Here is a 72089-nt window from a genome sequence, read left to right on the forward strand (position 1 = left end):
AAATGGGGAGTTATTGAAGAGCACAGAGTTCCTGATTGGTATGTTGAGAAAGTTCTGGAGAGGGATGGTGATTGCCCAAGAATGTGATATATTTAATGAAACTGAATTTTAGACTTGTATGAAATAGTAAATTTGTGTTATATATATATATATATATATATATATATATATATATATATATATATATATATATTTTTTTTTTTTTGCCACAATTTAGAATATGAATTTTTTGCTGCAAACATAATGTTGATCAAAGAAATTAGACACAAAATAATGAGTGCTATGTGATATCAATGCATAAAGTTAAAACATAGGCAAGTCATTGTTGCTGTTGGAAATCAGGGGAGCAGTGACCATTGGGGATGGTGGAGACTCGAAAGGGACTTCCAGGGGCCAGTAATGTTCTTTATCTCATCTAAGGACTGGCCATATGAGTGTGTTGCCTTGATGGCAATTATTGAGCTATTGTTTATGTGTATGTTAGACTTCAATAAAAAGTACCCTCCACCCCCATAAGAAAAGTGAGCATGACAATATTATCCTCCTCAAAATACTATTTTAGTACTGTTTCCAATAATGGAAACAAGGCAGAAGTTCCTTGAGTCTTTACCAGTAGCATAGAGAGCCAAAGATGCACCATATATCATTCCAACCAACAACAGACCACATAGTCGATAGTGGTCCCTTAAGATTATAGCAATGCTAGAAAAAAGCCCTATTGCCTAGTGACATCGCAGCACAGCACATTGTGTGTTTGTGGTGACACTGGTGTCAACAATCCTACTGAGCTTCCAGTGTCATAAAAATTCTAGCCCATGTGATTATGTATAGTATGTAACACATGATAACAATAATACACAACTATGTTGCTGGTTATGCATCTACTATCTACTACACTTTTATCATTATTTCAGAGTATATTCCTTCTACTTCTAAAAACAAAGCTCCTCTGTGTTATGCTGGCAACAACCTCATACATCTCGTGTTTATCGTGTATCTTGATTGCAGCATTTTCCCTTGATTTGATTGAATCTTGTGCTGTTTTGTTCTTTAAGGCCCTAGAGCAATAGGCTGTACCCTATGTAAGCTAGACAGACTAGATGTGGGATAGGTTATGCCCTATAGGTTTGTATGAGTCTGTATTCTCTATGATATTTGCATAATGACAAAATTGCCTAAGGATGCACTTCTCAGAATATAATCCCCCTTGTCACGCAATACAAGACTGCATTTTGAGCCTCAATATGTCTTTGCATGTTAAGTTGCTGCTTGATCATCTTCTTTCTCATTTTTTCCTTTTTTTTTTTTTTTTTTTTTTGCAAATTGGAGAAGATATCTTTCTCATTTTTTCCTTTTTTTTTTTGCAAATTGGAGAAGATAAGAGTTCATTCTGGTACTTCCTCAGTCCCTAGAATACTAAGTGCACTAGGTAAATGCTTGCTAAATGTTTCTGAAAAACAATCTGTTCAAAAATGCATTGTCTACATCATAACTAATGATATGAATGAGTTATTTAAAATTTCCATATATGTACTTCCACAAACATCAGACAATCACTGGAATACCCTAAAGACAGTGTTGTCGTTTTTTTCCCTGCAGGACTGGGATTAAACCCAGGGCCTATCACATTCTAGGCAAATACTCTACCACTAAGCTGCATCTCCAGCCCTTTTTGTTTTATTTTGTGACAGGGTCTTGCTAAATTGCCCAGGTTGGCATTGAATTTGAGATCCTTCTGCCTCAGCTTACCAAATAGCTGCCCGCCTGGACAACACAATCAAAACATGTTTTAAATACTGCATATTTTTTAAAAAGAGCTACTATTACATGTTTCTTTATATTATTCTTGGTTGGCATTTTCATTTTAGATATAATAATGTTGATTAAAACATACGGGTAATAATAAACTTAACCAGATGTGGTGGATTGAATTTTGACCTCCAAGGGATATGTCCACCTGGAACCTCAGAATATGATCTTATTTTAAATATGAGTCTTTGAAAATGTAATTAAAGTAAAGATCTCAAGATGAAATCAACCTGCATTGGGGTGGGCGGTCAGTCCAATGTCAGGTACTCTTCTAAGAAATAGAAAAGAAGGCACAGACCAAGGGCACTAGGTAAATTCTTGATAAATATTTCTCTTTTTTTTCTCCCCTCCCCTCCCTTTCCTTCCCCTCCCTCTTGATAAATATTTCTGAAAAATAATCTGTTAAAAAATCTATTGTCTACATCATAACCATAATATGAATGAGTTATTTAAAATTTCCAAATATGTACTTCCACAAGCATCAGACAATCACTGGAAAAACCCATGTGAAGATCAAGGCAGAATATGGAGTTGTGAGGTACCAAACCAAGAAATATCAAGGGTTGCTGGGGACCACTGGAAACCAGGAGAGAAACCCTGATCCTGAAGATACCTGGAGTTTGGACTGACTTACAGCATTCAGGTCTTTGAGGGAATAATTTTCTGTTGGATTAAGCCACTAACTTTTAATTTGTTACAGTAACTCTAGGAAACTAATATATCAGGTGCATAATTTACTAAGAGTTTTAAAAGTCACCCCAATTATAGGAGTGGTCATTGTGGCACTGGCTTGATTTATATCCTCATTTAGCAAACGTGGCTGAGGGTTTATTCTGAAATAGAGAACCAGATATCCAGAGCTAATTAAATATGCAAGATCGCATGGCATCTCCCTTTTCACTGGACTGTAAATTAAACCACTGCTATGGCATGAAAGTTTGTATCCCCTCCAAAACTCATATTGAAGCTTAATCTCTAAGGCAACAGTAGTAAGAGGTGGGGCTTTCAGGAAGTGATTGGGTTTTGAGGGCTCAGTCCTCATGAATGGGATTAGTTCTCTCATGAAAAGACTTGAAGGAGTCAGACTCATCTGCTGGCCTTGATCTTGGACTTCTCAGCCTTTGGAACTATAAGAGAAAAATTCAGTTATTTAAAAATTACCAAGTTAGTCTAAGGTATTTTGTTATAGCATCAGGAGCAGACTAAGACATCATTCTTTGAATTTTCTTTTTAATTTAAAGATTCAAGTAAGTTCAGGGAGAAAATTGAAGACAATGTTATGGTTTGGATCTGCATTGTCTCCCTGAGGCTCCGTATTGAAGACTTGCTCCCCAATGCAGCAATGTTCAGGAGTAGGGCTTTTGGGAAGTGAGTGGATTATGAGGGCTCTAATCTAATCAATGGATTAATTCACTGATCAGTTTATAACTGAATAGACTATTAGGAGGTGGTGGAAATTGTCAGAGGTGGAACCTAGTTGAAGAGAATGAATATGTCCTTGGTGGTGTGCCCTTGGGAACTGTGTCTTGCTCTCTGATCCTTAGGTATCTCTCACTCCTTGTCTCTTTCTCTCTCTGCTTCTCAGCCACCAGAAGGTGAGCAGCTCTGTCCTGCCATGTGCTCTCCACATGATGTTCTGCCTCACCATGGGTCAGAGTGATGGGACCCAGCAACCAAGGACCAAAACTGCAATCCAAAATAAACCTTCCTTGCTTTTAAGTTATGTTTCTCAGGTATTTGTCAAAAGGACAGAAATATGACCAATTTTCTTTCGAACTGAAAAGCAAGGTAGCAGAGTGATCAGGAACATAAAATGGACTCAGAAACTCTTGGGTTGGGATTCTGATTCCATTTCTTAACCAAGGGAGTGAACTTAACAAATTTCTGAGTTTCTGGGATTCTCCTTACTTGTTTGTGAAATGAGGATTATTGAATTTCCCAAAAATACTACCAGGCAATTGAAGAAGGAAGTTACCACTTTGACAAATTCTTAATGGTATCTCAGAAAAGGGAAGTCAAGCCAAGGTATTTATAGGGTTTGGGGATCTGGGTTCAGGTAACTTAAACGGGGTCTTTCAAGGAGGCATTGACTAGAATTGGGCTAAGATCATGACCCAAGCAAGTTGAGTGTCTTCAAGAAAGTCTTGATAGGTAAAGCCCGGTGTGATGAGAGCAAACAGTTTGCCCAGAGTGCAAAGACTGTTATCACAGATAATAGATCAGCAGAAATTTCCTGGAGAAAAGAGAGAAGTTATTTATTGGTTGACAGTCTTATCTTTCTAAGGCAAAGTTTTTCATGGAACAAGTCATATTGACACAGGTGGTCTCGGTTCTAAGTCCAAATAACCATGCCATGTGATGGCAGTTGTTACAATTTTCAAGATAGTAATATCTGCTTTCTGTGGTTGTTATCAGGAGTAAACTAGATCATGGTTCTATAGTGTCTGCCACGCAGAATGGGCTCAGTATACACCAACAGATGAATACTATTCATTGTAATTTATTTTGAAAGACAAATGTAGCTAGAAATATTTAATGTACATTAAATTAAAGCCCTTGATTTTCTTGTAGTTCTGAAACTGTGAAACTTCTGAAGTTATTGGTAGAATTTGCACTTTTTTTAAAAAAGGGGTGATTAAAAAGGGGAAAAAATGTTTTGTTTGTTTGATTGTTTGTTTTGGGGGGTTTATTTCTTTGCCATGATTCTAGCTGGAAGCATATTTGCATTCCCTCAAGCCTTCTTGACTAATCAGCTCTCCATAAGCTGCATATGTCAGGAAGATAACTTTTGCAAATGCAGAGGGGCTTGGAAAGATGGTGTATTGTATGGAAATGTAATACTTTACGCCATCTCAGGATTTTCTGTTCATTCACTATGCATGTTCTCCACTTAATTAGCAAAATCTTCTAATAAGAGAAAGCAACACCTCTTCAGTCTCTGAACATAAAAAACCCAGAAGAATTCCCTGAGCACAGTCTGAACTGATCACAAATTCTATAGATAGCTGAGTTTCACCCAGAGAAACTGAAGGTAATGTGGCAGGATGCCTGTCTGACTCCAAAGGGAGTGCTCATTCAATAATCTTTTCCATGACCCCCATTCTAAAGTCAGGAGAGACTGCCCTGGTCCAGACCCTAACCACTTCACTCCAGGGAATCTAAAACCCCCTCATTCAACTTCCCACCTCTGCAAGAGTGAGAAAAAGTATACTCATTCTTCACCGTTCTGATATGTCATGTAAATAATTAAGACAACCCATATTCCTTGGAATAAAATTATTTTATTTGATTGACAAATAATAATTGTATGTATTTAAGGAATTCGACAGGATGTTTTAATGTATGTAGTTGTGCCATGATTAAATCAAACTCATTTACTCATTCTTTTGTCTTTTAGCAATTTTGACATAATAATAATACCTTATCATTAATTATATTTACCATGCTGTACAATAGATCACCAAAATTTATTACTCCTGTGTCACTAAAACTTGGAAGCTTTTGATTGACATTTCCCCATTCCCCATCCTCACCCACCTCCAGCCCCTGGTAACCACTCTTCAACTCTACTCTTATGCATTTAACTTTTTTAAAGTAAACGTGTAAGTGAGATTATGCAATATTTGTATTCCTGTGCCTAGCTTATTTCACTTAATATAATGCCTCCGAGGTTCACCTATATTGTCTCAAAATGACTTTTGTAAGGCTGTGTGTTATCTCATTGTGTAGAGAATTTTTCAGAATTCCAAAGTATCATTATTAAGTAATTATGAAAGCAAGTGTATAATGTATCAGAAACTTTCATAGGTCAAACTAATAATAGATATACCAGTCTGAATGAGTTTGTGTAATGCATGTGTTATTTTTTTTTTTAAATGCAGTCACATGTAATTTCTAAACCTGTTATGGTTTGGGGACCCAAGTAGTAGATGCACTTAGCTAGTGACTATGTAATATGTATACACATTTCTTATATGCTTAATTGACCTGAACATTCACCCTATACTGCTATTTTCATTATTAATTTGTTCAGTTGTTAAAAGTGTTTACTAAGCAAATGTAATTTCATTGGGGTACTGACTTGATTTCCAAATATTTGTACATTCTGGCTTCACAACAGAGTACCTAAGAGGCAGGTTCCAGGGTCTTAGACTTAAGTTAGTATCCCAGGCCACCATTTTCTAGCTGTGCATCCGTGACCAGATAACATCCTCTCTGTACCACAGTTTTCTCAATGATAAAAAGAGAAAATTAATCATAATCACCTGAGATATTAGGTCAGAGGATTAAATGATTTAATTCATGTAATTAAAGGACCTAATGCATAGTCAATGTTTTAGCTCTTGTTGAATTGCTTTCTTTAAAATGTATCTGTAGAAATTTTGTCATGTGACATTTACAGTGACATTTTCCTAGAGGAACAATATTATGTGGAAGAATTCTATAGTGTTGTTAGTTCAAACTTACATCCTTTATGGTTTTGTGTTATGCAAAGAGGTTAGGACAAGAGGTTTGGAAATCTGGATTTGAAGTCCATCCACAGCCATTAGCTACAGAATTTTGAGTGAATCATACTCTCTAGAATTCTTTCCTCAAGAAAAGTAAGGGGAGTGGGCTTATTTTATGATCTCAGGACAACTAACATGGTGGAAAGAAGTCTGGAGCAAGAGTCCAAAGTTCAAGTTCCAGTTCTGTTTTTTTAGCTTTGTTTTTATGCTAAATTATTTTATTTTCCTATTATCTTCTATCAATATTTGTGCTCCTGCAGGTAGAACCCTATTCGTTAGAACCAATCTATAAAAGTATATTTTGGCACTCAGAGGATCTTCTATAAACAGTGTCTTCCCTGAGTTAAGAAAGTAGCTATAAATTTCAGTTTGCCCTGGAGTTATTGTCTGAGTCATGGTTCTTCATGAGTCAAGCAATGTAAAAAATCTAAGGTTTATCTTTCATCTGTTTCTTCTTTGTGCAAGGATTTCTCTATATATAACCTAAGAAAAAACTTGCCTTGGTCTTAGGGTATCTTGATATTTTAAAGGGACTCTTGTAGAGGAAGAAGATAAAATATTATTCTCACCAAGAAAGGGCATATGCATAGAATACCCCCCCCACACACACACACACATGCACAGACACCACAACAAACACACACATAGACTCGAATGTCAGTACAGCCCCAGGCTCCAGCCAGAAGGTCCCAGCCCCTGGGACCTTATTCACGCTGTCCCCTCCTTGCACTGTAACTTCCTTGTGCATAGATGCTCCCTATCCAGAGAGTAAGTCCCACAGAACAGCCAACTATCCTATTCTACAAATCCTTCCTGGCTTTTAGCACTGTGTAGATAACCAGGTATTAAAAAGTTTGTACTCATTGAAGTGGAAAATCCCAAAGGTCATCTTCCTCTCCCTTTCTATGGAAGAGTTCAGCTTTGGAGGAATTCATTTTCATTCTCATCCAGAGAAGATCTGGAATCATCCAAGGCATCACACTGCAGGTGTCAGATCGAGGGAAGCCCAGGGCCTATCGGGCTCTTTCTGCTTACCTTGCAATTTTCAAAGGCAATGTTTTCACTGGGAAGAACAAGGGATGATGGGCCATTCCTTCCAGACAGCTTTAGGAGTAACATGTCCTTGACACATTCTGAGACAACTGTGGTCTGAAGGCCCATGGCTGTTTGCAGCAAGATTTTAATGACTGTCATTAGTTCTGCCATTACTGCCACCCAATAAAAACCACCACCAGCTTGATGTGATTAGCCCTGGGTTGTGCAGTGCCTCTGGACTCCAGTGAGCGACAGAGCATATGGTCTTTGCCAACAGCATTATTCATCAAAGAAGGATAAAAATCACAGCAGCATCCAGCTTGTCACAGTAGGTAATGGCTTTGGGCAAATCATAGCTTCAGTTCAGTTTGGGTCTTTCAAAGATGTTGGCCTCCATTTTTTCCACCATGTACTTCATAAAAGTGAAAACGAAATGCATGCTAAATGGGATTTCGAAACAATGAAAACCACATAATTAGGAGGCAACAGTTAAAATTATATTACCCTGTAAGAGCAAAGCACAGTAACAAGTTAATGCAATTACTAATTCAGCTTTTTTTCAGAGATAGAAACAAACAGTGCAATTAAATCCTCAGTCTGTATATTTTTTTTCAGGAACCTAATGAAAGGGAAATAAATAAACTAGATCCCCTTCTTTCCACTACTGCCTCTGCTGTGCCATTAGAGGATAGGTTTCCTACCTCCTTCTCTTCAATCCCATCTGAAAAATAAAACAGGCCACCAGCTGTGAAATGGATTATGCCCTGCATCTGTGCACCTGGAAGAGAAGCCAACATGTTTTGAGAGTTGCCAAGAATTTTGCATCACTGCCTAGAAGCCTCCCATTCCCTCCTTAGCCTGCTTAGTCCAATTAACAAAAGATTCGCCACACACTGATTTGTATGTGAATGTCAGCATCAAGAGTATGCAGATGGCAACCTGTGCCCACAACTACATAATTCCAGTGTAACATGCCATCTTGTCACCGTTCTCCTGCATACCCAAACCACTCAGAGAAGTGACCTAGTTGTGATCTTCAAATAAATTTTAACTTTTGGATCATTGCATGTTTATGCATGCCATTCATTCTGCTTGCAGGGGCATTTGGGAGTAGATACCAAATGAAGGGGATTCTTCCAGCTGCCCACAGAAGAGGACCCTGGTCTATCAGACTGACTGGCAGTTCACTTCTGCAAAGAGGACTGATGAGAATATGGCTCAGCCCTTTGAAACTAAGGGGGGAAATCCAGAAAATCACCTATCTGCATATAATTATAACTTTGGTATCCATCAGCCCTAAGCCAAAAAAAAAAAATCTCTGTTAGGACATGTATTATTATAAATGAAGAAACAAATTCGGTAAGTGGTTTGACCAGTTCTGAACCCAGAATAGTGACCTCAGGTGATCACTTTCAACAACCTAACTACACATTACTTCTGACCTCAACAGAAGTATTAAATGAGAAGACCCAAATTTGTGTATATAAGACACAAATTTATAAATGATTTAGATACATAAATCGCAGATTAACCTGTATGTCACCAATCTAATGTGCCAATGATTTTAAGACACACCATTATTTAAAGAAGACAAAAAAAAAACACCAATTAAACCATGACACCAGCCTTTCTTACTAGAAATTTTAATTTTCTGTTATGTTAAATTCATAAGCTATAAATATGTATTTATTTAAACAACACAGAATCAAATGGTATGAATATCGATGTTCCTGCTTCCATATGCCCAGCAATGACTGTCGCCCAGGCAACGGGTCTGATGCCATCCCTTGTAAGAGCCATTTCAGAGTTGTACCACTGTGAAAAACTTGGCCCTTTGGCATTGGTGAATATGGTGTCTGTATGTTACAGGAGAGCCTCTCATATAACCAAGAGCCCCTCCTCATCTGACACCAGCAGCAGCCCAATGGATGAATCAGATCCTGGGCAGGAGCCTTCCCTTTGTCTTCTGTCCCCACCATGCTCCATGATGGTCCTCCCGGTTCTAACTGCCCATCTGGCACTTCACACTGGACTCCTCTGTTAGAATTGTTAGGACTCAATTCTTATTTTATTCTTGTATTTCCCCCAAACTCCCTATCACTTGCCATGGCCACCTTACCTCTATTATTGATCTTGGTTTATTTAAATATTTTTTGAAGTTATGTCCCCTTTACATCAAGAAAAACTTCCCTTGATTAAAACAGGTACCTGTCTCCGTTCTCCCCAGGAAGAGTTTGTTAATTTCAAGAATGAGAAGATACTATTATTTTTAATATTTCTACTTTGTGTTACCTATATGTTACCTTAAACTTATCATCTTCACCTTTTCTTCAACAGAATATTTTGAATTTTCATGTTATACACGCTATTTCTGTGTATGTTTAAAGCACCACAGCTCATTGTTCGTTTGTTTGTTTTGTTTTTGTTTTTGTGGTTTTACCCCGGAAAAGAGTTTCAGAGGTCTACCATGATTCGGGGTAGAAAGACCAGCGTGGAGTACTGGTTCAAAAACCTCCCTCCCCCACTTCCAGGAAGGCACCCAAATACATCCTATTACCCTGCATTTTTTTTTTATTTTTTTAATTCTGTGATACAGCTCTACAGCAAGATCAAAGGGAACACCTTGTGCCTGGGGTTTCAGCTAGCAGCTGAAAGAGCAGCACAGAAAGGCCCTTGACTTTCCAGGAGATCACTAGGTTCGTCCAACCATTTCCCGCCTACTAGGCCAGAACCAGCTGGAGGCCCTGCAGCCCAAGCGCATGCGCACACGCACCCCTACCCCGCCCCTCCAGCTTGCTGATGCCTTTTTTTTTTTTTTTTAATGTCCTTTCACCTTTGAAGAGGCTTTTCATATTCATGTTAACCTGATTTCACCTGTATAAAAACGTTCAGGGACATGTGGGCATTTTGTGACTTGTCCTGGTTTTAAATATCCCGGAGGGGACTCCTGACCCACATAGAACGAGTTTGCTTCAGAGCAAACTGGAGGCAATCGCAGGAGCCACGCAAGGTTTTTGGAGATCATTCTTCCCCTCTATATGTATATGCAATGCTGCGTTGATCAGTGTTAAGCTGCTGGCTCTGGGGAGAGAAGGAAAAGCCCTGCTCGGTAGACTTTGTCAGTTTCCAGGTATGAATGCGCCCCAGTGGCCGATTTGGAGACACCACGATGACTTCACCCGGGACTGTCCGGAAGGGATTCACTAGGCACGCGTTACATGGCATTTCCCACTTTCAGATACAATGAATAATAGTTAGATGGACTAAAGTCATTAGGAAGGGATGAGTGTTGACTATGTATTGCTTTTGTTGTTAGCATAATTTAATTACAAATCTATATAATTTAATTTTTCTTTTTTTTTTTTTTTTAGAAAGAGGAGAGAGAGAGAGAGAGAGAGAGAGAGAGAGATTTTTTTTTAATATTTATTTTTCAGTTCTTGCAGATGCAACATCTTTGTTTGTATGTGGTGCTGAGGATGGAACCCGGCCGCACACATGCCGGGCGAGCGCGCTACCGCTTGAGCCACATCCCCAGCCCTAATTTTTCTTAATGGCTATGTTTAAATGGCCAGTTTGCAAAACTCTGGAGAATTTAGCAATGATTTTGTTTTAGTCAGCTTTTCACCACTGTGAAGAAAATACCCCCAGAAGAACAACTTAGAGAAAGGCAAGTTTACTCGGGCTCACGGTTTCAAAGGTCTGGGCCCAAAGTGAGGCAGCCATCGTGGGGGGAAAGGCTTAACCGAGGAAAAGCTGCCCAGCCTAAGGCAGGGTCAACAAGGACGGAGAGAAAGACAGCCAGAAAGAGGCCCGCAGTCAGGGAAGAACAATCCTTCTAGGGCAGCGCCAGTGACCCATCTCTTCCAGTCATGCCCCACCTGCCATAGTTACCACCCAGGGTGTCCATTCAAACTAAGATGGACTGATTAGGTTAGGGCTGCTATGCCCAATCATCTCACCTGCCAACATTCCTGCATTGACCCAGCAGCTTTTGAATACCTCATATCCCAACCATAATGTGGCACTTGCAAGTCAGTAGGAGAAGCTCCAGTCCATCCAAGAAATAAAGTATATGCTAACTTATATTTTTGATCTTTTATGTTCCCACCTAAATTTATACCCTAGAACATGAAGCTGCCTTATGCTTCCTTTTATTTGCTATGCTGTTACAGACAGATAGAAAACCAATTTCTAACATTAATGTTCATGTTTACTTATTATACGTGCTTTTGAGAGGTCATTGAAATTCACCAATAACAAAATTTAGACTATACCCCAAATCTGACTCTTCCTGAAATGACATTTTTAACCTAAAAAAAGCTTATAAACTAAAAAAGTTTACCAAAAAAAATATATTACTGCCAGTGTAAATAAATCATCTTTGTCACAAACTAAAAAGCTTCGCAACAAAGGAAATAACAAAGTGAAGAGACAAGTTACAAAGTAGAAGAAAATATTTGTAAAATGTCCAGGAAGAAATTAATTTGCAGAATATATCAAGAATTCAAACAACAGCAAAAAAAAAAAAAAAAAAAAAGTAAAAAAAAAAAGCAATCTGCTTTAAAATAAACAACTGACATGAATATATATTTCTAAAGACAATACACAATGACCAACACCATCATAAAGAAGTATTCAACATTACTAATTCAGGGAAATGAAATCAATGAGATGTCATCTGATCCCCAGTTGGAAAGACTATTATCAAAAAGACAAAAAATAACAAATACTGGTGAGAATGAGGAGAAAGAGGTACTTTCATATGCTACTGGTGGAAATGCAAATCAATACAACCATTGTGGAAAACAGTATGGAGGTTCCTCAAAAGACTAGAAATGTGCAGGCATGGTGGCACATACCTGTAATGCCTGCTACTAAGAGACTGAAAATCGCAAATTTGAGGCCAGCCTGGGCAATTCAGCAAAAGACTATCTAAAAATGAAACAACAACAACAACAACAAAACCAAGTATTTGGTTCAGTGGTAGAGCAACTGCTTAGCATGTGTCAGACTCTGAGTTTGATCCCCAGTACTACAGAAAAAGAAAAAAAGAAAGAAAGAAACTAGAAATGGAACTACCATACATCTCACTATTGAGTAAATATCCAAAGGAAATAAAATCAGTATGTTGGAGAAACATCTGCACTCATATGTTTATTGTGGCACTAGTCACAATAGACTGATGAATGGATAAAAGAAAATGTGGTATATATACACCGTGAAATACTATTCAGCTACAAAAAATAATAAGATTGGTTCATTTGCAGCAACTTAGATGGGACTGGAGGACATTATGTTAAGTGAAATATATAAGGCATTGAATGACAAATACAAATGTTTTCCCTTATATATAGAAATTAAAAATCTGATTTCATTGAGGTAGAGAACCGAACAGGGTTTACTAAAGCATGGGAAGGGATAGGGGAGGATGAACAAAGGATGGGTACAGGTACAGGGGTGGAGTCGGGTCTGAGGAATAACTTCTAATGTTCTATAGTATAATAGGGTAACTATGTTTGATGATTGTTTTTGTCAACTTTTTCACTGCTGTGACTTAAAGACCCAACCAGAACAACTGCAGGAAAGGAAAAGTTTATTTGGGGGCTCACGGTTTCAGAGGTCTCAGTTGATAGACAGCAGACTACATTCCTTGGGGCTCGAGGTGAGGCAGAACATCGTGGTAGAAGAGTGTGGCAGAGGGAAGAGAAGCTCACATGATGATCAGAAAGCAGAGAGAGAGAGCGAGATCTCCACTCACCAGATACAAATATAAACCCCAAAGCCATGCCCCCAATTCCACTCCTCCAGCCACACCCTACCACTTCAGTTTCCAGTTAATCCCTATCAGGGGATTAGTTCACTAACCAGGTTAAGGCTACAACCCAATCATTTCTCCTCCAAACCTTCTTGCATTGTCTCACACGTGAACTTTTGGGGGACACCTCACATCCAACTATAAGAACAACAATTATTTGAATATTTAAAAGTAACCAGTAGAGAAGGTTTTGAATGCTCCCAATACAAAGAAATGATAAATATCTGGACTAATAGATATGCCAATCAACCTGATCTGATCACTACACATTGTATCCATGTATTGAAATGTCACACTGTATCCCATAAGTATGTTCAATTACTGTTTCAGTTAAAAAAAAAAAATATATATATATATATATATATGCATATATACTGTTCACCGTCACATTTGAATGTGTGGTTTAAAAGTCAATCACTTAAGCTTTTTATCAGAAGGGGGCACTTGGCCACTTCCACCAGAGGATGCCATGGAAAGGGGAAGGAGGTCAAAACAAAAGGAAGCCATTTTTCTCTTCTGTGACCCCAGGCTGACTCTGTTTAGCCCTACCATCCAGAGAAGGAAGTCCTGACCTGACTGCTCTACCAATAGGAAACCACTTTCCACCCAAACAGACGTCGAGCAGCTGAGGGCAAGGCAAGGCTTTGTGTCTCCATGTCATCCTGGTGCCTGGTACAGAGAAAGCTCTCCCTAAACAGTTGTGTGTTTGGGTTTAGACCTCACATGCTGAAAATCTCAGGCATCTTATTGAGGGTGTCAGACATGGAAACCCCACTACCTTATTCAGTTCTAACAAGTTTTCCACCAGTTAATAGGCAAGTGCTTAGGCCCTGCTGTCTAATTCTTCATACCAGGAAATCATTCCCATATGGGCACCCACTGGTCTGCTGTTATTTCACACAGTAGAATTAAGCATCTTGATTCCCACATGCAAAGGTAGGATACGAAAAGAAACTTCTGGATGTCATTCAACTTGACCTTGTAGACTTTTCGTAGAAAAGATCTCACCAGACAGCTTTGAGGATAACTCTCTAAGCAAAATACATTCTAACAGCGACCTTCCCCTACCCTGAAATTCTTAGAGGTCCCCCACCCCCTCCCTGTTGGCTTTATGTTCTTCCCAGTAGCCTTTTGAAATTGAGCAAGCTCCTGGGAGTATTTTGAAAGGCCCCAGAGCTCTCTGGTCAGCACTTTCAGTCTCTAATTATAACCTCTGCCTGATGGCTTTCACTTAATACTTCTAAGGTGGGGCTGAGAGTAATTGATGGTTTTGAAGTTTTCGAGGCTACTGTCAATGTATTAAGGCTTAATTCCTCCTGTGATTGCAGAGAAGTTACTGAAAGTGAAAAGGAAACTAATACTCTTCTCCATCCCAGGAAAAGAGAGATTTTATTAGAGGGTAGTGAAATATTTATAAGAACAGTAGAGCACATGGGACTCAAGAACTGAATTCACCTCAAACCTTCATTTGCATACTTGCTACCAGCGAAATCTATTATGGGATGGCCTGGATATGTCACTTTGGAAATACTGCATGTAATGAACATCGAGAAAAGGTGAGTGGTTGTTGGCAGAAAGCACATCTTTCTCGCCCACTGCCTTCCCAGAAAAATATAAGTGTGCTCAAAATATAGTATAGAAATAAAGGGGCTATTTTGAAACAGACAGAAACATTTTGACTCATGAAAGGAATGTCAGTAATGATAGAGAATTTCTTTAACACAAAGAATTGGCTTTATCACAAAGAATTGGCTTTGTGTGTGTGTGTGTGTGTGTGTGTGTGTGTGTGTGTGTACAGGGAAACTCTCAGTCTTTAGTCATGACTTTCTGTTTTAGCAAACTCTTATTCACTGGCTTCTCCTTGCACTAATACTTCTGTGATTGGTAACTAAGGCTTCATTGGTACTGTCTTTCTGGCAAGCCATGTCTTTCCCTTCCACACTTATTAAGCATATACTCTAATACCTGCATTGGCCCATTACAGATGCTTTATTCATTCATTCATTCATTCACTCACTCACTCACTCACTCAACAAACACGTATTACCGTCAGATGTGGGGGATTTGAGCACAAAAAGTAGTCCATACTTTCCAGGAACTCTAAATTCAAAGAGAATACCACTGTTTGAACCGTCTGTTGACATTACCAATTATGTTAAATTCTGAAGCCATATTAAAGTTCTCAAAGACCATCATCACCCCTCCCTTCACACCTTTGAAGTTTCCAATCAGGTGACATATTTGTAACCCTGATCCAGTGGACAAGATAAAACTACCATTTCTTAGCCTGTACAGGCCCTTAGTAGGCCAACAGAAGTGAGAGAGAAAGCTGAAGGAAGTCCGGCAGAAATCTGGAACTTCAGTAAAGAACAGATATAAATTCATAGAAAGAGCTCTGTTCTCCTCTGGTTCAAAGTTGGAGGACAAGATATCTTGTCCCTGGGGATTCAACCCATCACAGGTTTATCTGGAATGAGTCACATCCATCCTTTCTCTTTCTACCCAGCCAAACTAACCAGGCTTAGCAAAGAAGCCAATTTTCTTGTGAAGTCAGTGATCCCTAATTCTAAAAAACACACTTACTTTGGGATAATTCAGGAGATGTCAATTCAAACAGAAGCCTACCTACAAAGTTCAGAACATAAAAGGGCAATCCGGTTTCACCTCTCCCTCAAGCCCATACTTAGTGTCAGCATCTGTGTAATTCTGTGTAATGCTAATGATTATTAAATCAAAAGGCATTCATTTAATGGAGCCATTTCAGGATCAAGCAGTAAATTGCCTTCTGCCATATGGCTTTGGGCACTACATGATTAAACTATAATGTCTGAGTTTCTGTTGCTGGGCTATGTAATGATGTTGTGCACCGGGAGCCCTGTCTGAGATGACTGGGAATCTGTTTTCAGTTTGCATCACCAGCAAAAAAAAAAAAAAAAAAAATCTTTTTGGGCCTAGAGACATTAAATCCTCCTGCTCTGATCAATCACCATGGTATTCGGCATTCGGAATCACTCTGATCCTGCATACAGGATGGATGCATACATCTCCAACTCAGGGAAGAGACAGGGACTTTAAAACCAGATAATCTATAGTGACTAATAAAGAAAAAGGGGATCGGGGAAGCCCAGCACAGAGCTCTTGAGACAAAGACAATTTGGAGCACAGTAAATGAGTTGCCGCCTGAAACCACTCAAAAACCATTCCCTTGGCTAATAGAGCCACCAGCCTTCGATCTCATCTTCGGTGCCATCCACCCCACTAAGCACTTTAACATAGATCTCCTCTTAATCTTCATAACAACCTCTATAGAGGAAGTACTATTGTTGTTCCCATTTTACTGATGATAAGACAGGGGTTTAGTGGAATCAAGTAAGCCAACCAAAGCCACAGCTGGCTAATGGTGAAGCTGAAATTCCGACTCCAGTCTGCTTGACTCAAGAGTCAACATTCTTTATCCTCAATGCTGGCAGACCATTATTGCCAATTCCTTGGTTCAAGGAAATCCATGGTAAATATGACTAGGGTGTTTATTTTAGTTCCTTGTTTCTAAATATAACTGGTAAACTGTGTATGACCCTCATCACAATCTGTTGACTCAGTCATTGTCAAAAGAATTTTCTGCTGTCTTCTTAAAATCCAAAGTTAAGGAACCATTTCAAATGCTGCCACAGTAGTCCACCAGAGCATACCTCCCATCAACAAGATTCTGGAACCCAGAAAGGGCCAAGTTAGATGACTACCCTCGGTTCAGAATTCTGCCTCATTGTGGTTATGCGACTTCCTGTGCTATCCACTGCAGGACTATAAGTATTTTTAGGCATGTAACACAGTTCCTGTTCCCAAAGGGTCTTACACTCCTGCTGGGAAGACAGTTCCACTCAAGAATACGTAAGACCTCAGCAGGACGGACAGTGCTCTAGACATGCAGAAACTCAAAAGGCCTTCAAAGAAAGTCCGATCTATTTTCCTTTGTGAAAGACTAACTCACAGACTTCACCTCACCAGGTTAAAATCAGACTTCTTGTTCATGCACTTGACTCAATATGAATAAGTCATTTAAAATCATAATAGTCCAGGAACTTTGGGCACCCGTGATCAAAAGTTCTATAAAAAATTTAATAAAGCTGTAGGCATTGTACCAATCAATCCCTTGGGAAATGTCTAGTCTAATTCTGAGGGTTACTAACTTTCTTCTTGCAAAAGACAGAGGCACTATCTCACTCTTAGCAAAACAGTCCCTCTCTCCTGGTGAGTCCTGCTTCATTAACTTTTAACTGGCACTTTTAAAATTCAGTTTGTACTTTAAAACTTTTAAAGCCTTTATCAGATGTTCTTTGGAACTAAATGCATACCATTAAAATACACACTTTTTCAACGTGATCAGATTTCATTTAAACATATTCACAAAGACCTCGAGAGGACAAACAATGCATTTAATGATAGGAACTAGAATGGCGCCAGTAATGAAGGGTTCTGTTCTGCCAATAATACCCAAAACTAAGGCAATGATTTTTCCAAGCGTTGTTTTGCTTTAGAAATTGACAGTAAAGTACTTTCACATATATTATCTTATTTAGTCCTTTTGACAACCACAGAACCAAGTGGGGTAGGTTTCATTGTCCCCATTCTAAAATAAAGAAAGAGCCTTAAAATAAGGTTCAGAATATGTAAATACTGGAGCCAAGTTTACACAACCAGTAAGTGACAGAGTCAGAGCCAGAATTCTGGCCCTCTGGTTTCCAGCCCATTTCCAGTTGAACTCTGCTCGTTATATCAAACAATATAACTTTTATTCTAGCATGATCTCTGCAAGGAAAAGTTGCAAGTCCTATTTGCCTTTGAATCCCTGGCACCTCACTTGTGGCAAGTAAGAGTTTACGATGAACCACAAATAAAGACACTTTGTTCTAGTGTCTGTGCTTCCTGGTCACTATCACCAGTTAGCAGAGTCAAGTTAACACAAATAATGATAGTTTCAGATTTTAAATAGGCCTGAGACAGTAAGATTTCTTATATTCTATGGACATACAAGGGGGTCCTAAACACAACTAGTGATTTTTAAAATTTTTTTTAATTTAATTTTTAGTTGTAGATGGACACAATACCTTTATAAAATTTATTTATTTTTATGTGGTGCTGAGGATCAAACTCAGTGCCTCACACATGCAAGACCAGAACTCTACCACTGATCCACGACCCCAGCCCCACAACTCGTGATTTTATTAACCTATCCCAAGAGGGACCTGGCAAGTTAATGCATAGATCGATCCAATATCCTCCCCTAAATGTACCTTTCATACTTGAGGACAAGGACCATCACACCTGCAACTGACTTCTCAGGAAATGTCCTTTCATTCAGTCTCTTCCAGGAGAATGCCTTGACAAGGTTTTAGATAGCTGTGGCCACATCTTCTCCCAGCGACTCTCCCCAGCCTCCAACCCAGCATAACGAATTAGAGCCAAGTGGGTTGTTGGTCCATTGCTTGACTCAATGGACTGTTGTTAAAAAATCAGTGAATATTCAAAAACCTTTGAGGGGCCCCAGCAGAAAGGTACACTCCAACAGAAACGATAGTGATTTATTGGACCAACCCAATGTCCCTTATTAGGAATTCAAAATGAAGAAATAAGAGTCACTTAGGAGAAAGAAGAATCAGAGATGGAATCAGATATGGAAGCACATTGATTGTGGAGCAGCAGGATCAGAAACACAGGCCACCTCCTGCCTGAGTTCCCATCTGAGTTAAGGAGATGATGGCTACATGTTAGAGTCAGGGCTGAGGTTCTTCCCTTTCTAGGCCAGTTGCTTTATAATCCTTTCTGGATCCCAATCCCCTTACAATCTGATGAAAAATATAAGTCTGTCTGTGTCTCGGGAAAAAAATATATATTTATACACATTCAAACCCATGATTTTTATTTAATTTCAAAGGGATTTCCAAGTCTCCTAAGCCCAACTTCACACCCACTAGGGTCCACAGACCCCAGGACAAGGAATCTTATTTAAACTATTAGTTCATCTAGAACAACTGAGGCATCACATTCATCTCTGAATCTCAGCATCTATATAGGGTCTAGAACATGGTAGGCATTACATATGTCTTGATCAAATGAGTGAGTGAGTGAATGAGAGCATGAATAAATAGATGAATAAAAGAAATACAACTTGGAAGTTCATGTTTTATTCACGCCATGCTGGGAACATCCTCTTTCTCTGTCTTATGTAATACTTTATTAATAAGCTGGGTGGTATGTGTGGATGGAAGGGACAAATGGTCACCTTTCACATGCAGACCTAGAAGGGTGTTGTGCCTCCAGTATGCAAATGAGAACTTGGATTGTGCCTAGGAGGGCAGCTGTATGCATCTATCAATTATAGAAATGAAAAGCTACTCTTTTCTACCTGAAATGAATGTAGTAATAATTGCTCAGAATTTTAAACTACTACTTCCTAATATATAGCTTTTAATTTATTGTCTGGGAGAAAATAATTGAGGATTCTATTTGGGGAGGTATGAACATTAGTTGGTGTCCCAATTCACTTTATATGTCCTATTTTACAGAGAAGGAGACAAAGAGAGATGGGGAGGGGACATCCTGCTTCCCTTTAATTGCTATTGCCAGCTTTATTTGGAATGTTTCCATCTAAGGATTTTCAAGAATATAAGCTCTTTTGGAGCAAGGTTATGTGACATGGTTTTATAGCTGCTCCCCCTGCCTATTGCCAATCTCGGTGCATAACGATAGAGGGATTTTAAGTTTCTATTGTGAACCGTAAAGTTGGTAAGACAGACATACATTTTTATTTGAAGAGGAAAGAGGAGAGAGAGAGAGAGAGAGAGAGAGAGAGAGAGAATGAATTATAGCAGAATGTAATTATTTCAAATGTTAAATATTGAAAACATCACTTCAAACTGGTTACATTTAAAGACAAGAATCTATTCTGTAGGCTAGATTTTTAAACATCTTAATTCTCAATCAAAAACTTCTACATAAATAACTTTACTTCCACTTAAAACTTCCATTATTAGTATGGAAGGGTATTACATGTTCGATTACACGTTTTCATATAGTTTATTCACCTTTTGAATCATATGCCCTGATAGTGTAAGAAAATTGAGTTCACTTGCAATGCATAACTTATATGATTGCATTTGCCTTGGTGCATCCTTATTGTCCCAGGGGCACAAAGTATTGTCCTATTTTGTGCTTCCATGCAAGGAGCACAAGCATTCTCTTATTAATATATTTAAAATTCATTAACAGGAGATCTTCACTTGGCATATAGCATAGCTAACCCTAAAAAACTAATTTATGCTAGCTATTGAGTCCCTTAGCTTATCTAAATAATAAATTTAGTTTTTATATGTTATGTACAGAATATCACTGCTGTATTATGCATGTGCATTTTGTAAAGAATGGCAAAACACATACGCACACACACAATTTTCTGAATATCCTTTATGCTATAGGGACTTCCCAAAGATTATCTCATCTTAAGAGCTTCTTTTTACCCCTTTTACAGACCAGGACATTGAGCTACATAGAGTGAAAGGGACTTGACCAGAGTGGCACAGCCAGGGAACAACAGAGTTGGGATTTAAACGCAGAATAATCTGACCTCAAAGTTGGCGCACTAGTGTCTTGCTACCTCTCCTGTGACATGAGAGCATGTCTGAATCACTTCTCCTATTGCAAATCACATATTCTGCTGCATCGAGCTATCATTTGAGTAGAGTACCATACAAATGTTGCCATGAGGTCCCACCCTCCCCCACTAAAGGTCAGGAACAGGAAGTGAAGTAACTTCCTCCAAAGGAAGAAAAGGAAAAATAGGTCAAAACAAGAAGCTGCCTTGCTCCAGCAATGGGAGGGCCAAATTAAACATCAGAAAGCTATAACCTAGACCAGGAAGTTAGTTCTCAGGTTGTTCTTTGTTTGTTTGTTTTGGGTGAACCCAGGACCTTGTGCACGCTAGGCAGGTGCTCTACCACTGAGCTGCAGCCTTGGCCTGCCCTGAGGTCTGTTTTAACAGAAAAGGAGAGGTAGATCAGGAATAGAGACTTGGATTTTATCTGTGCCTTACACAAGACATTAAGGAGTGAATTTGGGCCTTATCCACAACTTTAGTTTTTCTAACTTTGGAATGTCGATAACAATATCTGCCTGGCACCCAACATTCTTTTTTTTTTTTTTTTAAATAGGACTTTCACGGTCCTTTGTGCAAGCTATATCTCTGAGAATAGCTCTTCCTGTATACACAACAGAACATGGGACAGAACACGAGATCCTCAGGCCCCACCCACTCCAAGGACCTCCTCTGGGCAATCTGTATGTCCAAACCCCAGCCTCCCTGCTGCACCCCGATGTGCAAGGTGAGTTCTATGAGGTCAGGCCTCAATCCCACTTTCTCCCATCAATGCTTTTTGCTATTTCCAGACACTGCAGCAGTGCTGCTGTCCAGGGTTAAAACTTAAGAACTTGAAAGCTTCCAGATAGGTGCAGTTTCTTGTCTCCACATCAAGTAAACAGCCCATGACATTGGCTTTTTAGCAGGTGACAACGGACACTCACAGGGCAGCAGCCGAGGAGCTGTGTTTACATGATACTTAATACCCTGGAAGGTATTGGACATATGGGGATTCCCCTACCCAGGTAACCCAACCCATGGACTAGGACCAGTGGTGAACGCAAGATGATATCCATCTTTCTTTGGCTGTCACCACCTCCCCAGCCTGCAAGACTGGCCAGCAGTTACAGATAATGACCCCAGCCTCTTAAATAGAAAAGAATGGTGTATCGTATGTTTTCCGGCCAAAAGAAGAAAAAGGAAGTCTTTAAGAAAATATGTTTAATGTTGGAAGGAAAAAGGGAGACAGCTTTCAAAGGGCTATTTATATAGACTTCAAATGAGAAATAAATGACCACAGCTGAGGGCTACAGAAAGCAAAGCAGGTAGCCTGGTAAGCTCTCAATTTCCTTTATCCTAACATCTGCTGCGGAGTAGTTCATGGGCCTCCTGGAGAGCCGCTCATGGGTTTATACTTCATGAGGCCCTTAATATACATTGTCTGGTTAATTCTCATAGTAATCTAACAAGCTCTGTCATGAGTCATCTATGTGACCTTGAGCCAATTGTTAATATTCCTGGGCCTACCATGTTCTATATCAGGGTAAAAACTACAAAATACGTATGTTGAAATCCTCAACAATTTCACCAAGGAGTGGGCTAGAAAGGAAGACAGCATGCATGTTGAAGAGTTAGAGACCTTCCAAATCAAAGGGGGAGTCAGGAGCAGCATATGTAACTAGGAAATCTCAGGAGAAAAAGAAAAGCAAATTCAATAAGCAGTTTCAAAGCATGGGCCTCAAAACCAGTGTCTCTCTTCCTTGTAATATTACTGTTTTGTGTGGGGTTAAGATGCTAGACTATCTCCTGTCTGCCTCAGAAAACAGACAGGATAACAGGAAACAGTTTCAGATTCCACAGTGATTATAGCTACTTAAGTTTGACTTACCAAATACTGTCTCAAACAGATGGTATGTAACATTTGATTAAGGGCTTATCCTGCAAGCCAAGAGAGAACATTTCTTTCCCTTTTAATATAGAAAAAAATGCGGAGAAGAAGGGAAAGAAGCTGACAACTTTGCTCATACCCCATGTGTATCAGCTTTACCCAGTGTCTATGACTTTCCTAAAATTAACCTGTGCTTATCATGCAACTCAAGACCACAGTGGGTGATGTTAACACTACAGAATTTCAGTGAGGAAGGATATTGAAGATCATCAATTCAAAGACCATTATTTTATAGATAAGGAAACTGAGACCCTGAGAAGTATGCTGATGTGTTCTTAAGTCTTTCTTGTAGTAAGTCTGGGACCACATCTCCCAACTCTAGGACTGGCCTTCATATGTGCGAAATGTTCAATATGGAGGAAACATACAACTCTGCCCACACGGTTATTCTAAATTATCACCAATCTGTGATTAGCAATTATCAGAACTGAAAGCTGATGGGTGATGCCATTCAAGTCCAGTTAATGAGCCAAAAGCTGAGTTCTTCAAAACACTTAACATTCATCAGCATTTGGCTTCAGTTTGTGACAAGTGTTTTCAAAACACCACAGACAATTACAATATTCTTGGCTTTGCGGAGGGTAAACACACGATAAAAGAAAGTCAGAATTTCATAAATGACAGTCTCCAGAATGGAAATAATGAGTCCCACAGAGAAGGGACAATGTGTTCATCTTTCCAGCAGGCTGAATGCAATTTGGGAACTAATGAGGTCACCGGGAGATCACAGAATGTGAATCTTCTGCTTGAGGAAGATGAAGAGGCCTCTTTTGACCATAGCAAAGCAAAGCTAACCAGCAGGACCAGCGCCAGGATGCCTAATGGAGGAATCACCACTAGTTTTAGGGCCCCTGGCCCCACCCCACTCACCTCCATGGCGATGGGCAGTGTCACAGGGGAGAAGGCTCCCTGCAGGGGGTACTGAGGTGCCCACCCCGTGTGGAAAAGCAGCATACGGAGAGGAGTCGGGAACTTATCACAGGGTGTAACAGTTTTTGTGGGGGTTCTGAGGACCATGCCTTTAGCTCCATACTCCAGAATCCCAAGAACAGTTTTCATGGAATTCTCAAAGTTTGCTGGAACATTTCAGCTGTGCTTTTATTTGTTTGTTTATTATGTTACCAGCTCAAAATCCAAACTGTGATTAATGTTAGGTTTTTCTGAGATCAGAAATTGCTTCAACAACAGGGCTTAGGATGATATTACCCAGTTAGCTACCTTTATATGTATGAAAAAGATGTTAATCAAGTAACCAGTCATTGACAATCACTCCGTTAACGGTCAACGTTTATTGAAAAGTCAGTGTGCCAGAAACAACGTTAAATGCTTTCTTCAGATTATCTCATTCACTTCCCACCATGATTCCTTGAGATGATAATCATCATAATTATATTGAGGAATTTATTTAACATACACATATGTTGAACACCTGCTTATGTAACACACTATTCTAAGCACTGGAATTACAGGAGTAAATCAATTGGATTAAGTTCCTTGTTCCTGCTAGGTCCTAGAGCTGATGTCAATTATTACTGCATAATCAACCTCCCAAAATGTACCGGGTTAGAACAATTAGAATTTATTATTGCTCATGCATGGGTTTCCTGAGTATTTTTTGGATCTTGGCTGAACTCACTTATGTATCTGTAGCCAATTGGCAGGCTGGTCGGTCTGGGAAGAAGACCCATCTCCACGGAGAAGACCCATCTCTACTCCACAAGGTCTCTCCTCCTCCAGCTGCTCTCCTGAGCTTGCTCTATGGCCAAGGCAGGAGTCTCAAGGTGGAGAGTGGAAAGGGACAGGGCCTCTTGAGGCCTGGCTTGAGAAGGAACATAGCATCACCTTTGCCACATTCTGTAGGAAGACCTACCCAGATTCAAGGGTGGAGTCAGGGAGTACACCTCACGACGGAAAGAGTTGTGAAGTCCCTTTGGAAAGCACATGACTACTGAGAGGCCATCAAAGAAGTCCACCTTCTGCATATCTAAGGGTGACTAAAATGATGCTAAGGAATTCATGAAAATATTTTATTCAAGCCTCAAAATAATCTTATAAGGCAAATTTTATTAACATTCCCCAGATGAAGAAATGGAGGCCCAGAGAGTGTTAAAAATTTCCTGAGATCTATGAATATTTTCTGATGAAGCCAGGATTCAAACACAAGGGTCCCAGGCCTGAGCACCAATCCACTGTGCAATTCTCTCCAGCCTGGGCCCTCTGGGAGAGAGAGAGCATAAAATATAGCCACATCCTGCAAGGCACTTGAAGGCCTGCTGGAGATACAACAAATCAGTGATAATACATGTCACTGGCCCATACTTAAGAAATGCACTTTAAATAGTATTGGAGATATGTAATTTGCAATAAAACATCAGTTAACAATGCATCATATCACTAATCTATACTTGATAATTATCCAACACAAAGTAAAGACAAAGGGAACCAAGACAGGAAGAGAAGCTTCCATAAAGAGGTGAGACTGAATAGAGGCTCCAGGAGTATGGATACTTACAGCCAAAGGAGAGGGTTTTCTGATAACAGCATCCCCTGAATTCCTTATAAAAAGTGCTTATAGAATAAAATTCTGTTTCTTTAGAATTACACTTAGTATTCCTAATAGATGACTGTAACAATTAGCATTTGATTCAGCTGCAATCAATAGGAAACCTAATAATGACATTACTTAAGTAGAGTTTCGTTTTTTTGGTTTTTGTCTTGTACAACAAGGAGTGTGGGGAAAATAGCCCACGGCTTCACGGTAGTCAGATGACATCATCAAGGAAACAGGGTTCTTTCTGTCTTTGTTCTCTGCCATCCTGTGAACATATCCTTATTCTCAGGGTCTCATGGTGCCAGGATGGCTGCTATGCCCATGAGTATTCTTGTGCATTCCCAAGGAAGAAAAAGGGGGAGGCAGGAAGCCCAAGGAGAGCATTCCTGCACATCCTACTTTTAAAATACTTTCCCATAGCTTCCACCCTGTCACACCCTCCTTACTCTCTTTGGCCAGAACTCAAGTCATGCATAGCTGCAAGGGAAACTGGGGAAGCTAATGTTGCAGTTGTCTGATTCCCTGCTGTGGGAAAAGAGAAAGAAAGCTGTTTTCTCCTCTACCTTCAACCACCATAATAAGGATGCCACACTGGTCCTAAGAAATTGTGGGGAAGTCACTAGGTAATATATGGGAGGTTGTGGAAGATGAGGGCTATTTTAGTAAATTCTTACAGATCCATGTCAGAGTTGATCCCCAGTCTTTGTGGATAAGGACGCTCTTCTCTTGCTGGCACAGGGAGAGGCCCTAGATCAGGGGACATTATCTTCTTAGGTAAGAAAGGTGGAAGGTCAGAAAGCTCTTCTTTCATCTTCCGTTTCTCAAGGGCCTCCAGCAAAAAGTAACTGATACACCAAAGGGACATATTTTGAGTTGGCCTCTCCTGAACTGCTTTAGGGCAGGTGACCGGCATAGTAGGACTGCCATCAATAGCACCAGAGGGTGCTGAGTGCTGTTTCAGACTTGTTGAGTGTGAGCTGAGCATTGAGCTCTCAAACAGAAAATAAAAACCAGCATCCAGTTTCCGGAGAAAGGTCAGAATTTGAATTATAGGTGTGATACAAAGAGGAGAGGGCTGGCAATTTCATCCTCAGTCTGAAAAGACCACGTATGCTCAGTCTCTCCAAAGAATAAGTATACATCGAAAGCAGTGCTATGCAGTGACAGGGGTCTGATATCACCTGGCTTCTGCCAGAGAGGGAGCACTAGCCATTCACGTTCTCAAGTGGTCAGTGTCCTGGTGAAGAGCAACGGAGCCTGTTTTCCAGGCAACCTCTAAAGTTCAGACTAGCTGTAAGTGGACACAGCAGCTATATCTTAAGAAGGCAAATGTATTCATGTGATCTCCTTTCATTGCAAGCTTGAGAAACTCAGCTGAACTTGGCTTAAAACTGGCTTCAATAAAACAATTTATTGGTTCGTGAAAGAACAGGGCTAGTTTGGTTTCAGGCACGGCTGGATTCAGGGTCCAAGTCCTCGGGACTCTGATCTCTGTAGTCAATCCTCATCTCTCTCTTCATTTGGGACTCTTTCCTAATATTGGACTCATTCTCTCTTGTTACACATGCTTTTCCCCATGCATCTGGAAAAGGGAACAGGAAGCAATTTTAATCTACATTATCTTTATAGCTTGTGATCCCAAAATGAGGGAGGGCCCTATTTTCTCACTAAGCACCTAAATAGCAAATCTGGACATAATCTGATTGAGCCTTCTAGGGTTCCCTGCCTATCCCAAGCCATGGAGATGGATTATTCTGATTGAGTAGACTAGGTCACATGCTGACTTCTCTGGGAAATTGGGAGATTCTGCAAAAAAAAAAAAAAAAAAAAGAAAAAGAAAAAGAAAGAAAAAAGAAAGCAGTTCTTTTAACAGAAGAAGTCCTTTCTTACAAGTCCTGTTGCAAACAAACTTCAATTTAATAACCAGATCCCTGTTCCTGGTTAGCAGATTCAGACACATGGAGCTTTTTGATAACTCAGCTGTGAAGATCTGTTGAACTCATTGCCTTGTTGCCCACTTGCCCGTTTAACTGGTAAACAACCTTTTTACCTTTCAGACCCATTCCAGGCAGAGAAAGCAGATGGAGCCTCAGACCAGTCCATGCCAAGGCTGGGTGTTTTCCGTAACCAGATTCTGCCCTGGTTGCCTTATAATTACATCTGCTTTAGATTATATTTGGCTCCGCCCCCATGCCTTCCTGAGCTACATCTTGGATTCCTATTCCATATGCTCTTTCTTCAGGGCCTTGAATATTACTTTATTCTACCCTGATACAACCCCTTGCCCAGTTCCCAGGACTGGGTCTCCATCTTCAATGGCTACCTAGAGCTAGCTATCCCTGCATCCTGCTCTGCTCACTTGTCAACCCTTCTTCCTGTCCCCCACTGCTTGGACCACCCCTGAGCCATCTCTGAAGGCTGGTTCAGTTCCCCAGTTATGATAGCTGCTAACATCCCTAAAAACTCTTCCTTAGTCTGTAAACATACAGGGAAACCAGAGCACATGGGACAACAATCTTGCAAGTACCCACACTGTGTTTATTGCTTGTAAACATTCCATCTTCTCTACAGAACCATGCAGAAGTGGGAAGAGCGCCAACTCCCTGACTTCTAGATCACACTTTGTCACCTGGGTTTTTAAAGAGCTTAGGCTGCTGGATATCAAGGCATCAGATCCCTTATAAAATAGATCATTACTTTTCTGCCTGAGCTGCTTTTTCCATTGAGTTCAGGCCTTGCTATGCAATACTTACCACTTGGCCCTTCTATTTTTCCTGTATCTCTTTCCAAGTTCTTAGACATAGAAATGTCTTTCCCTTCCCTCAGGAAAAAACAAAGAAGTCATGCACACAAATGCATACAAATAGACTCTCTTAGGTCTGCCCCATTAATTTCTCAAACATGCCCAGACATGAACTCCAGCAGAAGAATAGATGTGGGTTCAGGTTGAAATCTCTGCCACAAGAATAGGCATGTTACTGGAAAACTGTTTCCCAATCTGAGTCTACATTACCAGAACCCTCTTGGTTTGTGTACTGGATACTGCTCCCACACCTCTTCCTCTCCTCTCAGCCCCTTCTTCTACTGCAGCCATTGCTCTAGGTGTATGTGTGTGGGGGGGAAGGGGTCGTGTAGTCTTTGTCCAGCTTTACACAAGTGCAATCTGATTGTATCTTACTTGGGTCTCCACCACATACCTGTTGCTTTCTGTCCCAGGACTTCTCCATGTCCAGTGCATGCAATATGCCCACAGGAAATTGCCTGGTATGTGCACATTACAATCCAGATGTCAGAGGGGAGCTAATGACATGGGACCACCCTCGACCAACAGATGACGGAAGCAATGGATGCATAGTGCCTGCCTTGGTCTTCCAGAAAGTACTATTGAGATGCGATGCACAGGGCTCCTCAGAGGGGTCCAGAGCTATCTGCAGTAGTGGCCAAATCAATACCTCTTCTGTCCTTCCCTGTCTCACAGCTGTCCTTGTGCCTCAGTCTTCCTCTGAGCTATCACTTTTCAAATAAAATATCTCAGACTCTGAGGTCAGGGAAGCCCTCAAGTTAAGCAAGTGTTCCAGGGTTTGTTGGCAATTGTCTAACAGTGCCAAAGAGACCTAGTTTCAAATTCTGTCTAACTGTGTGACCATGGACAAATTACTCAGCTACCTTGACAATTAATGGACCTCATTGTGCCTATCCAAATATCAAACTAGATAGCCTGGATGAGGGGCCCTGCAGGTGCCTAACACAGGGCTTCCCTCAGTCTAGAGTCATCCTCTACTTCTTTTTATTCTCACTCAATGTCCTGATACAAATAAGAGCCATATATATATATTTACCAGTAGTAGCACACATACATGGATGCATATGTAAATATCCATTGAACAATCAAAAATGGTGTGCTTAAAATAAATTATATTGTCATATTTTTCCAAAGGTAAAAATTTGGGGGGGGACTAGATTTGTGATGGAATGATAGAGTGCTTGCTTAGTGTATATGAATCCCTGGTTTCAATCCTCAGCACCACCAAAGGAAGGAAGGAAGGAAGGAAGGAAGGAAATAAGGAAGGAAAAAATTTTGTGGATGTAGTAAATATTCCCTGAAAGGAAAGAATACATCATTGTTTTGGATGATGCACTTCATGCAGATCCCAAATGGGATGAGGAAATGAATTCTTAGTTCTATCAGAGCAAAAATGCCTTCCTTTCACAAATTTTAAGCTAAATGACCTTCTTGGCCTCTATTTATTTATTTATTATGTTTATTTATATATATTTATTGTACACACACACACACACACACACATATATATATATGTATGTATATATGTTTGACAAAGTGGGTAAGATAGTAACCATGGTTGTTTCCCAGTAAAGAAATTAAAATCTGAACTAAGGAAAACACAATTAAGTCCCTGGGGTTAAATCAGGATAGCAGTGTAGCTGCTTGAGCTATTATCAATTGTAACTGTGTCTCAGCTGCCAGCAGACACCCCCAGGAAGCTCTAAGCATACTATCACCCATAATACAGAGGGTCAGAACAGACTTGAACATACAGGTTCAGTCATATGCAATGCTAATGACAATCTACCAGAGAATAACAATTCTTAAACTTTTTACAGATGATGATGATGACGATGATGATTACTATTATTTGGGTTTTTTTTGTTGTTGTTGGTTTGTTTGTTTTAGTTTGGGTACTGCAGATTGGATGAAGGGATGCTTTACCAATGAGCTATATCCCCAGCCCTTTTATTAAGTTTTGAGATAGGGTCTCACTAAGTTGCTGAGGCTGGCCTCGAACTTGCAATCTTCTTGCTTTAGCCTCTCAAGTCTCTGCAATTACAGGCATGTACCCCTGGGCCTGACTAATGGCAGATTTTTAAAGAATCTGGTGCAAAAGGAACATTTCATTTGTGTATTTCTTGGGTGCTTTTAAGAATATGTCAATGGGGCTGGGGTGTAGCTCAGTGGTAGAGTGCTTGCCTTACATACACAGGGCCCTGGGTTTGCTCCTCTGTAACACAAATACAAATCAACAGGAAAAAAAAAAAAAAAAGACTGGTATTTGTATTTTTTAAAAACAGTGGGAAGAATATGGATGGAGGCTATGTGTATCTGTATTTTTCTGTATTTTTTAAATTTCAAAAGAAAAACTTGCCAACAAGTTATTTTTAAAATTGTTTCAAAATATTTTTAAAATTATTTCAAGACACAGAAGTGCACCAGAATTTTTTCTTTTAATCTCCTAAGTTTCATGAGTATTCTAGACCCTTTCCAGGATATACAAGTCTTAGGTCAAGAGCTCGTTTGTGTGTGTGTGTGTGTGTGTGTGTGTGTGTTTGTGTGTTTTGCTGGAAATTGAGCTTGTACATGCTAGGCAAGCCCTATACCACTGAACTACACCCCAGCTCTCAAAACAACTAAAGTAAAGAGCTATTTATTTTCCTACTCATCATACTCTTCCACTTTTCACCCCCAGACTTTGCCACATGCTTCAACTCACCCTATACTGTCTCTTAAATTTTTAAAAATATTTTTATTAGTTATTAATGGACTTTTATTTATTTATTTATTTATTTATTTATATGTGGTGCTGAGAATTGAACCCAGTGCCTCACACATGCTAGACAATTGCTCTACCACTGAGCCACAACCCCAGCCTCTACATTTTGTTTTATATTTATACATGATATTCCTTAATTTACCTAACACTATTTAATAAACAACATCTCCTGTTTGTCTGTATTGTGCTAGTTTGGGGAGACAAAAAGATGGAACACATGTGTTCCCAGCCCTCAAAAACTTACTTTTTGGCCACATGAGCATGGCCAATTTCTCATGGTGTCTTTGTTTCAGATGGTTATAAGAATAACAACAACTTTTGAAGGGTTGAAAAAATTTCTCTGAAACAAGCTTAATATTGCATGTAGCACATGGGAAGTGCTCAATTTCACAGAGAGAAGTAGAGATCAAAATCCAGGTTGTTTCTCACTAGATGTGGGGGGCAGGTATGGGCTAGCTCTTTCCTTTTTGAAAGTCCCTGTTTCCTCTATAAAATGGGGCAGTAACTTTGTCAAACTTAGTGGTTTAGGGTGAGGATTAAATGAAATAAAGAATGTAAAGACTGGTCATATTATGCTATGGTTTGAATGAGTACCACAAAGTTTTTGTGTTGGAAACTTAATTCCTGCTACAGTTCAAATATATTTCCCCCCTCTGAAACTCATGTTGATATTTGATTGTCATTGTGATAGTGTTGGAGGTGAGGCTTCATGGTGGTATTTCATGAGGGCAGAGCCTTCATTGCATGAATTGGTGTCTTTCTTGAAGGAATGGATGAGCTATTGCAGGAGTCTGGACTCCCTTTTCTCTCTTCCACATGCACCCTCTTGTCTTTCTGCCTTCTGCCATGTGTTTAAGCTGCAGGAGGCCTCCCCAGGAGCCTCACACCATGCTCTTGAACTTCCCAGCCTCTGGAAGGATGAGCCAAAAACAACCTTTATGGATTGCCTAATATCAAGTATTTAAATAGAGTAACAGCAACAGAAAACAAACTAAGACAATCCCAAAGCAACAGTGTTGAGAGGCAGAAACTTTAAGGGGTGAAGGGGTAGGTCATGAAGGTTCTGCCCTCACAAATGGAATGATGTTGTTACTGTAGATACAGTACATAGGTCACAGCTGAAGTCACGGGTACAAGTGAGACTTCCTGGCAATGGGGTGCAAATGAGAATTAAATAGAGCCAAGTATGGAACCTTGGGTAACAGCCCCATTTAAGCCACAAACAGAAGAAAAGTCTGCTGCAACAGAATAGAGAAAGGGGGGAGTAGGGGTGAGGGAAAAAATCAAGAGGAGATGGTGTTAGGGAAGAGCAAGTGTCAAGAAGGAGGAAGCCGTTGACAAAGTCAAATGTGGCAGAGATGTCAACTAAGTCAAGGACTGAAACTAAGACACCATGCATGTGGCAACTGGTCAGTCACCTTGACTTTAGCAGGTGTGATTTTGATGGAGTGCATAGAAAACAGAGTGGTAGGTTGAGGAGTCCACAGGGTGGGGGGGTGGGTCACTGTGTAGACCATGAGCTCTAGGGCTTTGCTTATGAAATAAAGGAGAAAGAAAAAAAAAAAGAAAATAATAATAATAAAAAAAAAAAGAAATAAAGGAGAAAGAATGCTATAGATTGAGTTCATTGAAGGTCTGGGTAACTGGGTTTTCCTTAGGGAGGCCAATGCTCTAAGAAATTCAAATCCTATTGCAAGAGCTAATTATTGGTGATAAAGCTTGAAACATAGGAGAAAAAAAGCATTAATTAATAGAACTAGCACTGGAAATATCTTCCTGCTATAAGATACCTCAAATCTTTGGTGCAAAGGCAAAATTAATGGAGCAGTCAATGAAGGATGAGCAAAAGTGACAGCTTATTTCTTCTTTATGCCTAATACTACGACCAGCACAATACTTTTAAATGGCATTTTGGTAAATAATTGTTGTTTGTTCTTTTTGACTTGGTCTCTATAAGAATGGCACTGATGTCAGACTGATAAACACTAAACTGAGTTAATCCATCAATGGTGGAATGAGAAGTTGCAGAGTGAAGGAAAACAGAAGAGAGGGTGTTATAGGAGTTGCCAGCGTGAGTTCTGAGGTTGCTAGAACACTTCACAGGGCAAACACTTATCAAATGACTGCTGAAGATGCTTCATGTCAAGTCTTGACTGCCAGTCTACCAGCTTCTATTCTCACCATCTTTCCATTTCAATATCAAACAGACTGGGGCAGAGAGGATAGAAGAGGACAGGATCTCATGGTGCAGAAGCAGAAGGTGTCACCAGCTCATTTCAGTTCTTTCTGTCTGCTTCCCTTACCAACTAGAATGGCAATTTCTTGAGAACCACCACCAGGTCCTTGCATATGGTAAGGAGGCACTTGGAGTTTGTGGGGAAACTGTAGGATGGGTCACATGATGGACAAACAGCAATGGAGAGAGGCTCGTATGTAAAATCTGTTCTAGCCGATGTTGAAGCAGAGAAGTACAAGGCTCAGTCCTTGTCTGAAGGCACTCACCATGCAGGTGAGAAAACAGAAAATGCATTCCGGAAGTGGACCATGATGGTTACAGCCTCGTGCCAAATGAGGGAACCCAGGGACGTGCATGAACAATGACCAACAGGAGGGTGGCCTAGAAACGACAGAGGAAACAAACGACATGGGTTATTTGCTTAGGTTATGAGCATCCAAGGGCAAAAGCTGCATTCATAGAACATATTTCCAAATCCTGATAAAACTATGCAAATAAATCACTAGACACTAGAGAGATCAAGCCATGGTCTATCAAGATGAGTTGGCTGGGGGGTAGTGACTATGGCAAGAGCTGAGACAAGTAGAGGAAATCCATCATGAGGAGGGTTCCAGGTTACTGACATGTACACTCAGGAGACCCATAGGGCCCTCCAAAGACCCACAATGTGCTTGCTACCAGCCCTTGGTGCCTACAACACAGAAGCACCAGCATGCCAACCATGTTCTCTGGAGATATAGCATCCACAGCTGGGCAGGTAAGGGGTGATGGTCCCTTCCCCCTTGCTCCTCCTTGCCAAAGCCACTGGGGAAACAAACATGGGTAGACAGGAGGAGGGAAGCTTTGAACCAGAGCAAGATTCAAAGTTCATGGGCTTCGCCTTTCAAATCTGCAGATTTCTACAATCTGTTGATGAGGGATAGAAAAGGGGGTTAGCATAGAACTGTGGAAAGTACTATTTAGGAGGAAAACCAAATCCATTTCACCTTTGTGCCCCCAATATGTTGATATTTCCCAAATAACCACTTAGATATCAGCAATGATATGTACATTAATACACATATCCAGGCATGTGTGCATATGAACAATAGATCAAGGAGTCAATTAATATTTGCAGAGGATAAAAATAGCTTCACTCACAAGGGGACATTTGTTGTCCCCTGCATGCATTGAACCAGGTGTCTAATCTGTTAGTCCATTTTTCCCTTCCCAAGAAATATCACATTATCCTCATTTCTCAGATAAGAAGACTAAAACTTCAAGATGTTTAATAGCCCAAGTTATGAAATTTGCAGGTGACTAGTAAGTAGTGCTTCCCTCTTAACCTCCTCTTACTGCTTATCCTAAACCAGGTTTCATTAAACCATTCTCCTGCTTTTTAACCATCTCATTCTATGAATGTTTAAACTTTGTTCCAGAGAAGTTAAAGGACTTCACCAGAAGTTATGGGATTATTTAGTAACAGAGAAAGAAATTGTAACATAAAATGGTCTTCTAACCTTTGCTACAGGGCTTATAATAAGCCTATTAAAAGAAAGAAGATGGGGGTAGGAGGAGGAGGAGAAAACATTGCAAACTTTCCTACTAACATATTATTGCACTTTTGTTTAGAACAGCAATTGTCATTATCTTAAGCGATCACAGCACAAGAGAAGTGATGGGCTTTGGCTGTGCTCTTTTCTTACCCAGCCTGAGGAACAGAGGAATCCTGTAGAATTCTAACCTTCCTGTGAAGGTCAAAGACATTGTTACCCTTTCTACCACCAGCTCTGTAAAAACAGGTGCATGCTGTCAGTTTGCACAATGCCCAGCACACAAGTTCAATAAATGTGTGCTGATTAGATAATCAATATAAATCAATATGCCCTGGACAAAAGAAATATGTTCTTTTGCCCCCTTTACATTGTAAGTATACTACTAATAAACAGATTTGCTTTGGTTTTCCTCCTCCCAACTCATTTCTGTGCAACTTTTATTTGCATCTCTGGTTTAGACACAAATGGGGTCATCCATCATCTCTTGTGAGCTAACCACCATGACATCATGACCTATGATCAGACTCCAAGGCCTGGTCTGGTAGGCTGATCTCTCTCCATTTGTGTATTATTTTTTCCTTTGAGTTAGTTGAGGCTGTTGTGGTTTGTAATATAGCTCATACTCTGGGATCTGGCTCCCAGACTCTCTGTACCCCCAATGAGGGACCAAGGGCAAGACTCTGCAGGCCCCTTCCCTGCTGACAGATGGTGCCAGAAGGCCTGTGTGGAAACTCATGAAATGAAGTGGGAGTTTTCTCTCCCCACTTCCATTAAATTCTAACCCTATGGCCCCTCACCCACATCACAAAGCCTAGCTATGTCCTGTAGGCAGTCTCTGCCAGCCAGGCCAGGTCTGATCCTGCTCTCTGAAGGTCTGAATGGGGAGTTCTAGAAAGAAATACAGCTCTCATTCCAAAGTTGCTTCATCTTCATAGGGGAAAACAAAAAAATTTTTTTTTTCAGAGATAGGTAAATGCAGCTAATCTGAGAAATCTTGGTTGATTATTTACTGTTACTTAACCTTCAAAAGATTCCACTGCACAAGGGGAGGGCAGGCATTTATACAGTTCATAGCCCAAGTAACTGCTCTTTCCATGGACAATGAGCTCTGCTCAGCCAGTTAGCCTGGGCTTATATGCAAAGAGGCCACCTCTGCAGCCTTCTCCACCTCCCAGAATACCTTCCTGTGGCTGCTCATAGCAGCTGACTTGCTAATGAAGTGGAAGGCATCAGATTTCCCATGATTCCTGAATTATTGATGCACTACTATACAAATTAGATTTTCCTGTGCACCTGATTATCCTTAGCTAATCTTGATAGCATGTAAGTGATGCTGTTAATGTTGTTTTAAAATATGGTTCTAAGGTTTCAGAGCATCATTTTCTAGGACTTGAGTTTTCAGGCCAAATCTTTGTTCAAAGATAAGAACTATTCTTAGAATTATTAATACTATCTGCAGCAAGTATTCAAAACATGTGAATTCAGCCTACAAAATAGATAATAACACCTTGTAGAAGTACATGTTAAGGGTGCCATGTCACAGGATACAAGGAACACTGTCCATCTCTCACGGGGTCCTTAAAAAATATAGTAAGTAGGGGCTGGGGTCGTGGCTTAGCAATAGAGCGCTCACCTAGCACATGTGAGGCCCTGGGTTCGATCCTCAGCACCACAATAAATAAATAGATAGATAGATAGATAGATAGATAGATAGATAGATAGATAGATAGATAAAGGTGTTGTGTTCAACTACAACATATAGTAAGTAAAAGTAGAATGGTTTTGTTCCAGAAGAGGCAAAAGCAAAATGCATAAGGTAAACAGACTGAACCAAACATGAAAAACAACAATACACACTTCATTATCACTATATCAGAGCAACTGACTACAAATAGCAACTGACTACAAATCACAGAGGCACAGCTAATGGCTAAAACAAATCAATGGTTGATTCTCACACATAAATAACACTGTACTTACATAGTCATGAGACACTCAAGTCCTCTCTTTTTTTCTCTTCTGCTATCTTTAATCACATGACTCGAGGTGGTTGCTGAAACCCCAGTAACCCCATCCATGTCCCAGGAAAAAAGAGAAAGGAAAATAAGGACAAAAAAGAGTGTCTTAGCCTATTTCCCAGAATCCCTGCACATAGATTTGCCAGATTTGGCAAATAAAAATACAAATATATTACATGAGAGATTCATATGTATATTTAGAATCAAAAATTATTCACTGTTTACCAAAATTCAAATTCAATTGAGTGCCTTATATTTTATCTGGCAAGCCTGACCACCCAAAAATACCTCCTTAGGTTTCCTTAGCCATCCCTACCATAAGGGAGCTGGGAATGCTGTCTTTTAGCCAGGCACATCACCACTTTGGAGTTGTTTTACGGAGGAGAAAAGAAGCAGAGTGAATATTAAGTAGGAAGCCAACAGCCTGTGGGAGCAAAGGTGAGTCTAGGAAAGGGAGTCAGAGCCTCATTCGTCCCCCACATCCTCTGAAGAATCTCTTGCCTGCATCAGCCCCTTATGGCCTCCAAAAGTTCATGGCCTTAATGTCTTTGCTCTAGATACAAAGTAAAGATTCAGATTTTCAATAAACATACAAGAAGTGATGTATGGAGGTGACCTTTGTCTTCTTTAAAAAGGTCAGATAAAAACCAGTCTCAGTGGCACATGCCTGCAATCCCAGTGACTCTGGAGGCCGAGGCAGGAGGACTGTTAAGTTCTAGGCCAGCCTCAGTAAATATGCTAGACCCTGTCTCAAAATAAAAAAACTTTCAAAAGGGCTGAGGATGTAGCTCAGTGGTTGAGCACTTGCCTAACACGTACAAGGCCCTGAGTTTAATCCTCAGTATCCCCCCAAAGGGGAGACAGGACAGATGATAATAATACTGCCACCTCTCAAAATATTTTTGGAATTTAGATCTGGAAGAAGCAGACATCTTCCCTTACAAGGTATACAGGAAGGTGGGGCAGGGCTGGGTTGCCTTAGACATTTGTCATCTCTGAGTAGAAATTTTCAGCAAATTCCACTCCGCATCCCACTAACACCATTCCTCCCAGAACCTTCTCCCATCGTTGTAGGAACACAGATTCTCTTATGAGGTGTCAACAGCTCTGGCCAGTGGACCCAGGACATACAAGAAACAGCCGGGTAAGAAAACTGTCCTGGAGCAGCTCAATGGCCTCTCCTGACTCAGTCATCTGTGGCCCCGTCCTTCTGCCCTTTTATACCATGTGGTGTATCCTAAAGCAAAGGTGGGGAATGCTGGGGAGAACAGACCTGAATTGAAATTCTCTCAATCTTCCCTTGAAAAATTCAAACTTGGGTCCCTTTTGCCTATTTGTGATTGCTCGCAGTCCCTACCCAGTATAAACCAGGTTTTCATGCTTGCCCTGGGCTCTCACCTGGCTGGCCTGGGTCTCTACTTCCAAATGTCACTCAACCTCCAATCCATTCTTAGGTCCCTTCCCTGGGTTAGTGATGGGGTTCAACTTTCAAATGTAAGTGTTGTTTTTTTTTTTCTTTTTTTCCCCCTGAGATTATGCTTTAACATCTCGGTCTGTGTGGTTCTCCAGCCTTCTCTGATGGCTGTGGGGCAGACACCAGTGAGCAAGTGCTGTCAATAAGCATGTAACAGACCTCCGGCCTGCGCTCCAGCCACCTTCATTCCTGGTTGGTCATGTGCTCTCTTGCTATTTATACTGCTTTGGGTCAGCTACTTGATACTTAATAAAATTTGCCTCCAAGCTGTCCTGCAGGGAAAATGATCTATCTGGGCACAACACTGTTCCAACTTCACAACCTCTGACGATTGCCCAATGTCCTCTGGAAAGGTTGCAGGGCTCTAGTGAGGGGAAGGTCCGTGCTACTTCCTGGCATTTAACGGCACCAAGTATTTTAGTGTAAATATAATTATAGCCCCTGCTTTCGGGAGGCCTCTGCAGCCAACCTCTCCCACATGGGATCAACCGTAGACGGCGTGAGCCATGTGGAGATTCGGCCTCTGCTCAAGGTCAGCACAGGCGGGGTCTACCAGCCATGATTTTACCAACCTTTCAGTTATTTCAGAAAACAAGAAGAGATCGTAACACAGGCAAGAGCGGATCTATGGGATGGAAATAATGAGCCATTTATAACCCAAAACAAGACTGCCAGGAAAAACAAACACGTAAAAGGACATTTTATCAGAGGCCTCTGCTGCCTAAGACTAGTGGGGCACAAGGTACTGAGTGTTCGGCTCGCCAGGCCAAGAGCTACAGTAAGGTGGCCTGTCCCTCCTGTCAGCCTGATCAAGTGGCCTTAACCACCTGGTGGCGAAGAGCTTTTGCGCAGTCTGAGTGTGAGCAGGGTGGCCTTCTCACATTTTTGATAGAGTCGCGTTGTGACACTTCACAAGTACATACAGCTTATGCAATTCCAGGAGCACCAGGGTCTGCCCATCAGTGGCTTGTCCCCAACCTGCAGCTTATATAATGTGCCATCAGGCCCTCCAGGTTCTCCGCCGAGCCTGTGAAAGAATGTTCAGGCTCTGAACTTGGCCCTGGCTGCTGGGCAGTGCTTTGTCCCAAAGGTGTGTGGAATGGCTCGGCTGTCAGCACCTGCTGGAGAGATAGACAGAAGTGCCACAGGCTGATCCTCTTGTGGCACCAGTGCAGAGGAGGCTGGTGACAGGTCCCAGATGGCCGTGGCCTACCCTGAAGCACCCTGCAGGGAGGAAGAACTGTCATGCTAAGGCAGAGTGGGCCAGAAGCCTGAACAGGGGCCCCTTTGAAGGGTAACCAACACAAAGCGGACTTCCTCAAAGTTCCAGCCACAACAGGAATGCTGTCTGTGGTTTGGGCAAAGGTCTTTTGTCTGTTGACTGGAAATTTGGCGCTGTGCTGTCCTCCTAGGGCTTACCTGGAGCGAAGTTATAAAGTAGGTCAAGAGTGTTCGGTGCCCTCTTACCTCCAGTCTCTGCCCTGCTGCCCGCCTCCCTGCTGGGCTCTGTTTGCACCCGGGCTCCAATGCGCTCCACATAGCTCTGAGCACCTGCTCCATACCAGGTGCCTTGCCAAGTGCTAGGCACCCAGCAGGGCTTTCTCAACACCGGGTGGCCCCCTGTGGAGCACTGGGCTAGTCCTCCCTGGGCTCCTCTCCTGTCACTCTCAGCCCCACCATGTCCCCCAACTACCTCTCCGTCCAGTCACCACCTACGGATACTTTGCCTCTCAACCTTGGAGGTGGGACTGTTTCTTTATAATTCTCATCATAGTAAACTCACAGATTGTCTTTATAAAAGGATTGCTCTTGGCGCTCAGGGATTCCTCTCAAGAATCTCTCTGCACATTGAAAAGTGATGGTGTGGAAAACCTACATGTTCCATAGAATGGAATAAGGCACCCGTTGGAAAATTCAAGGCAGGAGGGGACAGGAAAGTACCATATTGTCTGAACAGAATTTTTGCAATGCCACCAGGTTAACAAGTTGCCCTTTCACCTCTTCACTTATTGGTGAGGAATGTGGTCATGGTTGAGTGGACAAATTCTGGAGCTGGACTACCTGGGTTCAAATCCCATCTATGCAAATAGTGACCTAAGAAAGCTACTTGAACTTTGCTCCTTGTTTTGCTCATATGACAAGAGAGATGGTAGAAATATCTAAGTGCATCTCACAGAATGGTGTGGGGATTACCATAAATTATTATGTATGAAATCTTTGTAATACTGGCATGCATAGTAAGCACTCTATAAATATAAAGTTCATTTTTCATGAAGCCAACTCAATGCTTTCTATTTTGCAGTCAGATTTTTGTGATAGTCATATTCAAGAGAGGCAACTTGTTATTCAGGTTATAATTTCCTCATCTGCAAAATAGGAAGTAGTGAGTGAAGGAGGATGTGGGAGCAGAGGATCAGTCAGGTGACCACATTCTGGTCTATGATCTCCACTAGCTCCGTGACCTTGAGCAACTAGCTGAACCTCTCTTCATCCCAGAGATTGAATTTGGTCTGCCTCTCCCAGACTCAGTCCATTCGAATGACACTTGCAGACTCTTTTGCCATGTCCCTGTTCCACATCTTCTGTACAGCTACTTTCTTAATACTTTCCTTTAGATAATCTTTAAATCTTTTTGGTAACCTCAAAGTAAGCAGTAATATTCATGTACACAAGGGCTTGATATGCTAGGTCTAGATTCTTCTAATGCATGTTAAAATAAATGCCTAATGAAATTTTAAGCTGTTTATATTCAAATCATCTTTCATGCCATCAATGATGTTTACACACTATTTTAGGAAACTCTGGTTTAAATGTTTGCTGTGAATCCAGCCAGCTCTAAAATCCTCTCTGTACTGTTACATAATTTTCATGTGGCTATTTAACTTTGAATGTGTTTCTTATTCTGTTTCTCTCTCTCTCTCTCTCTCTCTCTCTCTCTCTCTGTCTCTCTCTCTCCCTTTCTTGCACTCTCGAGGGCATAGATCGTGGCTTCTAATTCTTTAGGCACATAGCAGAGTATTTTATAAGTCATTTAATTTTAAATTATAAATACAGCATAATTATATACACCTGTATACACCTGTGTGTGTGTGTGTGTGTGTGTGTGTGTGTGTGTGTGTGTGTGTGGGGTGATATATCACCCACTGACCCCTAGACCCAAACCTAAATGCACATCTCTTTGCACATGAGTGTTGCTGTTTTCCTGGGGTGGTAGTTCACTAAATGAGGGGAAGCGTGTGAAGTCCAGGCCATGAGTGGGCACTCAGGAAATATTGCTTTCCTTGACTTCCTCCCCTTTCTTGTGCCCCTTTGTTGGTGAAAATTTTTTTGTCCCTATGAAAAGCAAGCCTACTTCCTAAAGAATGTGTAGCCCAGGTTATTGTGGGGCCAGAATAACTGTCCTCAACCCTAAAAGAAATTCCATTCCCAGATCCAGAAAGGATCTAAGAAAGGAAGGAATTAAATTTCTAAATATCCAAGAGGTCTGGAGAAATTGTCTGGTAATTTACTCAGAGCTCATCAGCAAAAATGTAGTCTCATGACACCATTCTGAGTTCACAGCCTGAACCCCTTCTCAATCAACCAGGGTTTGTTCAGTGACTTCCTGGGTGATTTTTGTGCCAATAACCTTGGAAGACCCAGCTCTGAATAAGATCATCAGACTGGGAAGAGACATCTAGAAGATTGTGAGCGTCCCGGAAGCAAGGAGTATGTCTTCCTCATCTTTGCACCGCCCAGGGCTTAGCAAAGGCTCACACCTGTAGCAGGTAGGCATTAAATATCTGGGCTGTAAATGAATGAATGAGTAACTCCAATCTAGCAGTTAGGGAGCTTACAATCTGAAAAGAGAGGTGGCATAGGCCAAGGAAGGGTTAATTAACCGTGCACTTGACATTGCAAGAGATAACACAGGCCAATAGAAACATTAATAGAAAGGTTAAATAAAGTTCCCACTGTCATGGACCCTCCCCCAGAGTACCCAGGGTTGATTCAGTGGCAGGTCTCACAAAAGAATGTGTGTTGGCTGCTCTTCTGTACTTATGTTTCCAGCCATGAGCCCTACTTCAGAAAAGAGTTGCTAGGGTGCTGTCATGTGACTGGTTTCCAAAGGCCACTGATTTTATTGGCTGCTGGGAGTGAGCAGGGTATTATTTAATGTAAATAAATCAGTGGGTGTTTATCCTTCTTAACATGCTTCTGTCATCCTCAGGCAAAAGGCGGCAATGACTCTGTAAGAGCTATGGAATTGCAACATAGGAGAGGAGCTGGAGGCTTTTAATTAATGATTCTGTAGGCTTTCAGGCAGGGTGCCCCCCAACATCAAAAGGCCTTTGCTATGACTTCCCGGGGAGAGGCGCAGCTCCCTAGGTTTCCAAACTGCTGGCACAAAAACAGCAGTTTAAATCAATGTTCTCTATTATTCATTAGATACCAAAATAGTCTTCCCAAATATACACTTAACTGAAAGATGCCTTCTTCCATGGAGTTTTAAACCATTTTTAGTTCATGAAATCAGACCAGATATTTCATTATGTTCTTTTGAGCACTGACTGATACCACCAGCAGCAAACCCAACACAATTGGAGAGAATGATATTACCATTAATTTTTTAAAAATGATTTATGTACCCAGTCAATAAAAATTTCAAACAGTGCCAAACAGTACAGAGTAGAAGTAAATTTCTATCGATCTCTGGAACCCAGTCTCCCAATCTTCTCTATAGAGGTATTCACTGTTGTGTTTCTTGGGCATCTATCTAGAAATATCCAATGTATGTGCAACCATATTTGCATATCCACACCCTTCCATATGCTCTTATGTTCCTTAGCAAAACTTAGCACACATTGAGGGGTTTCCTGCAAATCTATGCAACTACACTATTTCCCATAATATAAATGTCCTATAATTTACCCAGTCCCTCCTGATAGACATAATGGTGGCTTCCAAATTTTTACTCCCATACACATATTTTTTGCACATATATATGAATAGAACTATGGAATGGATTTCTTAAAGTAGAAAGGCAGAGTCAAAGGACATGTGCATATGGATGCTGTTAGATGTGGCCAAATGGTGACTCTAAACTTTTCATGAGAATTCTCAAAAGTAAAGTGTTCATGCCAGAAACAAAGTGAAGACAGTGTTTTATTTTAAACTTGACTACCTCAGTCAAGCTAGCAGCAAATTAATCTATGAAACTCATTTGCCAATGTCTTGTCCACCTAACACACACACACACACACACACACACACACACTGCTATAAAACGATTCAAAATATACTGTGACAACAGCTTACCAAATGAGGAACTTTCCAGAAGTTTCTTACCACTAAATTGCGTGAGTGCCTGTTGCAACAGGGTTAGCTTACCAACGCCACACTCTCCACTCTGTCCTTTCTGTGTTTACTACCCTTTTGTGGTCCTGTTCAGTTTACCCCACTGCCTTATTTTTCTTTTGTAACCAAAGGTCAGTTTGTGACCCTGCCCCTGACTCCCCTCCTTCCCCCGCCTCCACAGGTGGCCAGTTCTTCCCACCTTGGCTTCCCCCACAGAAGCCGTGGAGTGTTAGCTCAGGCTGGTGAGAAGGCCCAGGCACACAGGAACTTTGACAGAGTTTGCTGTTACCTGTGGGGATAAGCTGGTAAATAGAGAGCCTTGTGTTCACTCTTGAACTGCCACCTCCCTTACTGGTTTCTTCTATTGAAAAAAAAAGAAAAAGTGGAGACCCAGAACATTCTCCAGTTTCCATAGTGTTTACCCAACACACTCTGCTACAATCCCCCCCACCCCTCATGGCTTCTTTCCTATTTGCCTTTGTAACATGAGAAACAGGGCGGAGGCTTAATGTTTGTTTTGTAACCAGCTGTAACCATTTTCTTCTCTCTCCTCCACTACAAACACATTACCTTCCTGGTAACCCTTGAAAATCGGACTTCTGGCCAAGTTGAGATTGAATGAAGTCATTTTGGTTCCATTAGTGACAGTCAGTTAAATAACTCTTCTGCTTACAATCAGAATGGGTTGCAAGTGAGGGAAGATGGCGGAAGCTCTCCTTACAATACATTTTGATTCCAATGAATTCATGAAATAATGTCTATAAAATGAATAATAAAGAAGCTTCCTTTTTTTTTTTTTTATACATTTACCTCAAAATCACTCTCGAAGAGCCAGAGACTGGATGAAAAACATTTTTTTTTAGACTCTCCAAAAAAAAAAAAGTTATTTCAATATCACCATGCTGTGAGCTATTTAAGTTCCCACTTATAAAAGTAAAAATAAGAAAAGCACTGCAGTATTGGCCACTGTATTGGCGACCTGCAAGCTCACATGAGTCTACCACCTGCCTGTGGGAGTTTGGAAGCTGATACTATTACTTTTGGTCATAGATGTCACCACAGAAGTCACCAGAAAGCAGGATCCCAGTTCCTAGGAAAAGGGACTAGAATGGATAATGAGTGGGAAGGACCAAACTATTCAAGATCAGATTCCAGAAACCTAGAAAGAAGAGCTCCTTACCAAATCCCTCCTGACAACAGAGAGGTTTCAACATCAGTTTCTCATCATGGGGCACTTATAACAAAGACACAATGTAGCTTTGGCAAAGGATTTCTTTACTGAGTTCTTTCTCCTTTTATTCAATAAGAATGTATCACTGGCCGGTTGAATGGTGCACACGCCTGTAGTTCCATTGGCTTCAGGGGCTGAGGCAGGAGGATCATGAGTTCAAAGCCAGCCTCAACAATGGTGAGGTACTAAGCAACTCAGTGAGACCTAGTCTCTAAATAAAATACAAAATAGGGCTGGGTAAGTGGCTCAGTGTTTGAGTGCCCCTGAGTTCAATCCCCAGTACCAAATAAATAAATAAATAAAATTTTAAAAATAATAATGTATCAGGGGTGTCTTCTGTGCCAGACTTTCAGCTGGGTGTTGCACAGACATGAAAAAATCATCCATTTTGCCCCATGAAGGGTCCCGTAGTAAATATTGTTAAATGAATAACTCAGTGAAGTCATTCATGCCTAAATGAATTAATGAAAATTACAATTAAGTTAGGGGGAAAAATATAGGTTTGATTTTCTATCATCTGTGTGGATGATTTTCTATCATCTGCAGACTACAGTGGTGTTAGTGACCACCCAGGGTGGCAGGGAAAGGCCTCAGACTTTCAGTGGCAATCAAATATATAATGGTCAAATGAATGGGGGCAGAAATAGTAGTTTAATGGAAATAAGCAAAAGACCATAGTATGAGCAAAGATCAGCAGCCTACAGCCTGTGTTGAAATCCAGACTGCTGCCTGGTTTTATGAATAAAGTTTCATTTGCGTACACCCATGCTCATTCATTTATTTACACTTCACCTATAGTGTTTTGACACTACAACAGCAGCACTGAACCACAGAAATGCATGAACCAGAAAACCAAAATACTGTCTGGCCCTTAACAGAAGATGCCTGCCAACCCCTAGCCCGGAGGTGCAAAAGAACTGGATAGACATGGACCTGTGGAAAAGTCTAATAGGTGGAACTTGTTGTTCAAAAAGGGCTCGGTGAGAATTGAGACAGAAAGATAAACAGGTGCCAAACCCTGACCCTTCTTCTATACCATGCTCAGGAATTTGGTATTGTTCCTTTAGAAAATGGATAAGAACAGTTTTGCATTTATCCCTGGCATCGAGGCAGAGGTAGGAAGGAATTTGGATTCTTAACAGGCATCCCAGGAAAATTTGATGTTAGTCATTTGTGGGCACCCTTTGCAAAATATTCTATATGATTCAGTGGGAAGAAAGACAAAACCACTTAATTGCATGACCACGTGATTGAGCAATGATGGAAATTGGGACAGAAGGTTATAAATCTACTCCAGACTCTGGAAAATAAAATCACTTGTCACTGTGTGTGTTTGAAGGAGATTAGTGATGTGGGCACTATATGTACTTCATGATTGTCAATGAGTGATTGCCCATTACAAGATTTGGTCAGTTTTAATGTATGGGGGATCAGTGTACAGTTTTCCTTCCCAACTCAGTTTTAAAAGTTGTACTGAAATGTTCTTCCATCCCTCTTCTAAACCATGTTAAGGAATTTGGTCTTGTTCCTTTAGAAAATGGATAAGAACAGTTTTGAATTCACCCCTGACATTGAGACAGAACAGATAATTATGAAAAGAGATCAGCTCTCAAACCTTACCTGGGACAAATTCTTGATCCAACAAACAGTGGAGAGCTTAATGCTTGTCCTTACTCATCTTGCTCTATGATTGGGAAACGGACCTGGCATACAGAGGCACTCAATCAATATTTATTGAATAAAGGAATTAAGGAAGGACTAAAGACAATATTTTAATTGCATCATTATTAAAAGGTCTCCTGATCAGGCTGCCTCTGCTATAAAACAATAGACAAGATTCTCACTGGTTCCTGTTTCCACACTAGTAAGCACCTAGATCTGGGCATTATCAGGTTAATAGTGAAACGAAAGCCAGAGAGAAATTCCTCCTCTTCATCTCTGGTGCCAACATCATCAAATACCCATCACTGGCCAAACCTGTGTTTACTCTGTGCCCTGTGGCCTAATGAGAGGGGATGGGACAAGAAACACTTCTACTAAAAACTGTCATAAAAATAATATCACTTGGCTCCATGTAGTATCTTTCATTGGAAGATCTTGAATCATTTTTTTTTTCTGTTGCATAACCATCGTTTCCACCATTTGATTTCCTCTACAGGAGAAGCCAAACCATACAGAGAGGTTGTGACTTGCTCAAGGTCACTGAGCAAACCAGAAAAGCAGTTTTTAAAAGCTCACGAGGTGATCAGGATGTATGAAATCCATGTCCTTCCAGGCTGGCACGGGCTGGGTTCCTGAGTCAGAAAGTAACCCAGTGTTATCCAAGCTCAGTGTCTCTGAAGAATGAGTCATTTGAGAGGAGACTCGGGGCGCACGGGTCTATGTCAAGCTCATGTTTCCAGTGTGACACATGTCGTTCCTGTCTATAAGATTTCAACACCTGTCACCAAAGCCCATCACACACGGGGCCTCTTCGAAGGCTCAGCCTTCAGAAGTGGAGAGCTCTATAGCTTGAGGTGTCCGTCTTTTCTGGCTACCACCCAGCTGTCAGTTCCTACAAATCCAGGCCTCCCCAGTCCTGTGCTCATTAGGAGACCAGGAATAGGGGAGCCACAGCTTCGGACTGATCTGGGCCCATCCTAGTATTCCCCTTTGACCCAACATAATTTCTAAAGAACCCTTCTTTTTATTCTAAAAAACATGTCCCAGTTTGGACCGTAAATCAATGATATGGTCACTCTAGTTCTGACAACCAGGAGGCATCTATGCTGAATTCAAACATCCTCCTTTTTCCAAAATTGTTCTATCTCAGCCACTTTTGTTTTATAAACCAGAATCTTGAACTCAGGATAGACCCAAACTCCTGCCAGTTCAAGGATCTCCTCTGAGAGCCAATCCAACCTCTTCCCATATGCTCCTGAGAGACTGCACGTTGCCTGTATCAGTAAGAGCTGGTTATTATTTGGAAAATACCTCCTTGTCTTGCACCCAAATCTGCTTTCCTCATCTTTCATATGTCAATCACAACTGTATTCTGAAAAAGTCGAGAAGTCAATTCCCCTTCCTGTTCCTAAGAGGAACCCTGAAGTCCTCTATTTTCCAGCCCCTCAAATCACCAAGCGTCAGGAACAAATTATAGCACAGAATTTAAGAAAGTGTCTTTGGAGTCAGACAGTCCAGGATTCTGGTCTCACCTGTCACTCCTTAGCTAGGTGACCTTTAGCAAACAATTGTCTAATTCTACTTATCTATAAATATTGAACCAACATTAGTTACTAGAGGTAGGTGCTACTAGTTAAAAGCCAACGGCCAGCCATCTTTCTTTCTCACTAAGCAAGGGGGCTCTCTAAATCCTCTAGACTAAATAGACTACCTGATTCCATAGCAGCCAGACGTGGTCATGAAACAGTTCTAGGCAATGAGGTGCAAGTGGAGGTACCAGCTGGCGTTTCTGAGAAAGCTCGTTCGAGGGCATATAATCAGCTTGCATTTATCTTCTTAGTTTTTATCTCTTAGCCTTTCCCTGTTTCTTATTTCTTACCAAAAAATCAGTTGTGACAGCTGAAATAGAGCAGCCAGCTGGGAACATGAAGAAGAAATCTTTTAGCAAAGGAACCTGGTTTCTGACGGCATCAAGGGCCCCGTATTTGCTCTAACGTTATCTACAGCTGAACTTCTTTTTTTTTTTTAATTTATTTTTTTATTTTTTATTTTTTTTATTGTTGGTTGTTCAAAACATTACATAGTTCTTGACATACCATATTGCTGAACTTCTTACTCCATGAAAAAACAAAAATCCCCTCATGTGGTCAAACCATTGAAGCTGAGTTTCTGCTACCTCTAGTCAATACAATCTTAAGTAACATATCAGAAAATTGTTGTGAACATAAAATAGCTACCATAGAGCCCAGCACAGAGCAAATACACAGTGAATGTTTTTTTTATTATCCCAAGGATTATGATGATGATATAGCAGAATCATTGCCATAGACCCTAGAGGCTGATTTCTAATTGAATCAGTGTAGCATGTAGCCACAACAATCCTTCTCAGATCTGATAGCATTGGTACAGATAAACCTGTGATCTCTCAAATACACGGGCACACGCACATACACACATACACACCTTGGTTGTAGATGTTTGGACAACTGCATCTCTGTTAGTGGCTAATCAACCAACTTGTTAAAGCATCAGATCCCAGAAGCAAATGAAATTCCCTCTCAGAAAGCAAGCTCTTGTCTGTCTCGAAAGCCCTGTCTGGTTTCCTTTCTGGAGAGAGACTCCATCCATGCTGTATAGCATACTTCCAAGAAGCGTTCGCTTCTCCAAATGACAAGCAGATCACAGCCCTTTAAGGATGTCATTGTTTCATGAGAACAGAGTTTCTGCTGAGAACCAAAGCCACACCTAAAACAAGCTGACCACAAGAGCACATGTTCAAACACAGCACTGGGAGGAGTAATTAGCTTTCCATAACCTAAGACAACCACTGGCCAAGATCCGACAAGGATGGGACTGGCCATTCACTCTTCCCTGGAGGCCACCTATCACAGTATCTATCCCACCTCCATTCAATCCCACTCCAAGCTGGCAGATATAAAGAGTAGCGCAATTAAAAACCAGCCAAACAACCTGTGGGGTTCAGAGTCAAACAGACCCAGGGTTCAAATCCCAGGGAGTAATTTAGAAGTAACCTTCAGCAATTTTCTCTCTCAAGCTGCAGATTTTGCATCTGTAAAATGGAGATAGGCATGTGCATTTCCCAAGATTGCAGAGGATAGAAAGAGACAGTGTGCATGACCATATGTGGCAAAGAATTATCATCAGTTTCCCTTCTTTCCCTGTCAACAGGATGGCCCCAGCTGACTTGCTGTATCCATCCTTCAAGTTCAAGGAGTGAACCCAGTTAGGTCACTGCCACTGACTGCAGCTTGCTGCCTTCTGCCCTGTGAGTCATCATCCAAGTTTTTGGGTCACACTTGGAGAGCCAAAGCCTTCCCTGAAGCTGAGGTCATAAAACTGAAAAAGACAAAGCTCTGCTTTCAGAGAGCAGGTTTGGTAGGTGGTGAGCAAAGCCATCTCAGAGGCCAGCCTGACTTTGGGTATGGGAGTCCCCAAGAAACCCAGCAGGAGAAGGCTGGCCCATTCAGCTCCCCCAGCCCCAACAGCCAAAGATTACACCTGGACCAAGAGCTCAGGAGCGGGAAGCTGCTTCTCCTAGTCACTATGGACACGGCACCCTCGGGACCTGGGCTTCGGCGAGGATAGAATATGACAGTCACAAGATTCACACCTCAAGCCATGAGACGTGATCTTCTTGCTCCATCCCCTGGCAGGGTCACTGGTAGTCGGTTCCATAGCTACAGTGGTGCATGCAGCACTCCTCACCTCTGTGTTGCAGGAACGGCCACTATTTTCTCCACCTTTTTTTTAACCTTTGCTGAATACTTATACATATATTTCTCTGGAGTTCCGTAAGCTAACATCACCAAACCATGCAGAAACCAGAAATTTAGTGTTCATATGTCATGACTCAACACAAAGAGAGTTTTGTCACAGAAGATAGAACAGATGAACTAGTAATAGCAAACAGGAAGCATGAGTTGTATAGTAGGCTCTGGGCTAAGCCCTTTAATTTCTATTATTATCACTTTCATTAAAAAAAAAATTAAAAACCCTGATGCTTCTTGGCATACTCTAGGTACTTATCCCTTGTGGGGTTTAGATATAAATCTTTTCTCATTTGTCATCCTTTGGCTGTTCTGGCTTATAGTGTCTGTCCTTTAACAGAAATTCTTAATTTTTAAAACATAGTCAAATCTACTAAATTTCCAACTTGGTGGTTTGACCATCAAGAATCTCCTTTAACGCCTCCAGTAGCTTCTCTTAGCTTTGAAATTTTACCCTGGCACTGAATTTCTGTTCAGTATATACTTTAGACAGTGAACCAACCTGTTTTCTTCATATATTAATCTTCCATACCCTCAGGTTCTGCATTCACAGATTCAACCAATCACAAATCAAAAATATTTGGGGGGAAAAATTGCATCTGTACTAAATATGTACAAGCTTTAAAAAATTATTTCCTAAATAAAAAGTTTAGGGCCGGGGATACAGCTCAGTTGGTAGAGTGCCTGCCTCACAGGCACAAGGCACTGGGTCCAATCCCTAGCAACACACACACATACACACACAAAGTGTAAGAACTGCTTATGACACTTATACTGCGTTAGGTATTATAGCAATCTCAACATGATATTTAAAGTATAGGGAAACATGTGTCCAGGTCATGTGCAAATACTATACCATTTTATATAAGAGATTTGAGCATTCTCAGATTTTGCTATACTGGGAGGCAGCAGCATGTATTGGAACCAATTCCCCCAAGGATACTGAGGGGTGACTGTAATGAACAGTTTCCCCAGTTGCCCTTTAGTGGGTTCTAGGTATTCCGTCTTTTCCCTACTGATTTATGGTGCCCTGTTTATCCCAAAGCAGTTTCCCATACAGACTTGTGTCTGCTGCTGACTCTGGATCCTTTTTCCACAGATCTATTTGACTGTGTACCAGTCCAAACTGGTTTATCCAGGAGAATGAGTTTTTTGAAAGCAGACTGAGGCATCATGAAGCATTATTCCTTCATTTAAATTTTAAAATAAGTATGGTGAGCTCCTCAAAATGAAATGCCTTGCTATAATTTCTTTTGAAAATACCTTGAATTTTTAGGTTAATTTTTAAATGACATATTTACATGTCAAAGACATATCTTTCCATTTATTCAGGTCCTTTCAAATGTACAATCTGATTTTAGGTGTTTCTCAGAAAAGTCTTTGTTAGGTTATTTCCCACATACTTTATAGTTTGAGAATAAAGATACTTTGATAAAGTTGATAAAATTTTAATTGATCAGCTGTTCACCATCTTTGCTGAGGTTTATTACTTTAGTTTATCTGTTGATTAAATCTGCTCTTCTAACCTTTTTCTTTCTTCTTGACTTTCTGTTTTGGCCAGAAACTTCAATATGTGAGATAATTCATAGTTAATTATTATCAAACAGTAACAGCGAAAAGAGGGTGTATCTAAACTTTCACTTTAAATTATATCGTATGACCCTTAACAGTTTTCAAATAGCGTCCCTACTCATTACACCATTGGTACTTTCTGATACTCCATGGGTGGGCAGAACAGGTACTGGACATTCAAATCGAACACAGTGTGGTTGGGTTTGGGAGGATCATGTAACTAGAAAGAAACAAAATTTATATTCACAGGGTTTTTTTTTTCATTCAAAAAACTTTATGTCTATGTTTTGCTTAATCTTGTTTATTTCCAAAATTATATGACCATGGTTTCTTTTTATATTCACAATTTCTAAGCTTCCAAGTTTCCCACTATGGCAGGCTGACTTACATTCAGTGAAAAATATATAAAACTACATGATTTAATAGCAAAGTGAATTTTAATTGAAACCTCATAACATTCTGAAAAAGTCGATCTGATATTATCCTATCTTCTTCTTGTTGTTGTTTGTGTTTTGTTTTGAGACAAAGTCGCACTATGTTACTCAGACTGGCCTCGAACTCTTGGCCTCAAATGATCCTCCTGCCTCAGCCTCCCAGACTATTGTGAATATAGGTAAACAACACTAGGCCCAGAAGATCCTACTTTTTTGGGTTTTTTTGGGTTTTTTTTTTTTTTTTTTTTTTTTTTTTTTTTTTTTTTTGTGCTAAGAATTGAACCAGGGGCACTTAAACACTGAGCTACATCCCCAGCCCTTTTTATTTTTATTTGGAGACAGGATCTTCCTAAGTTGCTTAGGACCTCCCTAGGTTAGTGAGACTGACTTTGAACTTGTGATCCTCCTGCTTCAGCCTCCCCAGACTCAGATTACAGGCATGAGCTACTGTGCCCAGCTAAGCCCACCATTTTTAGAGAAAACTATGTTGGCAGATATTAAGAGTTCTAAATTTCTTTGAAGTTTAAAAGCCATATGTTCATATTAATTAGGGTTGTAATTCTAATAAGAACTTTGGTCTATACAATGACAAAGCAATTAATTGGGTCACTCTAGGTAAACAGGTTATTTCAATAAAAGGGAGAGGAACTGAATGCAAAATAATCATGACATTGTTTTTATTCATGTCTCCAATGAAGCTACAGCTTCTACTTTGTTGTTGTTGTTGCTTGGACATATTAAAACATTTAAAAGCTATAGCAAAAGTGATATTACTATTCCATTATTTTCAGAAGGAAAAACTAACTGAAACAACTGGGAAATGACACGCCTGTGGACAGAACTCATGAATCAAGGCCAAGCGTGGGCTACCAGCTCTCTGTAATCAAGCCCCGGATCCACCTGCGGAAATCAAGGCTTTTTAAACTCACTGAATAGCACCTCAACAGACACACAAGCAGATAATTGCCATGGTCCCTTGAAAGGCAAACCATCTGGGAGAAACTGGGGCATGTATTTGTTCCCAGCAGCCAAGGGATTTTTCCACTTGCACTTTCACTCAGGGAAGATGTTAGGGACTCTCCTCTCTAAATTCTGCTGCTACTTGGAAAGTACGTTCTTTGGATGACTTTTAAAGGGGGTACCAGACTAAAAGAGCAGGAAAGCACACCCAACCACGGAAAGGTGCTCAAATAAGGAGAATATACATCAGGAGTGCTTGCTTCGCACGCACAAAGCCCTGGGTTTGCTAATATCTTAATATCTGCTGGTTTCGCTTTCAGAAAATACATCAGGTGAGGAAACAAAAGACAGTAGCCTGTCTCCAGCTAATCTTTGAAAACTAAATAATAAAATACAATAATAGAATCAAGCAGAAACCTTGCCTAACTGGAAAAATAAGGAGAAAGAAATTGCTCTAAATTCACTTTGATTCAATGATTTCCTTTGAAAGGGTGCATACTTTATAATGAAATTTACAGAGAACTAACAAGTCTGTGTGTGTATGTGTGAGTGTGTATGTGTGTGTGTGTGAGAGAGAGAGAGAGAGAAGAGAGAAGAATTTTAGGTATTATTTTATTCTTTAATTAATTAATTATTTATTTCTTTATTGTGGTGCTTGGGATTGAACCCAGGGCTTTGTGCATGCAAAGCAAGCACTTCACCAACTGAGCTATATCCCCAGCCCTATTTTAAAATTTTAATATTATAAAATTGAGCTTTTAGGGAAGCAAAGAGGAAGGAAATGGCTTCAGAACCAAAAGATCATGGATATAGTGATTTCTACTTAATCTCTTATGAGCAAAAGGAAAAAAAAAATCACCTCAACTGAAACTAAAACAGTTGTTATGGCAGAATATCCAGTGACAGCTAATAACGCACTGGCTGTCTATGTTGAATAAATGTTCTTTTGGAAAAAAAAAAAAAGAAAAGAAAGCCGATGCGTCTTAAACCTGTGAACTTGTACCAGTTTATATTGGGCCAACTACTGTGCCCACACCTGTTTGTTCAGGCATTAGAGCTGAGCACTTGTAAAGGAAATGAATACATCTATTAAACAATGGTTAAAAATAAGCTGAACTATTCTTGAGACATATCAAAATGATGTGACCAAGTAGAAGATATTATCTCATGGGATAAAAATAGTCAAATTAGATGTTTTTTCACATTTTACGATGAGTTTGTCTTATTCACTGTGTGTAAAATAGCTGACCATCATTCCAGGAGAATGAGCAGCCACCAGATTCAACGCTGCTTGCTCAGGGGTCGAACACTACTCTCAGGGACCTCTGAAGCAGAGCTTCTGAAAGTGCTGCTGTCACACAGAGACTGATACTTGGCCCATAACCGAGGAGGAACATTTAATTCTATGGGTGCTGCTTAGGCCTCATGAGCTAATCATGGGACAGGTGGGGCATCCCTAATGTGAAAATCAAGAAATCCAAAAATTTTGAGCAGCAACATGCCACAGATGGAAAGCTCCACACTATGAGGTAGTATCTCCTGCACAACATTATTTTAAATCTGTATGAAATCACAGTCAGGCTATGTGTCCAAGCCCAAGTGAATGTCGTATTTAGACTTAGATATATCCCCCAAGATATCTCATTATGTGTATGTGAATATTCTAGAATCCCCCCAAATATGAAATCCAGACCTAGGTAAAATATTTTTCCCATCCCCCTGATATTTAGGCTTGATCATCTGGCCTACTTTAGCATCTGAAATGTTCCTGAGTATGACGCTTGTCTGATTTCATTTGGGCTCTTGTGCTTCTGACATATTCCATGAAAAGAGTATGTTCCAGGAAGCTATTCATCATAAAAGGACAAGCAATATACCAGAGAGACCGGAACACTGGAATCCAGCCACATCCAGGTGTCTGTAGTTGACCCACAGACCCAAATGGGAGCAATAAACACTATCATTTCAAGCCAAAGTTGTAGGTGGCTGGTGATGCCACATTATTATAGCAAAATGTCACCCCAGTGCCTTAACACATACCGTTCCCTCCACCAGGAATACTCTTCTACCCACTCTTTGCCTGGTTAACTCCTACGCAGGCTGCAGATGCTGCAGACTGGATTAACCCCCTGTACACATCCTGTATTCCCTCTTCCGTAAGAGTCATTACATTTACAATTTATATGCTTCATGTCACTCAACCGGAATGTGAGAGTCTTTAAGGAACAAGAACACGGTGTCTTGTTCATTGGTATTTTTCCAGCACACAGCACACATAACTAACCAAGTAGATTCAGTGAATACTTGTTCAGTGATTTTTTAGACAGGCAATGTGGTTCTGCCCCTTAAACTTCACTTTCTGAGTTTTAATTCTCAGCCACTATAAAATGAACACAGTGATATCTGTGTCCTGAGGAAGCGAGGATTTAAACATTACTTTGAATATTACAAACATCTGAGACATAAGCACATCAAAGACCAATAATTTTTAAATTTTATTATAAAACCCAATAGTTTTTATTATGATTAGAAAGACAGATGTATCTATCCTCTGTCCCAAAGGTTATTTGTTTTAAAGTGATATTTTGGCAAGTCAAATAAGAAAAAAAATACACTATGTTGCCATTTATGACTGTTTAATTTAAATGTTTCAAAGTATGCTTATTTATACATGCTCTGTGTTCCTTAAAAAAAAAAAAAAAGGCAGTTTAAGGAACAATTCAGCTAAGGTTTGCAAGTAGCACTTAGTTTATTTCAGACATTTGTCATTAAGTGACTCCATCTTTTTTAAAAAATAAACTCATTCTTTCTATTTTTTAAAAACGTCTTCCTTTCTTATTGTTATAGAATTGGCATTTTTTTCCCAAAATGTCATTATTCATTATACTACAAGTAGATTTGCAACAGAACTGTATTTCATTCGGCTCTTGTCTTTCATCAAAAGCAACATATAGGTCAGGTAGTTGTACCACCTGTGATCCCAGCATCTTGGGAGGCAGAGGCAGGAGCCATCACAAGTTCAAGACCAGCCTCAGCAACCTGGCAAGGCCCTAAGAAATTTAGCAAGACCCTGTATCAAAATTTAAAAAGGAAAAAAAAAAAATTTTTTTAAAGGGATGGGGATGTGGCTCAGTGGTTAAGCCCTCCTGGGTTTGATCCTGGGTTCCAAAAGAAGAACATATATCTACTACAGAAAATTTAGATAAGCATAAAGGAAAATTTAAATTTCTGTAATCCTATCATCCAGAGGTAGCTACTATATATCCTTCCAAATATTTTTATTCAAATGCATATCTTTCGTGATGATGGGATTGCGTTATATGTGGCCCCCTTATCCCACTGACCTTCTACGCCAACAGATATTCATCTATAACATCTTTTGTGAATGGCCTTCCATCAGACCATCAGGTACATGAGTCATCCCTATTATTGGAAATTCAGTATATTTCACTTTTTTCTCCTTTGTGGCATATTCTTTTGAATGGGGAAGAGATATAATTAATTTATTCAAACCCTTAGATTTAATTTATTAATTTATTCAAAACCCTTAGCCACCTACTGCTGTCTTGTAGTTCAAAGTCATTACCTAAGCAACTTGCCAGTGCCTGCGTTTGTTACTGAAAGTAGCATCATCTTGCAAGATGGTTAAGGTGGGTCAATGAGCTACAGTGAGACAAGAGCCCTGGAGGAAGATATTTCACTTCTGGCCTCAATATTAAACATGCAAACTGGAACCGATAAATCAATGTAGGATCAAAAATAGCAAATAATAAAAAGCTGTAATTCTGAAAGGGGAGTCAGGGAGACAAAAAGGAATGTGTAAGCCACTGCTGCTCTCGCTCCCTGAAGCTACAATGTCCAGATTTTTGCTCATGTACATTATTTCCCCATACTCTGGTTTACTTGTATGATAAGCACATCTCTCTCTTTTCACCGATAAAGGAGGAGAGGCACAGAAAGGCTCACTAAAGCGCCCAAGATCCCACAGCTGGTGTACAGCCAAGGTCCCACAGACAGTGTGTTCCTTTTGTACTCTTGTAGTTCTCCGTAGTACTCGGAATTGTTAAGAATTGGCAATGGGGTGTCACGTGGCAGGGAGATTAGCAGAAATGTAATTTTCCTGAGAGATGACTTGGAGACATCTGCTAGCTTTCTCAGCACAGATCTAACACCCTCAGCAAGAGATTGATAAATACATCTACCCACCTCTTCAGGGGGACACAACCATTATTGCTTAAAGAGCTTTGATATTCTCAAAGGAAAGGTGCTGCCAAAAAAGTGAAAATATTTTCTTTGTTTATAGTATACAAATGAGGGAAAGGAGATTTGGTTTGGGCCAAGGAATTATTGGAAGACACACACATTCCTTATTTAATACTATTAAGAAGACATTCCTGAACTCCTTGAATGGAGGGTGGGGAGACCTGTCATACTTCAGTACAGGGAAATTCTTACTCAACACAATCAGAATTGCTAATTGATGAACTAGTCAGAAATGTCAGTTAAGGAATAAAAAGGATACATTTACAGTGTGCATTAGTTTTCTGTCACTATAACAAAACATGTGAGATAACCAACTTATAAAGAGGAAAGGTTTATTTTGTTCACAGTTTTGGAGGTTTGGGTTCATGACCAAAATGACCCTATTGTTTTGGGCCTATGGCAAGGAAACACATCATGGCACAAAGCATGTGGTGGAGCAAAACAGTTCACCTTATGGTGGCCAGGAAGCAAAGCCAGAAAGAGGAAGGAGGTAGGGTCTCACAATTCCTTTTGAGGGTACAGTTCCAGTAACCCAGAGATCTCCCACAAACTCCCACCTCTTCAACTTTCCACCATCTCCCTATAGCACTTAGCCAGGGACCAAGTCTTTAACACATGTGCCTTGCGGGGAGACCTCAGATCCAAGCTTCCACACATTGTAAGCATGTTTCCACTTTAATCCGCATGAGTGTATTGTCCAGTCTGGGAGAAGGCCACAGCGTTCTCCCTCACTTATAAGTTCACTGGCAAAGAGCTAAAGTCATATTTTCTTACTACCAACCACATCCATAAGAGTTCAATTTTCATTTCTATTTTTTCTTACTTTGTAGTGAGAACTTAAAGACACTTACGAGCAAAATATAGTGTCGATTTTATTATTTTCCCCCTTCTTTTATCACTAATTTGAAATTGTTGAGTCTTTTCAAATCATTCTAGTAAAATCCCATCGTAATAATTCTCTTTTCACATCCCCTAGCTGATATAATATTGAAGCAAATGACATAATTTTAATAATGAGTAAATCTGATACAAATATGTTAGGGAACAAGAAATTCTGACTCTGAGAAGGTATAAAACTCAACTCCTGGAAGCAGAAATGGGCCAAGCGGGGACAGAGTGACTAACTCTGTCATGCTCTGAGTACCAGTCCTTGTCCTTGGAGGGAGGAGAGAAGACTATGAGTCACTTAAGTAGAAACTGTTTAAGAGAACACCACTGTAGTTTCTATTAGTTAATTGCTAATATTAAGCAGTGTCTTTGTGGACTATGAATGGCAACAGTACAGGGTGGGAGTTTAAATTTTATGTCACATTTATACTCAAAAATTTAATCCCAGCCTTCCCACCCCGCCCCCCCAAATTCCCAGGTTCTGCAAATATACCCACCCACATAATGAGTTTAGATTCACATTATCCTGTTCTTTTATCCCTGAAAGGCCCAGTTATTCAGCAGGGAAGCCTCTGGAAATGGGAAGGAAGGGCAAGATAAACAAATTGCATCTTCAATTTTCTTCCTAGTAATTATACACATTGCGAGCTCTCTCTTTATACCTTATCTTTCCTCTCCCTTATTGTAGGCTAAGTTCTGAAGAGGAGAGTTTCTATCTGCCTCATCTACCTCGGTATTCTTGGCACAGTTAGGACACTGTCTGGCCCGGATATGTTATGCAATCAATATTTGTTAAATGAATGATTAATCTGATCTGGGTATGTACAACATAAATGTCTCTTACCCTGATTTGATTTTACTTAATTACTAACTTCCTTGTTTAAGTAAAACCTTATGTTGTTAAAAGATGCTAAATTACTTGGCAAAATATATATATATATTGCCTGTAGAAGATAGATTCCAACCTTGTATGAATCAGGTCAGAAAACACAAAGGGCATAGTCCAATGACCAAAGCTATGCAACAACTACACTCACTGGGTATACAAAAAGAGTTCATGTGGTTGGTCAGACTAGCTCCCAATAAGTGATTTTGCTCATTTACATAGGATTACCCACCCCATGACTTTACATTGAACCCTAAGTTCATCACATTTTTATGTCATCTCTCAGGGTAGCTATATGGTTCAAGACCATTAAAAAAAAAAAAGACCATGAATTATATTTCTCTGAAGTTCAATTTTATGTCATCTCTCATGGTAGCTTTATGGTTCAAGACCATTATCAGAACTTCTGGTGTCATCCATGATAGAACTGCTGACAAATGAAGAAATAAGTTTTAAAAATGGATTCCATATCTTTGCTTTAACATTTTATATTTGTTTTGTCTAATTGTAATTTTGTGTGTGTGTTAGATCTGCAACTGAAAGGGAGACACACACGAGAAAGACAATTTTTGTCAAAACAGATGGATGAAGAAATCAATGATAGATGGAAACAACAATTCATTTTAAGGATTGGGGGAAGCAATAGAAAGTTCTCTCAGAAGAAAGCAAGAGTAAAAAAAGAAGCAGCCCATTGAAGAATGATTTTTTTTTTTTGATTCACCAATTAAAGAGGGGTTTCATGCCACAGATCACTAAGAGTTAACATCACCGTAACTTTCTTGAAGCACAATTTCATTCACTCAGCCTCTCAAGCTAGAGCTATGAGGTTTGCCTTAAATCTTCCGTCCACTTCTACTTTCAGCCATGAAAACCATTGAATACGGCCACTAAAGTGCCTTGCAATTTCAGCCCTTCTCCTTCCCACTGATACTGGTTCAGCCTCTTATCCCTGTTGAAATGGCTGTCACAGCAGTTCTGAATGGCCTGTCCCTGTCTCTTTCTATACTAGTTCATCTCTTTAGTGCAACCAGATTTCTGTCTACCCAGACTCCCTGGCATACCATTTAAGTCTTTCACCTGGGCTCAGCTCACCCCAGAAGCCTCAACTCCTGTGCTTCAGACACACTTAAGAAGACCATGAGCTAGCTGGGTGTGGTGACCCGTGCCTGTAATCCCAGCAGCTCCGGAGGCTGAGGCAGGAGGATCACAGGCTCAAAGTCAGTCTGAGCAACTTAGGGAGATCCTAAGCAACTCAGTGAGATCCTGTCTCTAAATAAAATATATTTTAAAAAGGGCTGGGGATGTGGCTCAGTGGTTAAGCACTCCTGGGTTCAATCCCTGGTACCAAAAAAATTAATAAATAAATAAAAAATAAAAGTCCATAAACTACATTTCTCTGAAGTTCAATGGAGCAATCTGGAACAACTGAAAATTTGTAAATATAATGATTTACTCTTCTTTGCTTCTGCAGTGGATGCTGTGATGCCCCACTCAGATACTTCAAGACCATGATGTTTATTCTTCCGACTGCAGGGAGATCTGGTTCACAGAGAATCTCTCTCGGATGTAGTTGCCTCCCTCAAGCCCCCATCCCCCCCCCCCATGCCTGGGACTCCTTGAGGCACAGCAAAGCCCAGCCCCTCTGCTGGATGGGAAGAGCTCTGAAGGGAGATCCAGCTCCAGAGGACTCATCCTGTGTAAAGGGCTGAGACCTCCGTGGAGGGCTCACACCAGCTCAACTCTCCCTGTCTTCCTGCTTCCCTTACTTCCAGGAACACTACCCTCAGCATGGAATCTCAGTCTCAGGGTCTGATTCCAGGAACCCAACCTACAGCTGTTTAATCTTCCTAAATTTTACTTGAACTATTATTGTATAAATAATGACTTGAATTTTAATTAATATTTGTGCTTCACCACTTAAACTTTTTTTTTAAAGGTTCTGTTGTGATTCACAATGTTCAACTGAAAGGAAAAGACATCTATCTCTCTCTCTTTTTTTTAAAAACTACTCATTTCTATCCATCTCCATTGTCAGATATTGCTTAAATTATTAGAGCCAGAACTCTGAAATCCAGCTCCATCATATCCCAGTTTCCTACTTCAATAGGTTATACATCCCTTTTGTGTTTCAATTTTCTCATATGTAAAACGGGATTAACAATAATGTCCCCAAATAGATTTTGTAAAGATTAAGTGAGTTATCATACATAAATCATTAAGATTGATATTTAGAAAAAATATGTGCTAAGATTCCTGAGTGTGAGCTGGGGTTGTGACTCAGTGGTAGAGTGCTTGAATAGCATATGTTGTAAAGCACTGGGTTTGATTCTCAGCACTGCATATAAGTAAATAAATAAAGATCCATCAACAACTAAAAAAAAATTTAAAAGATTCATTGTGCTCTATATATGTAATAAGAATTGTAATGCATTCTGCTGTCATATATAAATAATAAAAAAAAAGATTCATGAGAGTGACACTGGCTGATATAACAGACCTGAAATTGTACAATAACCCAATAGATATATGTTCCTTGTTTATATAACTTTACAAAGCGATCCTGGACAATTGGAACAACTTTATATGGCTTTCCAAGGACCTAAGTAAATGGTGCTCCATCATCTTCAACACATGGGATCTCCATCCCGATTGTTTTAGTTAGTTTTCTGGTCATTGTGGTTAAAGCAACTGAAAAGTACAACTTAGAGGAAGAAAAGTTTCTTTGGGGCTCATGGTTTTGGGGGTCTCAGGCCATACATGCAGCCTTCATTGCTCTGGGCCCAAGATGAAGCAGTATACCATGAGGGAAGACCCAGTGGAGAAAAGTTGCTCCCTTCATGGTGGTCAGGAAGCAAAGAGAGAGAGAGGGGTGTGGGAAAAGGGGCCACAGGGAAGATGCACCCTTCTAGGGCATCCCCCCAGGTAAACTACCTCCTCTAGCCACACCCTACCTGCCTACAGTTCCTACCCACTCCATTCTAACTAGAATGCACTAATTAGGATTCAGCTCTCCTATTTCTTATCATTTTTCCTCTGAACATTTCTATATTAATACAGGAGCTTTGGGGGAGACACCCCATATCCAAACCATAACACAAATCACCCAGAAAATAGAAGGAACATAGAGAACCACAGGAAATTTCTATGGATCAGGGATGGAAGTGGAAGTCATTATTTCTGCTCACATTCCATTGGTTTTAACATACCACATGACCATACCTAAGTGCAAAAGAGGCTGGGAAATGTAGTCTAGAAGAGTATTAATGACTCTGCAGCAAATTTTTCTATTATGATTACCATTCTTATTATTTCCAACTTTCTACCTTGGGCTCTTATCTCTTCACCTACAATGTCCCAACAGCCTCCTTATGGGTCTCCCAGACTCCAGATTATTTGGGCATCCCCAGACTCCCCCTCCACACCAGACCCAAAGTTATCTAATCATGTCCTTCACCCTCCTCCAATTTAATATCTGTCTATGACCCCTCAACTACCCAAGGATCCAATCAAAGCCTCTCAGTTCCTCCATGACTTAGCCTCTCATATCCCTTTGGTCCCACACCAAAATCGCCCCCACCTTGCATTTGCAGTTGGATGTGTACTTTGTACCTACAACCAGTCTGGACACTGAGGATACTGTCGTGAGAAGACAGACAGGATCCCCGCTCTGGTATGTTAGTGAGGTATCCAAACCAGCAAATGAACCAATGAACACACACAATTAATTAGCAAGAACTCCAGTGAAGAAAAATAAAGGGTAAGGAAACTGGAAATGATGAGCTAATAAATAGATAAATAACATCTGGAAATTTCCTGCCAAGAAACAGCCATTCCACAGAGAGATAGATCACAGACTTCATCTTTGCTATAATTACACACACCCTGCAATTGCACATAACAACAAAAAAAATTTCTTATATTTAAGTTCCTTTGAACTTCTTTTATGACTGTTATTCAAGGAAATAATATGCAGCAGTAAAGATTGCTTAATGTGTTGGTCATGTGGGATGTGGAAAGAATAATGAAATTTGTTATGCCCCAGGTGGGGAGTAAGAGTGCAGAGGATTCCATTTTTTCCTACAGCCTTCTGTAGAGGAAAAAAAAAAAAGTTCAATCAAAAATATTTAATAAAATCAAGTTTTGGTCAATTATATAAAAACTATTGGTTTTGTTTGTTTGCTTGCAGTCGTGGAGATTGAACTCACAGGCACTTTACCATTAAGCTACATCCTTAGGTCTTTAGAAATTTTATTTTGAGACGGGGTGTTGCTAAGTTCCCTGGGCTGGCCTTTAACTTGAGATCTTCCTGCCTCAGCCTTCTGAGGCAGAAGGTTACAGGAGTGTACCACCATGCTTGGTGAATTTTTTTTTTTTTTTTTTTTTTTTTTTAGTTACCTGAACAATATTATTGTTACCTTTGTAGCTTAGAAAGTGTTAGATTTGAAATGTTTCTATCCCCTTATTTGATGTTGGTATTCAAATCCAGGACGTATGAAGCCAAAGGTTTTCTTGTAGATGCTGTTCATTTAATCAGAGTAGGTTTCTCGCACCTGCATGAGGTCTTTACTGGTCAATTATGAGCACTTGCCATGATGTGAGATCCACATAAAGCCATGAATTTATTCTTTGAGCCCTTCTATTAAAACTCATGTAAAAGAAAGTTGGAAAAAAAACTCATTGTCCAATCATTGAAGAATATTTAAAGAAAAATTGGAAACAGTACACTCATCAAAACTTAAGTTTTTATAAAATAATTAATAGTTTGCAGAAATAGATGAAATATAAAAATAAGTGGAAAAGGGAGAATGTAAAAGATCATAAAGAGTATAATTCTATCCATTGAATTTAGAAAAACCCAAAATAAGTCAGAGGAACCAGCAGTCCAGGGCTGGTAGAGAAATTTCACAAAATTGTCAGGGCCCCAGAGCTTTCTGCATTGCTACTTTTTTATTTTCAGTCCATAATTTCCAAACTATGGCCTAAAGTAGTTACTTGAGCTGTCATATCCTGATCCCAGACATCAGAGGAGAAAATGGGGAAATGTCACTCTCCTTGTGACAGACAGAATAATGACCGGCTAAAGATGCCCACACCCCAATCCTGAAACCTATAAATACGTTAATTTTCATGGGGAAAAAGAAGGGCTATGTAGATGTAATTAAGTTAAAAATCTTTAGATAGGGAGATTATCCTGGATCACCCAGGGAAGCTCAATATAATCACAAGATTCTGGATACAAGACTCCGGTAAGGAGATGTGACCGTGGAAGCAGAGGTGTCCGCCATGTGAGGAGGAGGGCGTCAGACTAGAAATGCAAGAAGCTCCCGGAATTTGGGAAAGACAAACAGACCTGCTGCTTCAGAAGGTCTGAAAGAAACACAGTCTGGCCGACTCATTCAGACTTCGGACCTTCTTTGTGATAATTTGTTAGAGCAGCAACAGGAAATGAATACACCTTCCCTTAATTTACCAAGAAAGAGGACAAAAGGCGGCTTATGGGGGCACAGCTAGCATATTCTGCCACAATGTTTTCTTGTTAAAAAAAAAAAATAGAAATATGTATTGCAAAGAAAATAATTAGGTCTTCCTAGAAGTCTTTGGTACCAGATATGGAACTCCAAACCCCACTAAGGAAGAAATGCAGGATAAATTGTGTATTCGTAAGGCCTGTAACCAGAGATTTGTCCATAGTTACACGGATTTTTCCTCTCTCCTTTCTCTGTCTCTCTCTCCCCTCTGCTTACCTTTGGTTTCAGTCTCTCTCTTCTTTTTTCCCATGAGGGAGAATCAAGGCAGTGGGTACCTCTGGGCCATTTGGTCCAGACCTTTGGTTGGTCATTCATTTATTGTCCTAACTGAGCTCCTTCTGTGTGCCCGGCTAGTGAACCAGATGGGTGAGACCTTGACCTCATTCTGGAAACCGATACAGATAACAAACAAACACGTAAACAAGACCTTTCTGGAATTTAACAGGTGTGATGAGGGAAATGAGCAGAGATGAGATACAGAGTCACTGGAAAGACCACACTAGACGGGGTGGGCAGGGAAGACTTCTCTGACCGTTGACATCCGAAACACCAGAGATAAATAAGGCACACATGAACATGACGGGGGGGGGGGGGGGGGGGGGGGGGGGGGGGGGTACCGTGAAGGCTCTACTGTGGCCGAATGGAGGCCAGCAGACCTGCTGCAAAGCGAACAGATGGGCGCCTGATCTCATGGATACCTTCTGGGCTTCCTAGGGACATGCCCAGCACACCTGTTTTCCTAACTTAAGTTTTAATAGCCATCCCAGTCTAGGTGCTGTGCTGTACAATCACCCTAATCGCCCCACCCATGAGCCCTAGGAGTCAGGATTTTATCCTAAAAGAAATGGAATTGAAAATCCTTAAGCAGGACAGGGATGTGGTTTGACATTTATCACCAGAAAGCTAGAGAACAAAGTAGTAAATGCTGTACATGAAATACTGCACATGCAGAAAGCAGATTTTATTTATTTACTTATTGTCCATGTGTTTTTACTTTTAATTTTTTTGACACGGGGTCTCACTGTGTCAAAAATTCCCAGGCAGACCTCACATTTAAGATCCTCCTGCCTCGGCCTCCTGAGTGGCTGGGATCACGGGCGCGTACCCCGGTGCCCTCGAGAAAATGGAATTTTTAATAATAAGAAATCGACAGCAAGAAAAATAAAAGTCGGTAAAACGAGAGCCTTAATCTAAGGTGTAGATCCCCCCTCATCCAACACGTGGACCTTAAAGCCATGATGTGCTTCTTCCCTCCTCACGAACCGTGAGGAACTTTCTAAGGCAGAATACGTCCAGCTTGCGGGGTCTCCTGGCAACTCGGCAGTGAAATGCTCCCATGGGCTAAAATTCCAACTTCCATGGATCCAGGCTGTTTCAGTCTCAAGTATTTACCTTACCTGGCTCCTCGGGGTAACTCAAGGAGGAGGCTGTATTCCTCTTGGCTCTCCCGAACCTTTCTTTCTGGAAGAGAAGCAGCTGCAGATCAAGAATGATAGCCCCATAATTCATCTCTCCAGCCACAGCAACTCCTCTACAAATGCCCTTTTCAAATGAGAAAAAAAGATATTTCTTGCCATTCCCTGCCCTCCACCCTCTCCAGCTGAATCCGAGATGGCACCTCCTGAGGATGGTGTCCCCTGGGAGCTGAAGTGATCTTTCACAAAATATCTGACCCACGGCTGCCTCTGGAAGAGAAACTCTGAGAACCAAATACTGAGCACTTATTGTGCCAGTTAGAACACATTTTGTTGTGGATGGTTGTTTTTTTAATCAAAATGACATGTGCTTTTTTTTTTTTTTTTTTAATTTCAAGATGAAGAGAATGTGGGAAATGAAAAGTGGATTCTTCCTTCTCCCCTCCTTTAGCCATTGTCCCTGACCTTAAGAATGCCCTTCCCCTTGGAACCTCCCGTATCCGGTTCTGGAGTTTTCTATACATCTGCAAGCAGATGGAGAAGTATATGTAGGCATTTAAATAGATCCCCCGAAAGGCTTCAGAGTGATTTCATAATAACCAGCAAGTGCAGATTTTACCATTTGATAGAGTGGAATCGTAGTTCCCATCGGGGACTTTGAACCTTCCTGCACAGCAGGGTAGCTCAGTTAGTCCTGGTGACAGGATCAGATCGCCAGGCCGGGGAGAACGTGGGAATGTGAGGGGAGGTTACAACTCAGAACGGGATACTCAGAGCTTGGGTGGGAGGGAGAGTCACCGAGGGGATAGAAATAGAGTCTGAGACTCTAGAGGCCCAGAACGCGGGGGCTGGTCTGGAGGGCAGAGGAAGCACCCCAGGGTTTACTGTCATCCCTGGGGTGACGAGGAGGGAGCAGAAGTGGAGAAATCATGGTGTCAAGATGGGTTTGCTTTAGAGGAGAAGCCAAGACCCTGCTGGGAAGACAGGGACCAAGGTTGGGGGAGACAGGAAGAGCCCAGGGTCCCTGAGACTGATGGAGGCAGTTCTAAGGGCAGGAATCAAGTGGTGGGAAACATCAGGTGGGAGGTGCCAAGAGGTGGGATGGAGGGAGAGAAGTGTGATCCCCTCCTTCTTCTCTTCAAGAGACTTCCAATAATAATGATGTTGCCTTTCAGGGTTGTTTTTTATTTATTTTTCTTGTATTTTTATTGTGGAAAAATATATATAACATAAAATTTAGCCAATTTGGGGCAAATGATTCGGTGGTATTACGTGCATTCACAGTGCTTTGCCACCATCACCACCAGTGACCTTTCCCATATTGCCAAAATAAACCTGTGCCCCCATTAAACAACAACTCTCCAGCCTCCTCCTCCCAGATCCTGGAAAGTGCCATTCTATTTTCTGTCTCTATGTATTTGCCTTCCCTAAGTCCCTCACGTGAGCAGAAGGAATCATACAGTGTTTGTCCCTTCACGGATGGTTCATGTCACTTAACATACTGTCATCAAGATTTTGTTTGTACTGTAGCATGGTCAGAACCTAATTCTTCTTTAGAGCTGAATACTATTCCATTGCATGCATATCCCACATGTTTCTATCCATTCCTCTGTGGATAGACACTTAGATTGCTTCCATGTTTTAGGTATCGTGAACAGTGCTGCTATGTTCACAGGTATATTTTCAGGTATTTTTCTAAATGATATACTTCAAGTCATAAAAAGTGAACAGGATTTTTTTTTAAAACAGAAAAAGGACATTCTGGGAGAGGGAAAGTATGCATGAAGATGTGCAGTCTGCTTGGTGAATGGTAGAAGGGCACCTGGGACAGCAGCTTGGAAGAGGGACAGAGTGAAAGGTGAAGTAAGACACATGGACGGATCAGGTTATGGAAGTCTCAAAGTACAGACAATAACAGAATACGGTCAACACCTGTGTTCGTCAGTGTTCCATTACTGTAACAAATTCCCGAGACAACTTATAAAGAGAAAAGGTTTATTTTGGCTCACAGTTTGGGAAGTTCTGATCCACAATTGATTGGCCCTGTTGCTATTGGGCCCATGAGAGGCAGCCCATCAAAACAGACGCTCACAGCAAGCAAAACTGCTCACCAGAGGGCCAGGAAGTGAAAAGATGGAAGAGGAAGTGGCTGGGGTCGCGCCATCCCACACACTCACTACTGAAGACTTTCCACTGGGCCCCGGCTCTTAAAGGTCCCTGCGAACAGCACCCATCTGGGAAACAGGGCTTTGGACTTGAGCCTTTTGGGAACATTCCAATCCAAACTTGAGCAGCATCTCGTCATGTCACGTCTTAATATGTTGCCACATTTGCTTTATTGGGACAAGACGTGGCATTACAAACACTATTGATTTTCCTGCATAATCTCCCCATTCCCTTCTCTCACTCCCCCTCATAATGGTAACCATTATCCTGAATTTCAAGTTGAATCTCCTAAAGTTTTATGACTTTACTACATATATAAACCATGCAGTATTTGGCATACTTTTAAACTTTATATAGGTGACATCATTCTCTGTATTGCATCTTTTGGTTTTTTCCATCAACATTATGGCATAGAGATTTTCCTGCATAATTACCATTCCAGCATATGAATATCGCACACTGTGCATATTGCAAGCAATGTGGCCATGAACATTCGGATACTTTTTTCTTGTTTCCATGTGTAAAATTTTCTCTAAGCCATATACCGTGATTTGGAAATGCCAGGATGTAGGCTAACGTACACCTTTGACTTGATTTGTAAAGTCAAATTGCTCTCTAGCTAAGTGGCTATCCCAGGAATGTACAATTGTCTTCATTTTGCCAAGGCCTCACTAATAAGAAATACTTTCAGATGTTTAAATTGAATAAGTTGATAAAATAGCATAATGGATGGGAGCCCTGATTTTGGCGTTAAACTCTTGGCATTCAAATCCTGGCTTTATTACTTACTATTGTATGATTTTTGACCCTACTTTCCCTTGCTGGAAGAGGAAATAGTAACCGCCTCGTGCAGTCCCACTAGGATTATGTGTGTTAATACATGCAAAGCCTTTAACACACCTATAGTTAGGGCCCAATAAGGCCTTTAGGACAATACATGGTTAGTGCTCAGCAAGTGTGAGCTCAGTTTTAAAATGTGGAATTGGCCATTCAAATCTTGTCTTCAGTGGATTTCCTGTTCCTGGCCTCAGCCTGGAACTCATCATACTAATTTGAAGGCATTCTTTAAATGCTCTCATTCATCATCAGTCCTTTGCATTTAATATGTTGCAAATGTCTTCTTTTAGTCTGTGGGTTTTCATGACATTTTTCCTCATAAAATTTTCAATCAGAATTCAGTCAAGTATACCATTCCTTGCTTTCCCCTTATTTTTCCCCCTGTTTAATACAGTTATCCCTCCATAACCACAGGAATTAGATCCAGGAGCCGCCATGGCTTTCAAAATCTGAGAATGCTCAAGTTTCTGATATAGAACGGCACAGTATTTGTACATAACCTCCACAATCCTCCCATATACCGATATGATATACATATATCTATATCATCTATAGATTACTTATAATACCTACTATAATGCAAATAATATTTAAATACTTGTTCTACTGTATTATTTGGGGAATACTGACAAGAAAGCAATCTGTACATGTTCAGTAAAGACACAAGTTTGTTTTTGGTTTGATTTTTTTTTTCAAATGTTGTCCATCTGCTGTTGAATCGATGCATGTGGAACTTGTAGATGCAGAAGGTGACTGTAAGTCTTCCTTTGTACAGTAATAAAAATATTTTCTTATATTTTGTTTTCAAAAGTTTTTAAAATTTGTTTTTCACATTTAATATTTTAGGATTTAATCTACCTGAAATTTAATTTTGTGACTTAGAACAAGGGAAGGAACTATTTTTCAGCCTCTTCTGTTCCCTCCTAGGTTGAGCATTCCTGACTCTGAAAATCTGAAATCTTAAATGTTCCAAAATCTATAGTTTCTTGAACATTGACACAGCAGCTGACCTCACGGGATGTGTCACCATCAAAACACAGGCACACTAAAGTATTGTGTAAAGTTAAATTATCTTCAGCCTCATGGATAAGGTATATGTGAAACATAAATAAATATTACATTTGGATTTAAGTCCCTTCCCCAAGATATCACAATATATATTGCAAATATTTTTAAATCTGTTAAAAAAAAAATCCAAAGTCCCAAACATTTCCAGTCCCAAACATTTTGGATAAGAAATACTCAATCAGTACTGATTTATGGATGTGGTGTTGCTTGCCTGCATTAAATACTTCACTGCCTTTATTTCAGAAGCTTTAAGATTAATCTTGAAATGTGGGATTGTTCCATCGCTGCAGCTGTTGAGATATGAATTCCCTTCCCTCGTGTGAGACTTTAGGATGTAGAAATCAAGGGGAGGCTGCTATTCTGTGAACATCTTCACAATTAGGTGGGGTTTTAGTTCATTTTCTGTTGCTATAACAAAATACCTGATGCTGGGTAATCCACAAAGGGAAGAGGCTTATTTTAGCTCCTGGTTCTGGAGGCCAGAAGCCCAAGATCATGACACTTGTCCAAGATCATGACACTGGTGAGGTCCCTGTGCTGCTTCAAGTCACAGGAGAAAGCAGACAGCGAGAGGGTATGTATGGAAGGCAAGGGTTTACCTCACTTTGTAACAACCCACTCTCACGGTAACTAATGCAGAACCTTCAGTGAGAAACATATTAGTTCCTCTTACCGACTTCATCGCCTCCTAAAAGAACCATCATCTTTCTACAGTGAGGATCAAATTTCAACTTGCATTTCAGAGGGAACAATCCAGAGTCCCATAGCAAATGCGATGACAGACACAGAAGTGCCCAAAGGAGTCCAACTTGTCCTTGCTCTCTGCTGCTCTGCACCCTGCTCTTCTTCCTCACCTCCGGTCCTGCAGCCTAAGGTCTCCTATCAGACACATGGCTACAATCCACAGAGGAGGTGCTGCACAAAGCCTAGGGCTCCACACAGATGTCTCCACGAGCCCCACCAGGATACAAAGTCACAACGGGACCTGACTCATCGTCCACGCCTGTGCATTAAGAGGACAGGTTAAAGCTCCTTCTTGGATCCTGTATCTTCTTCACCCAGACCTTCATTTCCCAGCTCCTCCCACAGGACAAATCCCTTGATCCATGACACAGTAGCTCACTGGATATGGAGGAGTAAGCCTTCCCATCTGGGTCTATTATAATTCCTTTGTCCCTTGCTCTTCCATGTGGCTTTTTCAGTCATCTTGTAAGTTACCCCAAAAGATCCAGTTGAAATGGTTTTGAATTTAGTAATGAATTTGGAAAGAAATGACCCTTTAAAAAATATTTAAAATTTTTTTTTAATTTAAAGACTATTTATTGATGTTGTATGGGAGTGTAAATTATTTCTATATTAAACCTATATTTACCAGTCATCTGCTGGTCTCTTACATTACTTCAACTTGCTTGCTTGTATCTTCTCTTAGATTCTATGAAGGGAATCCTATTTCTGTGAATAGTGATGGTTTTACTTTTACAAACCTTTTGCCTTTCCATTTTATGTCTTACTGCTCTGAGTAGGACCTCCAAATAATGATTGGTTGGAAATTGTAATAGCAAGCTTCTTGCTTTATCCCTGATATTAAAATTTAAAAATTCTAATGTTTCAGCAGTAAATATGGTGCTTGCTACAATTTTGTAAAAAAATATATTTTGTTCTATAAAGGAAATTCTCTTCTACTTGCATTTCCTGATTTTTTTTTTAACATGGAAGAGTATTAAATTTTTTTAAACATTCTTTTTAGTTGTAGATGGACACAACATCCTTATTTTATTTATTTATTTTTATGTGGTGCTGAGGCTAGAAACCTCATGCTAGGTGATTCCTCTACCACTCAGTCACAATCCTAGCCCCAGAGTATTAAATTTTAGCAAATGATTTTTCTGCCTCTACTTAAGTAATTATGTGTTTATTTTTTCTCTTTC

The 72089-nt window shown here is 40.5% G+C and overlaps 1 long non-coding RNA gene across 1 annotated transcript; it reads left to right on the forward strand.

The window, feature by feature from the left end:
• Positions 1 to 14433: 14433 nt before the first annotated feature.
• On the forward strand, positions 14434 to 59073 carry LOC143397152 (uncharacterized). Its single transcript, XR_013091137.1, has 3 exons — positions 14434 to 14723; positions 52942 to 53259; positions 58950 to 59073. It is a non-coding gene; the product is annotated as an uncharacterized LOC143397152 (long non-coding RNA).
• Positions 59074 to 72089: the final 13016 nt, after the last annotated feature.

The sequence above is a fragment of the Callospermophilus lateralis genome, chromosome 4 (assembly GCF_048772815.1).
Source record: "Callospermophilus lateralis isolate mCalLat2 chromosome 4, mCalLat2.hap1, whole genome shotgun sequence".
NCBI classification, from domain to species: domain Eukaryota; kingdom Metazoa; phylum Chordata; class Mammalia; order Rodentia; family Sciuridae; genus Callospermophilus; species Callospermophilus lateralis.